General features: G+C 42.2%; 2 long non-coding RNA genes across 2 annotated transcripts; one reads left to right on the top strand and one right to left on the bottom strand.

Moving 5' to 3' along the window:
• Positions 1 to 30,016: 30,016 nt before the first annotated feature.
• Positions 30,017 to 49,309, bottom strand: LOC110129381 (uncharacterized). The gene is made up of 4 exons (XR_002311477.2): positions 49,213 to 49,309; positions 47,538 to 48,208; positions 31,521 to 31,619; positions 30,017 to 31,023 (listed from the first exon to the last, which is right to left on the bottom strand). It is a non-coding gene; the product is annotated as an uncharacterized lncRNA (long non-coding RNA).
• A 104-nt stretch (positions 49,310 to 49,413) lies between these two features.
• LOC110129376 (uncharacterized) lies at positions 49,414 to 59,801 on the top strand. The gene is made up of 3 exons (XR_002311474.2): positions 49,414 to 49,531; positions 54,670 to 54,739; positions 59,581 to 59,801. It is a non-coding gene; the product is annotated as an uncharacterized lncRNA (long non-coding RNA).
• The last annotated feature ends 12,288 nt before the right edge of the window (positions 59,802 to 72,089 follow it).

Genomic DNA, 72,089 nt, shown 5'->3' with positions numbered 1-72,089 from the left:
AAGAAAAGGCGTTTTCCTACTACTGTAGCTTTTCAAACCTATTGTGATCTAAAAAATTTTTTTACTTGATAAAAGATTCCTTGGTGATTCAGATGGTAAAGAATCGGCCTGCAATTCAGGAGACTCAGGTTCAATCCCTGGGTTGGGAAGATCCCCTAGAGAAGGGCATGGCAACCCACTCTAGTATTCCAGCTTGGAGAATTCCTTGGACGGAGGAGCCTGGTGGGCTATAGTCCATGGGGTCACAAAGAGTCGGACACAACTGAGCAACTAACACTTTCACTTTCAAAGGATTTACGCAGTGGTAAAATCAAAGACTTTTTAATACTCTTGTAGCACTAGTGCCCAAAGCAAATTTTGTAAATACTTAACCTCTTGTGGGAAATGCAGTATGTTAACAAATATGTATTTTTCTAAAGTGGAAGTGAAGTCGCTCAGTCGTGTCCAACTCTTTGAGACCCCATGGACTGTTGCCTACCAGGCTCCTCCTTCCACGGGATTTTCCAGGCAAGAGTACTGGATTTTGATAAATACCTGACAAGCTTCTTATAAGGAAAAACTAAAACTAAACAAGATTTTACTGTTTCAAGTGAGTCTGGCTCTTTAAATGAGTCCCCAAAACCCACAAAAGATAAAACTGATCTCTGCTTACTATAAATTAAAGGGTTTCCTTTGTCTCCTTCCTCCTGGCTGTGGAGGAGTTAAGCTCCGGAAGTCAGCCACTGTACAGAAGTGATGGAACCGGAAGCAATCAATTTGCTGAGGTCGGGCAAGACTGGTTATAACCAGGTCCAGAAATCTCCAGATGCACCCCTCTTCTGTGCTGTCAGAACACTTAAATTTCCTGTTAGCAAGAGATTGGTCAGTCTATTTTCAGGATTGCAGCAAAACAAAAGGGTGAATAAAAGGGTTCAACAAAAGGTGGTAATACTGACCAGATAAGGAACCATCAATTCAACTGAGTTGACCCCTGGGCAGAGTTCTAACCAGGTCTAGTAGGATTACTGGAGAACTCCTCCCAAAATATATATATCTGCAGAGGTTCTGATTTCAGGGTCCATGGGACCCAGGTGTTTGTCCTCTGGTGATTATGGTGTGCTACTCTTGGAAGGGATCACTCATTTTTCCCCATCTGTTTATGTATTAGAAAGAAAAGGTGGGGCTGAGGAAGAAGGTGAAGAATAGACTTGGAAGTATTTAACCCAGGCTAAAGAAAGCTGGGAAGGGGCAGCACTCTGATAGACACTGTCCCTGACCCCAAGAGTGTGTCTGTGTTCCAGTCTTCACCATCGTGGCTAGGCAACCATGGACCCACAATTTTTCCTCTCCAAGACTCAGATTTTCATCTGTAAAATGGAACAACTGTATTACCTCCTTCATTAAATTTAGGAGAAATAAATGAAATAATGTATGTAAAACAAAGGCAATTAACAATGCTTAGAACATAGTAAAGTATGAAGCCATTATTATGCATGGATTTGTAGACCTAGAAAAATGGTCTACAGGACTAGAAAGGATTTTAAAGATGCTCAAATCCAGTCCTCCCTTCAGCATCTTGCATACATCCCATTGGAAACTTGATTGGTTGGTTTATGGATTATGGGAGACATGTTTAGATATTAGTGAGAAAACTAGTTGGAGCAGAAGGTTTGGAGACCATCTTGGCAAAGAATTTTGAATATCAGTATAATCAACAAGGGAATTGGTTAAGGTAGTTTCCTTCATGGGTGTTACATCCTCCAAGCATCAATTTTAGACCTGACCTAACTACTGGGCTTAGAATACATGGAAAAGTAGTACAGAACAGGGGTGTGAGGTCAGGTGGCCTTGACCTTGCCGGGGTGGTGGTGGGGGGGTCGTGGCAGTGGGACTAGAAGGAAAGAGTGAGGTGTGACAGTGACTCTGAAGGTTGGAAAATGAGTTGATGGGCTGGAGGCTGGGACAGAAGGTGGGACGGAGGGTTCTATGTTTTGACTCCAAAGAGAATTTTGTGCAGACCCTGGTTATGAAATTTCTGCTGGATTTTTAAGGTTGTGCTGTCTTTTAGCTTTGTAATAATTTAATTGTATTCATCTGTGTTCCTTGGGCAGGATATTTATTACCTGCAGGTAGACTCACATAACTGAATTCTGCAGGCAAGGGAGTATAATAAAAAGCAGCTGATATTTATTGAACACTCACTCTGTGTGTGGCAGGTACTAAACTAATTTCCTTAGTCCTCACAACAACCCTGAGAGGTAGATACTATCCTATTCCTCATTCACAGAAGGGGAAACTAAGGCACTGAGACGTCAAGTGACTTTTCGAAAGCTATCCACTGAGTAAGTGGGGAAGTGGGGATTTGAGCCCAGGCAGCTGGCTCCAGAGTTTTGACCCTTGACCCCTGGGAAGGGATGAACACTACCCAATTTCCCAAGGTCATAGCTGAATGGTGATCACACTGGAATTCAAACCCAGGTCAGATATCAAAGATCAGGCTCTTTCCTTCATTCCTCAGATGACCCCAAAGATGACATTAGTAATTCAAAAACCAAGTTCGACCAACTTAAGGTAAAGTTGTTTGGGGTTCAGAGAAGCAATTTTTCAGTGAACCAGGGTGACATTAAACAGAGTTTTCCTAGAACACAAAATGTGTATGAAAGAAAGCACTTTCAAAAAAGATTTTTTCTTAGATTTTCTTGGCACAGTAAGTTGATAATTGCACATACATAGAAAAAGAAGGGCAGTGATAAGCACCAAAACTTTATCTTGCAGGGAGATTGAATAGGGTAGGTGGAAATGAGAGCCTTTTGGAGTTTGGATTATGTGAAAGGTAATTTCTCATATTTTCTCTTTTGTAGCATTTGAATCTTTTATAATGCTATTATAGTCATTAATCAATTTTCAAATTTAAAAATGAATTAAAAATATGTAGAAACAGAAACTTCAGGTTTTTAGGTAGAAATAAGGAAATCCTAGTTACCCAATAATATAAACACATTTTTACAATTAGTATTCTGAGGGCAAGTAAATAATTCCAATGTAACTAAATATTGTATCTGTATGTGTGTGTGTGTGTCCACAGATAGATGCAGACAGGGCATCTTACCAGGATGACAGGACATGGCTGTGAACAGCAGGGCAACTGATTACCCCTCACTTCTCTGATGGAAAAATTTCACAAAAGCTTCCTAGAGTCTAGGAAACAAATCTGTAAATTTTTTTATGGCAATTAACAGTTAAGTACCCACTGTCTGGTGCTGGGCTTCTCCTGGCTGGACCCCCTTCTGCAACTTCACACCTCTAGTAACAGAGTTTTCCTGAAGGGCCCAGGAATGACAGAATTTCCAGATGAAACTCACTCGCAATATATTGTTCTTCTCACATCAGTTTGCAAGGAAGGGAGCAGAGCAAAGTGACACACATCCTGCTTGCCTGAGGCAGTCCGGTTGACCCCTTCTGTTCTACCAGTTATTAATAACCCCCCCATACACACACACCCAATATCTGAATGTGGATGATCAGACCATGGCCACTGTCAATAGGGCAAAGCCTGTATCCAAAGGAGAGAGTGGCGTTTAGCCCTTGTACACAAGCAGTCACGGCCCTTCCTGGCCTCACTGCACAGTCACAGAAATGGCTCAGCACTCTATTCAAGCCGAGTCTCAGTCTGTCCTCTCCCATCTTTTCCATCCTCCTTTCCACTTCCTTCACCTTAAGTTTACCAGAATTTCACCTCTCCCTACTGACCTGCTCAAGTTCAACGAAGCTTCACATGGTAGCTCCAGCTTTAGATGAGTTTCTGGATGTAGTAGAGCGGAGAAAGTGAGGTCCGCGGGAAAACCGTAGCGACGTCTGCCTCGTTTAGCCACTTCCTAGAGTGGAACGAAGCCAGGGGTAGGGAGAAGACATTCGACCACTTTGACACCAACACATAATGCAAATAAGTAGTTGGAAGCTTGAAATCTGAATCTCTCTCCTACACACACACACACACACACACACACACACACACACAGACAGAGGAAAATATGCTTCTAGAATAATAAGTGCTTAAGAAAAATAAAATGAGAATGGGCATCACTCTTGGGTTTCTCTGAGAGGCAGTATCTGCCATGGGTAAGACCTCCAATCCTGGATTCCATCACATCTTAGTTTATAATCCAGCTCGGCCACTTCCTAACTATATTAGGCTGCTTTATTATCTGTACAATGGGAATAATAAAAGCATCAAAGCATTGTTTTGAAATTTAGAAGATTAATGTGATCATGGGGGTAAAGTAACCACAATAATGATTTAATAAATGTTAGCTAGTATTGCTGCTATTATAGTACTGACAATGTCATGATAAAGGGACATTGTGACCTTAACTAAATATGTTACTAGAGCATAGCACACACTGCATAGATGTTGACCGTTATTATTATTACAGTTGTTAGCTCAGCCTGTGTAACAGTTTATCACTACAATGGCAAGAAGTCGCTGGTGTGGTTCTTGACAGTGGGTTTGCCATCCTTTGCTGGCTGCTTGGTTTTCTTTCATCTGGGATAAGGGCTGCTGAACCCCAGGGTTGTGTCAAATCAGGTATTCCCGGTGGAGTCTCCCTGGCTTCCCCATCCCAGCTGCAAATATACAAAAGGCCCTGCCATCAACGCCTTAACTACAATTCTCCTGGCCCAGCAGGCAGCATTTTCCAATATAAATTCGGGAGAGTTTCAATCTAAAATAAGAGGCAAGGAAGGTTGTGGGGTAATTTAACACTAAGGAAATTTTCCCCTCTGGCCATTTTTACAGCACTGTACTTAAGGAGGGCTCTTTCTGATGGCACTTATCCTGTTTTTGGGTCAGTTTGGTGGCACAGACAGTAGCGTTTTCCTACTGAAAAATGGAAGCTCTAAAATTAGATGGTGGCTGTAAATTTTTACTGGGTGCCCTGCACTGTTTACGCTCTCACTTTACTCCTGTCCTCCTCTCAGCTGGGATGGCACGGAGCTGCTGGCTTGATTTGCGGTCAATTCTAACTCGCTGAGAAAATCAAAGTGAAGTCGCTCAGTCATGTCTGACTCTTTGCGACCCCATGGACTGTAGCCTACCAGGCTTCTCCGTCCATGGGATTTTCTTTCCAGGCAAGAATACTTGAGTGGGTTGCCATTTCCTTCTCCAGGAGATCTTCCCGACCCAGGGATTGAACCTGGGTCTCCCGAATTGTAGGTGGACGCTTTACTGTCTGAGCTGCCAGGGAAGTCCCTAGCTGCCGCCAATGGTTCTGATGCCGGGCAGGATGGGACCCCAGGGCCCTTTGCTGGCATCACATCCAGCTGCGTCCACCATCATGTGAAAGCTCCTCTCTCTTGGATTCCTTAGACCCCAGCTGCCAGGGTCAAGACCAGCTCTTTACTTTCCAGCTTGTGTAACCCTGGGCAATGGCTTGACCTCTGTTCCTCACCTGTAAGGTGAGAATGACAATGAGACTCATCTCCCATGGTGGTGGGGGTGAAATGAGATGGTGTTCAAGAAAGTTCTGGGCATCCATAGCAATTCCTCTCAAGCACCCACTGTATCATTGAGCAGACTAGCATTTTCAGAATGCTGGAATTTCCTGAGCACCTGTTCTGTGTCACCTCCAGCCAGGTGCTTACTTGTATCCTCTTGCTGAAGCTCAACCACCCTGAGGAGCAGCCCAGGTCATCCCATGCATATGGGAGAGAATGAGGTCCAGAGGCAAAGTTCCCCGCCTCTGGACCACACACTCCCAGCCACAATGCAGAGGCCTCATCAGTAACACATCTCTGATGGGGCTCCAGGCCTGTAGATGATGACCTTGGCTTGGCTAGGGGTTCCTTCCCACGAGTAGCCCCATAGAGCCTGCCCTGGGCTTTGTGGTTTCCCAGAGCTATTTGTTAGGCAGGACGTGAGGTGTGGGGAGCTTGCTTACTAGCCTGGCTTATCTGCTTAGGGGCAGGGCCTTCCTGGCTCAGGCCCTGTGGGTTCATGACTTGGCTCCATTCCTGTGACCACAGTGAAACAACCAGCTTTGCCGAGGAGCCATGCAGGCCAGGAGCCTGAGAGGAAGCAGCGTGGGGCCTGGGCTTAGGTTTCAAAGGCTGAAGATGAAGGGGTGGGCTCCCACCTGGGAGCCCAGGTCATCCTGAGTACATGGGAGGGAATGAGGCGCAGGGTAAAGTTCCCTGGCTCTGGACCACTGGGGATGAGAATGCAATTCCAACTCTGTGTATTTCACACTCTTACACTCCCAGCCACAGTGCCACAAGGCCTCATCAGTAACACATCTCTGATGGGGCTCCAGGCCTGTAGACGGTGACCTTGGCTTGGCTAGGGGTCCTTTCCCACAAGCAGCCCCACAGAGTCTGCGTGGATGGTGCTTCCCACCTGGATCTCTCTCAGAAAAGCAGTCATCTCTTTATGCTTTTGCTCCTCCCAATATTTCAAGGACTAAAAACTAAATGAAAACGATTTTTCCCTCTTTCATACCTACTTCACTCTTTACTGCAAATGGCAGCTCTAGAGACAGTCCTCCAAGTGCTGATTTCCACCTGTACAGGTCAGCTGCTGGTGGCCCACCTAGGAACGACCGCCCCTCCCCCTGCCCCCACCCATCTTCTTTCCCACATCTGTATTTTCCTCTGAGGAGTCACTGCTTCTCTTCTCTCAGCCCTTGAGCTGCCAGTAGCACCTCTTGCCTCTCCAGGCTCAAGGGTGCAGCATGTGACTCAGCCCTAGGCAATTAGAGCAGTACATTCCACGGACCACAGGATTGGTCCAGGACTAGACACTGGCCCACTGAAACATAGAGATACCTTTGCCAAGACTTCTAAAAAATCATTTTTAATTGCTTACCATCAACAGAGCAAACAAACTTTTCATCCACTTCTGCATGCCTCCTGACTGACTGGGTATCCCTGAAGGTGTGTGCTAAGTCGCTTCAGTTGTGTCTCACTCTGTGTGACCCCATGGCCTCTAGCCCACCAGGCTCCTCTGTCCATGGAATTCTCCAGGTAAGAATACTGGAGTGGGTTGCCATTCCCTTCCCCAGGGGACCTTCCTGCCCTAGGGATTGAACCCAGGTCTCCTGCATTGCAGGCAGATTCTTTACCACTGAGCCACCGGGGAAGTCCATCTCTGGAGGTGCATGCATGGCTCCATTTTGACAAGCATAGTCTTACAGACAATTCCAAACTCCTATGAACTCTGTATAAAGACCTTCGCAATTTAACACAAACTCATCTTTTCAGTCCCGTCTCTTGCCATCCTGAATTTCTGACCATTTCTGGAAAAAGCTTTGCTCTTCCATTCCTCTGAATCTTGATGTAAACTGTTCCTCTTGCCTAGAATGCATTGCCCCCTTCTATGCCTAGAAAATTCTACCCATGCTGCTATCTAGATTCACATCAAATGTTGCCTCCTCAGGACTCTTTTTCACTTCCCAGATTTTTGGCTGCTTTCTTCTCAGCTAGACACATATATTAATTTGGGTTTATCTGACTCTGTCTTCCTTCCTAGGCTATAAGTATCACTAAGTGCCTCAGTAAATGCAGTCAACACAGGGCCTGAATAAAGGTTTACTGGATGGACAGGTGGATGGATAGAGAGCCTGATGGAGAGATGGACCACTGTGCTTAGAAAAACCAGCTCCTGCACCTGCCACAGTCTAGCTGGAATCACTTTCACGTCACAGTAACAGTAAATAACATACAATCTGATTTGTACACAGGCATAATTCTATTTATTAATTGCCAAATTCATAGCAATTCATTTCACTGTCCATGCCGGTTACACTTTTGCATGTTCAATAAGGACAGGAAAACAGGGCCAGCTGCTCTTTTCCCTTAGTCTACCTGCTTCCTGGCTGCAGCCAGGGCGGAAGCCACTCTCAGTGCTCTGACAGAGACTGGCTGCTTGCCCACAAGCCTCATGTCCTTTCCTCTTGAGCACATAGCTCGGTTTTCTTTCCCAGACTCTTTTAAAGTCAGATGTGGCCATGTGACAGAATTTCAGCCAGTGGAACATGGATGAAAGTCATAGATACCATTTCTAAGGCTGGTCCGTGAAGGCTACTCATGTGAGATCCTGTGTGTACTTCCCCCACCTCCTGGCTGGAAGTGAAGGGCTCTGAAGTCCCTAAACGAAAACAGAGATTCAATACAGAGGGACCCTGGATTCCTGACTCATCATGTGAGCCGCTGCAAATATTAATGTCCACATTGGCCTGGGTTGTGAATAAGAAATGTCATTTTATACTCTTAAGCCCAGTGATGTGCTGGAGCTGGCTTATTCTGGCTTGTGAAAACCAACTACAAAATTTGGAGGAATTTTGCAAGTCAGTTGTTAAATACAGTCATTACTAAGAGTTAAGTTTTATAAACTAAAAATTAAATTTTATAAATTACATTTATAAAAGGTAATAATACTCAAAACCTAGTCCAATGAATTTTACTGTATTTATTATTTTCTGTTCTTGAGGTTATTTTTGTGGAAACACTATGTAATGAGAGTGTTACAAATACCTCTTTCCAGCTCTTCATTTAATGATGTCACATTGCATCTTGAAATCAATCACAGCAGCAGAATTTACATTATTGCTGTTGTTTAGCCGCTAGCTTGGGTCCGACTCTTTGCAACCCCATGGACTGTAGCTTGTCAGGCTCCTCTGTCCATGGGATTTCCCAGGCAAGAACCCTGGAGTGGTTTGCCATTTCCTTCTCCAGGGGATCTTCCCCACCCAGGGATGGAACCTGCATCTCCCACATTGGCAGGGGGATTATTCATCTCTGAGCCACCAGGGAAGTCCCTAGAAATTGGCAACTACTTCAAACTGGGCTTTCCACCCACCACTGGGGATAGAAAAGATTAAAATATTTGCCAGCACACCACTCTAAGGCTCATTTGTTACAGGAGCAAATACTTCCCTAACACATTGACTTTCTCCTTTAGGAAAAGAGAGCCTAACAGATTAAATGCATGTTAGCTAAATGCATTTCAGCATAAAGGAAAAGCAGCTGCAGTGTCCACGGCAGCAGCCCAAAGCCGTGACACATGAAGAGTCACACCAGTGCTCAACTTGCTCAAGCTGAGTGTCAGGGCATTGTGTATGTTTGCATGCTAATCTTTAGAGCATGAGAGTGTGATGACATAGGCCCAGCAGTTGTCACTGCCTGCTTCTGCATTTATTAGGTGAAGAGTGTAAATAAGAGGGAATGGAAACAGGGGTGCTGAGTTTCAACCGATAGCTCTTGCCGGAAAATACAAAAGGGAAGATGTTCTGGGTTCCTGCCCACATTGTTTGAGGAAGAAAATTTCTCCATGTTTTAATTCTCAGCAAAAGCCTCTGTTTTGGCACCAGTGTCTGGAGTGAACCCACGCAGAGCAGAGAAGCTGAGAGGGTGGGAAGTCTGTGGCCAAAGCCGATCATGGATCACAGGTGTGAGGATAGCAGGCTTTGGGCCAGAGCCGGAGTGACAGTGTTTGAATTCACCAGGTTTGCACATGGCAAATGATGGAAATAATTATCCTTTGTGGAAGCCATAATATTTCACTTAGAGGAAGGCAGGCAGATCCTTGGGCAGCATGGCCCTCCTCCGCAGGATATAAACTGCTGAAGTAGACCCCAGAGTGCAGGGCCATTTGCGAGAGACATCACGCAATTCACAGGACGTTTCAGTGCAGACACTGAATGAACTAATTCTGCTAATAGAGTATTTGATTTAATGGCACATTAAAGGGGAAAGGGGAGTGTGGAACACATTCTTCAGCTCAGCAGCTGATGGGTTACTGTAGATATCCTAAGTGAAAGAGCCAAATTTTCCTCTGCCTGCACCAGAGCAAGAGGGTAGCAGGAACAGACATGGTCATTTTGTAGGCTGAGTTTTGGTTCAGGAGCTCGGAACAGAAATCGTCAGGTTAATGCTGTGCGTCTGCACAGAGGTTATAATGACTGGCTTGAAAAACAGACCCACACAATGAGTTTCTTTCCCTTTTTGTTAAAAAACAAATGTTGCCAGAGCAGAATAAAATAGAACTAGGGGTCACTTAGTGGATCATCACATTTCCTTTCTGAGTCATTTGTTTTTAGTCTTTTGCCCTTTGGTTCCTTTTGTCATTTTTGAGTGCTTGCAATGTGCAAGGCTCTTTACATGGATTCATGGGTATTTACATGTATGGGCTTCCCAGGTGGCACTAGAGGTAAAGAACCCGCCTGCCAATGCAGGAGATGTAAGAGACCTGGGTTCAATTCCTGAGTCAGGAAGATCCCCTGGAGGAGGGCATGGCAACCCACTGCAGTATTCTTGCCTGGAGAATCCCAGGGACAGAGGAGCCTGGCAGGATCTAGTAATTGTGGAACCCCTGGAAGGAGATGCTATTTTCATCTTACTTTACAGATGCATAGTCTGGGGTACAGAGAGATTAAGTAAATTTCTCAAGGTCACACAGCTAATTGGGGCCAGATCCGGGGTTTAAATCCAACTCTCTGACTTAGAAGCTGTGTTCTTAACCTGACAAAGTACTATCCATTCAGCTGGAAGGTGGGGCACAGCAGGGCTCAGCAAATGTCACCACCCAGAAAAGCCCATTAGAAGTGATTGGTTCAGAGAATCAAGCAATAGTATATATATCTCCAAAGACATGTATTTGGAGCAAACCTTTGCTTTTTCCATTTCAAATTCTGTTTTTCAATTTTTAAACAGTCCTTCCCTAAAACAATCCAGTTGGAGCTTTATGGTAATTATTTTTTTCAAGAACAATTCACTTTCCATCTTTTTCTTCAAGATTCATATGTAAACACTAATTGGAAAAGGTGGCAAATTTGAATGGTTTTGGTTTGCTCGATCTCTAATTATTTATAGCCCCCTCCTATTTATTTTTTCATTCAGTTGCAGTGGCCCCTTTCTGAAACTGCAATCTGATCAGATCAGTCCCTTCGATGGATTTTCCTGTAAAACGTGGGCTGACTTTCCCAGTGTGGTGCACTCACTGCAGAGCTCCGTTCACCTCTCCTCCCACATGCCCTCCCTCTCCTCTCACTTGTATCTTAGACATTGATCACAGCAAGCTCCTGGGAAAGTCTCCCTGCCTGCTCCTTTCTTTGACTGGATAAGGCACAATTCTTGCTTCTTTGAAAGCAGCTCTGTGTCATCTCCTCCAAAAGTCCCCAAGGACTTCTTCATCTCCTTGCTCTACCTGCGTTTGAGGTTGCTTCTCTCTGTCCCCATAGAAGCCTGGGTTTGCATCTTTCATGACCCTCGTCCCATTTCATCACCATTACAAGATCCTCCAAGCCTGACTTGCATGGTAAGTCAACCTCGTATGACAAGTTCACCCAGGAAGTCTGATTTAACTGGTCAGAGGTGGACTAGGGTTGAGAATCTCTGGCCTCATTAAGCTTTGCTGACTAAGTGCATGGATGAATGAATGAAAGAACACACTGAGGCACAGGGCCAGAGATTCTGACTCGCTTCCACCAACCCTGGAGACTATGACTCACTCTGCCCTGAAGTACTTAGAATTTGTCTAAGGAAGCTTCCTGGTCATGCATTAGGTTGGGGACTATTAATCCAGACCCCAAAAGTTCATAGACTCCTTGTTTGACTTCAAGAACATGAACAGACTTCCACTTGTCCCAATACACAAATTGGGAAAGATGTTTCCTCTCACAAGAAGAAACCTTTCTGTGGAGCTGGTGGCAGATGCTGTAAAATTATCAGTTCTGACTCAAAAGATACCCCTTTCCACCTTGATCAGCTTGGGAGGAGAGTTTAGGTTCTCTGCCAGCTAAGAATCCCAGAACCCTTGGTGGTGGGAATGGGTAACAGCAGTGCCCAATGACCACTGTTAACACCCTCGTGTGCCAGAGGGCATACCATCCTGACTCGGGCTATACCTCCGCAGAAGTGTCTTGACAGCCCACCCCTGAAGTCACAGTAGTACAAATCCCCCACCATCATGGCCATCCCACCATCATGGCCATCCTAGAGGCCAGTTCATGGGACAAAACAACCTCATTCTGCTACTGCTGAGACATGCAGGCATGAAGAGACCCATTGCTAAACCTGCACCCCTTTGTCCTCATTCTGAGCAGGAAAAAGCCCAAAGTCGTAGAGATTTTAGCTCGCAGAGTCCAATCTCACAGGCTGGAAAATCACTGGAGATCTCTTGCATTTGAAAAATCACAGATGCGTGCTCTGCCTTCCAGCACCAGGCAGGAGAAATGAGACAAACAAGCTCTGAAAATAAATCTGACTCTCCCGTGGCTCCCGATAGCCGACAAGTGTTCGTCCATCTGCCGCGAGCACTCACACTGTGAATTCATTGATTTGATAATACTCTAGCATAATTGATTGAGGAGACCAGCTTCTTGACTCGCCTCCATGTTTACTGTCTGATATCTTCCGACACCACTCTCTCCTCTTTATCTGTGGTGAGGAAGGAGAACCCAAGGATTTTTCTGGCACTTTCTGATGGGATGACATTTACACTATTGGCTGTCCTGAGACAGTATGCTTTTTGAATTCTTGAGTGGCAGGAATTGTTAGTTGAGTGCTTCTGTCCCCTGACAAATCTTACTCATCTTCACAATACTGCCTGCATCCACTCCACCCTGACTGTCCATTTGTATTTATAGGTAATGAGAAATAGCTAGAGGTCTGTTTCTACACCTGAAGCCTCACCCTAGTAAGAGGGACATAGCAGCAACCACGGGCTGACACAGAACAATGATAACCACAGAACTGTCACATGAGCTGTTAGCCTAGGGAATAATACTGATCTTTCCACTCTGAGCAACCACAACAACCCATCCGCCTCTCTGCAGTTGTGACATTCGGATGTCACCACCATTTCATTAAATGGAGTCAAAACAGCTGTGAGGATTGCTGTTTTATTTTATAGCACGAAGTCATCATAACTTACTTTGCAAAGCAGCTAGCAGAATGCAAGTGCAGCTGAAATGGAAAAGCCGACTGCAAAAGGATGAACTTGAAAGGTGAGACAACCGGGGAGGGGGGTGCTGGTAGAATCTTGAGCTAGCTAGGACCCCCCGTGGCTCACCACAAATTATGTCATATGGTTATTTACAAAGATATGTTATTTGCAAAGATATAAAGAAAGCTGAGCACCAAAGAGTTGATGCTTTTGAACTGTGGTGTTGGAGAAGACTCTTGAGAGTCCCTTGGACTGCAAGAAGATCCAACCAGTCCATCCTAAAGGAGATCAGCCCTGGATGTTCTTTGGAAGGACTGATGCTGAAGCTGAAGCTCCAATACCTCGGCCACCTGATATGAAGAACTGACTCATTGGAAAAGACCCTGACACTGGGAAAAATCGAAGGCAGGAGGAGAAGGAGACGACAGAGATGGTTGGAAGGCATCACCAACTGGATGGACATGAGTTTGAGTAAACTCCAGGAGTTGGTGATGGACAGAGAAGCCTGGCTTGCTGCAGTCCATGGATCGCAAAGAGTCTGACACAATTGAGTGACTGAACTAAACTGAACCACAGGACAAGCTGAGCTTGACATCTAGTAAACAGATACGTAGTTACTAAGGTTCAGTTTACCCTTTGATAGATTACTCTCTGGCCACTGCTAGAAGCAGAAGCTCAGATACTGTAGCACTTCCGGTGCCCTTCTCCCTGCCACACTCAGTTCCCACCCTGATGCAGTGTCAGCCTCCACAAGATACAATTTGCAAGTCTTGGAAGGCATGGCAGCCTCTTCCGCTGGGCCGCATGGCCAAGACAGTATGGCTAAGTGGTTAAGTCACTTGCTTTCAAGTGTAACTGGTTGGATTTGCATTCTGCCTGTCCAGCTTAGTAACTGTGTCATGGGGAATACTACTTAACCTTCATGTCTCAGTTTACTCATCTGTAAAATGAGCTTCATAGGGAGAGCAGTTCTTGTCAGTGCCTCATCCTTGCCCTCAACCCGACCGTTTCCAACTGTGTTCCTTGCCCTAAAGCTTTTTCTGGTGGTCAGAGCCCTCTCTGTGGTCGGCTGGCAGGCTGCATACACCAGAGGCCTGAGGCTCTCCAGGAGCACCTCAATCAGTGAGAATGGGAGTTGGTATATGCACTGGTGCTAGTGTATAAATACCACAGCTTCCCTTGAGTTGGACAACTCTAAGACACAGATTCCATGCCACCTCCTTGATCGCCACATTGGATCAATCTGCTGTTGACCTCAATTGTCACTTGCTTAATAGCAAACCCTTGGTTAACTGCCTCTTTTCTTTGTCTCACTATCCTACTCACCTTCTGGGGTTACCTAAAACCATCGCCCAGATAATTTCGGAGGATATTTTTTCTCATTGGTCTTGCAGAAGGCTGAGGGCTGTCTTTTTCTCATTGGTCTCACCAAGAGAATGTCTATTTCTAATTGGTTCCCTGCACCCCAGTAGATGTGCTTTTTTTTTTTTAAGCCCATAGTCAGGGAGACCCTGCAGATCTATATATGAGATTTTCCCATTCCCAGATAAATTTGGTCTCTCTTCACAGCCATCCTCAAAATCCAACAATAAGCCTTCCCAAAATACTGTAAGTTTCTGTATATTTTTTTGATACAAAAATATCCTAGCATTATCATTTGAAACCTCCCTTGTTAGGACAGTGAATTAAGTTGCACGTTGCTATTTCCTTTTTGAAACTGGTACACTCAGCCCCACATCAATTTTTGATAATGTGGTAGATCAATACCACATTCTTTTGTGTGTGTGTGTGAGTTCTTATTGAAATGGTCTAAAGAAAAGGAAGCCCTTACAAATCAAACAGTTGTAAATACAAGAAAAAATTGACCTAAATGAATTTCAGATTCACGTGAACTGGGAAATAGTCAATATTAAATATCTAGTATTTTTTTTCCCTCTACTCTGCTATAGACATGTCTAAGAGTCATTAACATGAAGCACAAAATTGTCATAGTGCCTAGGCTTATTATAAGTTAAAAACTGCTCTATTGTTCTTTTTTTCCCCTCTGTTTCTTTTTTTTTTTTTTTTTTTTTATTAGTTGGAAGCTAATTACTTTACAATATTGTAGTGGTTTTTACCATACATTGTCCTGAATCAGCCATGGATTTACATGTGTTCCCCATCCTGAAACCCCCTTCCACCTCCCTCCCTATCCCATCCCTCTGGGTCATCCTGCACCAGTCCCGAGCACTTGTCTCATGCATCCAATCTGGACTGGTGATCTGTTTGACACTTGATAATATACATGTTTTGATGCTTTTCTCTCAGATCATCCCACCCTTGCCTTCTCCCATAGAGTCCAAAAGTCTGTTCTATACATCTGTGTCTCTTTTTCTGTCTTGCATATAGGGGTATCATTACCATCTTTCTAAATTCCATATGTATGCATTAGTGTACTGTATTGGTGTTTATCTTTCTGGCTTACTTCACTTTATATAATGGGCTCCAGTTTCATCCATTTCATTAGAACTGATCCAAATGTATTCTTTTTAATGGCTGAGTAATATTCCATTGTGTATATGTACCACAACTTCCTTATCCATTCGTCTGCTGATGGGCATCTAGGTTGCTTCCACGTCCTGGCAATTATAAACAGTGCTATGATGAACATTGGGATGCACGTGTCTCTTTCAGATCTAGTTTCCTCGGTGTGTATGCCCAGGAGTGGGATTGCTGGGTCATATGGCAGTTCTATTTCCAGTTTTTTAAGGAATCGCCACACTGTTCTCCATAGCGGCTGTACTAGTTTGCATCCCCACCAACAGTGTAAGAGGGTTCCCTTTTCTCCACACCCTCTCCAGCATTTATTGCTTGTAGACTTTTGGATAGCAGCCATTCTGACTGGCATGTAATGGTACCTCATTGAGGTTTTGATTTGCATTTCTCTGATAATGAGTGATGTTGAGCATCTTTTCATGTGTTTGTTAGCCATCTGTATGTCTTCTTTGGAGAAATGTCTGTTTAGATCTTTGGGCCATTTTTTGATTGGGTCATTTATTTTTCTGAAATTGAGCTGCAGGAGTTGCTTGTATATTTCTTAGATTAATCCTTTGTCTGTTTCTTCATTTGCTATTATTTTCTCCCATTCTGAAGGCTGTCTTTCCACATTGCTTATAGTTTCCTTTGCTGTGCAAAACCTTTTTAAGTTAAATTATGTCCCTCTTCTTTATTTTTGTTTTTATTTTCTTTACTCTAGGAGTTGGGTCATAGAGGATCTTGCTGTGATTTATGTCAGAGAGTGTTTTGCCTATGTTCTCCTCTAGGAGTTTTATAGTTTCTGGTCTTACTTTGAGATCTTTAATCCATTTTGAGTTTATTTTTGTGTATGGTGTTAGAAAGTGTTCTAGTTTCATTCTTTTACAAATGGTTGACCAGTTTTCCCAGCACCACTTGTTAAAGAGGTTGTCTTTTTTCCATTGTATATTCTTGCCTCCTTTGTCGAAGATAAGGTGTCCATAGGTACGTGGATTTATCTCTGGGCTTTCTATTTTCTTCCATTGATGTATATTTCTGTCTTTGTGCCAGTACCATACTGTCTTGATGTCTGTGGCTTTGTAGTAGAGCCTGAAGTCAGGCAGTTTGATTCCTCCAGTTCCATTCTTCTTTCTCAAGATTGCTTTGGCTATTAGAGATTTTTGTATTTCCATACAAATTGTGAAATTATTTGTTCTAGTTCTGTGAAGAATACTGTTGGTAGCATAATAGGGATTGCATTGAATATATAGATTACCTTGGGTAGTATAGTCATTTTCACAATATTGATTCTTCCAATCCATGAACACGGTATATTTCTCCATCTATTTGTGTCCTCTTTGATTTCTTTCATCAGTGTTTTATAGTTTTCTATGTATAGGTCTTTTGTTTCTTTAGGTAGATATACTCCTAAGTATTTTATTCTTTTTGTTGCAATAGTGAATGGTATTGTTTCCTTAATTTCTCTTTCTGTTTCCTCATTGTTAGTGTATAGGAATACAAGGGATTTTGGTGTATTAATTCTATATCCTGCAACTTTACTATATTCATTGATTAGCTCTAGTAATTTTCTGGTAGAGTCTTTAGGGTTTTCTATGTAGAGGATCATGTTGTCTGCAAACAGTGAGTTTTACTTCTTTTTTTCCTATCTGGATTCCTTTTATTTCTTTTTCTGCTCTGATTGCTGTGACCAACACTTCCAAAACTATGTTGAATAGTAGTGGTGGATCAATACCACATTCTAACCAAGTAAACCACTTGCTGTCTCCAAGGACAGCACGGCAAATTTTTAAAATCACAAAATCCATTTTATTCCTGACTTCCAGTATGTAATTGATAATATTTCAGGGGGAAAAGAATCCATGAATCAATTTTGCTCTCTTAACCTTGTAGAATCTTGTAAGAATTCAGGCATTCAAAAAATGAGCAACTATACCCCAAAGGTTTAGAGTTCCTTGGTAATGATATTCATTGGGAATTAGCAGCTAATCATGGGAAAGTTGAAGTATAGAGCTTGTTAACACATTTTGTTGGAGCAAAGGTGTTAATGAAGTAGTATTTGCATTTAATTCTCATCAAGGCTAAATGAAACTGGGGAGAAGAGTCGGGTCAGGTTCATCTTATGGGGGAAAAAAACAATTCAGAGCACATAGTTTCTAAGTAGCAAGTCACATAAGAATGACAGCCGATATTATTATTAATCCTCATTATTTTAACTTCAGTCTTTGTTTGGGCACCTGTGCAGAAGGGTATCTGTGGACTTGGGTACCTGGGACCCATACACAGTTACATAGTGTGGTCAGGGCACTTTGCACAGGCCACCAGTCTCTGATAGCAGGGATAGCTTCAACTCACTCTGCAGAGCTGACTCCTCTCTGAGCGGCCATGAGAAGTCTGGCAATTCTGATGTGTGTCTCAGGGTGACATTTATTCCAATTCTTCCCCTTTTTAATCAGTTCAAAATCAGACCTGTTTCAGTGTTGATGGGCCAGCACCATCCTTAGGGAGCATTCATGATCTCTTTTCTGTTCATTGAAGGGTCTTAGGGATGCCTAGTAGACAGCCTCTTATTGGAACCAATGAGGCCCACATAAAGCTTAAGGGATGTTGACAAAACTGCTCTTGGCTTTTGTAAAATATCTTCCTTTGGTGTCCTGGACAGCCCCATAACTTGTCCATGGAAAGGGCTACTTCAGAAAACTGCACTCTTTATGGCAGCAATTCAGTCTCACATTTGAGTCCTTGATGGTAAAAGGTATTTAAGTTTAAAAGCATATTTTGATATAAAGTCTATGGAAACCCACTCCCTCCCAGTTATTTGGATACTCTCGCCAAGTAGAAACCTTGGGGCTGGCTGCTTCATGCCTATTTCGTTTTCCCATTCAATCCATTTTCACTGAAAAGGAGACATAAGCAGTGAAGCCAATATAGTTTTATTGGATCCAATGCACTGCCACTAAAACAAATATATGTACACTCAGGCCAATACACTTTTATTAAAACAAATAGAATTTAATTCAAACCAGCATTCAATACGTTTTCTCAAAGCAATGAAATTAAGCTCTACCAGTACTTCTGCTCAATATGTTTTCCCAATCAAATCCATTTGAACAAAGTGAAATATATTTATCATAGATAACACAGTTTTATTAAAAACAAATTCACTGAAACCAAGTTTCCCTTTGAACTGATAGATAAAAATCTTAACCAATTGTACAATTAGATCATAGAACAGATGTATTTATACTTTAGCAAAAAGCATTTCTGTTCAAGTTCACTTTGAAACAAGCTAATGAATAATAAAAGTTGCTCCAAAATGTCTTTAACGAAGTATTTTCTCAAAAGTATGTCCTTTGGGGTTGAAGTACAATCTAGAAAATAAAAAACACTTAGGGAAAAAGAACAGTGCTGGGAATATTACAATAAATTCAGATTTGTGATGATTAAATTAAGCCTACTCACATGTACTTAGTGTGAAGTTATTAGATGTGTGTGAACACATAAACATGCTTGGGGACGTATTGTAGCTGTGTGGATCTGCCTGTAATACAGGAGATCCCGGTTTGATTCCTGGGTCAGGAAGATCCACTGGAGAAGGGATAGGCTACCCACTACAGTATTCTTGGGCTTCCCTTGTGGCTCAGCTGGTAAGAATCTGCCTGCAATGTGGGAGACCTGGCTTTGATCCCTGGGTTGGGAAGATCCCCTGGAGAAGAGAAAGGCTACCCACTCCAGTATTCTGGCCTGGAGAATGCCATGGACTACAGTCCATGGGGTCGCAAAGAGTCCGACATGTCTGAGCAACTTTCACTTTGCTACTATATCCCACAATCCAGAAAAAAAATCTTCTTTATCAGTATTCAAACACAAAAATTCTCTTCTGTCTGAGGTCCACTAGGGATTGCCATGCTTAGGGCAAACCTGAAGGAATGGGAAGTTGGATATGTGTATGGCTCTTTGGAGGCAATTTCAATTTTGGTGCTTAGATCACAGACCACCTTTGAGTCTTCTGAACTGTGGAGAGGGAGAACCACTTCTAAATGCTATGCACCACTGGGATGACCCAGAGGGATGGGATGAGGAGGGAGGTGGGAGGGGGGTTCAGGATGGGCAACACATGTAAACTCATGGCTGATTCACATCAATGTATAGCAAAAACCACTACAATATTGTAAAGTAATTAACCTCCAACTAAAACAAATAAATTTTTTAAAAAAGAAAAAAAATGCTATGTACCTTCCCCCCTCTTTATTATTATTATTTTTAAATTAGAGGATAATTACTTTACAATATTGTGGTGGTTTTTGCCATACATCAACATTAATTAGCATTAGATATATGTTTGTCCCCTCCTTCTTGAACCCCCCTCTCACCTCCCTCCTCATCCCACCTCCCTGGGTGGTCACAGATCACTGGCTTTAGGTTCCTTGCATCATAGATCAAACTCCCACTGCCTATCTATTTTACATATGGTAATGTATATGTTTCAATGTTATTCTCTCATATCATCCTACTCTCTCCTTCCCCCACTGTGTCCTTTTTCAGAGTAATAAACTTACTACATACAAGCAAGACTATCCAAATGCATCCCACCTCTACCCAGGGCCACCATGCTCCTGCCATGAGCAAGCTCTCAGGAAGAGCAGCACATCTAGCGAAATTGGAACCCTCCCCATCAGGGAACATTAGGGATCTAATCCGTGGCCAGTATGGATCCCATACTGTCTGCTTCTGCAGCGATCCCCACCCTCTGTCTTCTCTGTCTCCATTCTTTCCTGAGGCTACAGGTCATAGGGACAAAAACAAAGAATTCTGTTCCCTTCATGAAGCATCCCAGAAAATACTTTCTAATCAAGACTGTGTGTTCCTGTCACTGGGAAAAGTACAAAAGGTACATGCAGATTGTGCCCACAAGTCATCGGGCAAGTCATTGACCTCTAGAGCACAGTGACCTTGAATGAACTGGCTTCCCCTCCCTGAAACACAGTTAGTCACAGAGGATCCCTGGAGAACAGTTAGCCCCAGATGGTCACTATGGAATTATTTATAAAGGTGAAATGTTAGATATTCATATATTTAGCAAAGAGGGAATTGGCCAAATATATTGCAATACTATCTTCTTGATGTATTCTATAGTATTGATACCAATACAGTATTGCAAGCATTCAAAATGATATTGTAGAGAGATTTATTGAGTGGGAAGTGTTTAAGGTATATGATTAAATGAAGAAAAGTTTCACAAAACATTATGTGTAATTGTTTATCTTTGTAAAGTAGACATGTGTATCTATGCATAGATAGAAAAGATGGAAATGTTAATAGTGGTTACCTAAGTGGAGGAGTTATCATTTTCTCTGTTTTTAATCTGTAACTGACAAGTTCCCTACAATACAATCGTATCACTTTTGATATAAGAAAAATTTATTTTTAAAAGTGATTATTTTTTAAAGGATAGTGTTGAGTCCAATCTAAAATGTAGTGACCAATGGACCTGGAGGAATCAACCTGCCTGACTTCAGACTATACTACAAAGCTACAGTCATCAAGACAGTATAGTACTGGCACAAAGACAGAAATATACATCAATGGAACAAAATAGAAAGCCCAGAGATAAATCCATGCACCTATGGACACCTTGTCTTTAACAAAGGAGTAAAGAATATACAATGGAGAAAAGACAATCCCTTTAAAAGTGGTGCTTGGAAAACTGCTCAACCACCTGTAAAAGAATGAAACTAGAATACTTTCTAACACCATACACAAAAATAAACTCAAAATGGATTAAAGATCTCAAAGTAAGACCAGAAACTATAAAACTCCTAGAGGAAACATAGGCAAAACACTCTCTGACATAAATCACAGCAAGATCCTCTATGACCCACCTCCCAGAGTAATGGAAATAAAAGCAAAAATAAACAAATGGGACCTAATGAAACTTAAAAGCTTTTGCACAACCAAAGAAACTATAAGCAATGTGAAAAGACAGCCTTCAGAGTTGGAGAAAATAATAGCAAATGAAGCAACTGACGAAGAATTAATCTCAAAAATATACAAACAGCTCATGCAGCTCAATACCAGAAAAATAAATGACCCAATCAAAAAATGGGCCAAAGATCTAAACAGACATTTCTCCAAAGACATACAGATGGCTAACAAACATATGAAAAAATGCTCAACATCACTCGTTATCAGAGAAATGCAAATCAAAACCACAATGAGGTACCATCTCACACCAGTCAGAATGGCAGCTATCAAAAAGTCTACAAGCAATAAATGCTGGAGAGAGTGTGGAGAAAAGGGAACCCTCTTACACTGTTGGTGGGAATGCAAACTACTACAGCCACTATGGAGAACAGTGTGGCGATTCCTTAAAAAACTGGAAATAGAACTGCCATATGACCCAGCAATCCCACTGCCAGGCATACACACTGAGGAAACCAGAATTGAAAGAGACCTGTTTACCCCAACGTTCATTGCAGCACTGTTTACAATAGCTAGGACATGGAAGCAACCTAGATGCCCATCGGCAGACGAATGGATAAGGAAGCTGTGGTACATATACACAATGGAATATTACTCAGCTATTAAAAAGAACACATTTCAATCAGTTCTAATGAGGTGGATGAAACTGGAGCCCATTATACAGAGTGAAGTAAGTCAGAAAGAAAAACACCAATACAGTATATTAATGCACATATATATATATATATATATATATATGTGTGTGTGTATAATTTAGAAAGATGATAAAGATGACCCTATATGTGAGACAGCAAAAGAGACACAGATATAAAGAACAGACTTTTGGACTCTGTGGGAGAAGGCGAGGGTGGGATGATTTGAGAGAATAGCATTGAAACATGTATATTACCATATGTGAAATAGATCACCAGTCCAAGTTTGATGCATGAAACAGGGCACTCAAAGCTGGTGCACTGGGACAACCCAGAGAGATGGGATGGGGAGGGATGGGAAGGGGGTTCAGGATGTGGAACACATGCACACCCGTGGCTGATTCATGTCAATATATGGCAAAAACCACCACAATATTGTAAATTAATTAGCCTCCATTAAAATAAATAAATTAATTAAAATAAAATAAAATGTAGTGACCAAATATTGGATCTGCCTCTGTCATCCTTTCAGAAAGGGGTAGTGGTCCATGTCACTTTTTTTTGTCTTTACGTGAGGTTCTATTTGTAGGCTCTGTGTAGCTGGTCATCCAACATTCACTTATACAAGAAACCAGGTAATAAATTCCTCCTTGAGTTGTTCCAGGAAGCAATGACTCAGCAAAAAAAAAAAAAAGATGTGACCCCCCATTTATTTTGTCAGATGAAATGAAATAATGTCACCCCAGATTTTCTTTTGCCTTAGCTCAGAGCCATGCCTAACGGTTCTGATGATCTCATCTCAGATGTCTGGGAACATCTAGTGCCTCTGCTCCTTTTCAGTAATTTCAGTCCCACTTTCTTCCTTTTTTGTTCTTTTTTATTTTTTTAACCATGTTTACTTATAAAAGAGATTCAGATTTATTTTAGAAATAGATATGAATTACAAAAAATCCAATAGAAGCAAATTTTAAACAAATATAAATATTTGATCATGATTATGCAAAGAAAGCTCCTGTTGCTTTATTGGTGTCATCAAGTCCCAGCTCCCCTGGGTGAGTGACACCTAAGGAGGAACCCAGAGAGGATGGGGGCCCGGGAGTCATCTCATTTCTCTTGCTCAGGTGCATGATCCTCTAGTCTCCGCTGAGCACCGATAGGGACAGGTCAGCTTCCCTGCCTAGGGTGCCCACCAGTGGCCTGGAGGCATTGGACAGTGAGCCCACGAATGGAAGGCATCTCTCTCCTTCACTGGGATCCTCCTTGTGCCCTTCTGGGAAAGATTTGCTCTCTGGGTTGCTTCATGTACATGGTTCAGCACCTATAGTTCAACTCTGTCCTCTCCTGTATTTTCCTGTGACCCCCTGTGAAGATGAAGGATGAGAATGAGAAAGAAGGAGAGAGGACTAGTTTGATGACTGGTGATAAAGAAAAGTACAGACAGATGGACAATTAGGGAACAGAAGAGACAACACGGAGTACACAGAACATGTTTATTTAATACTGACAGTCATCCAACTGCAGTTAAAACCCAGGTGGAGTAATTGTTCATTGTACTGTTTTAGATGAAAATGGTAGAAATAAATGGAACTGTCAAAATTGTAAACCTTCCTGTCTTCATTAAAAATAAAGAGTTAAGAAATGAAAAGCAGTAGGCAGGGAGGCAAGAGTGTTTCAGGATTTGTTTTTTTCCCCCCTAAGGCAACGTTCCTGGTGAAGCTTGGCATCCAGGTACCTTGTTTTCTGCCCTGCTACTAACAGTTACTTCATTTTCTCCTCCCTTGGGAAGGGTCACCTAGAGCCCCATGTCCCACCCCCAGCCCCTCCTAGCCTGTACATCGTCAGAGACCAGTTACTCTCCCTCACTAGCCTTCAAATAATCCTACTCACCTGTTCTTCCTTCCAGTCCTAGGGAAAGGCCTTCTCCAGAAGCTGTGCATGCATTAACCATACTAAACCTCTTAATGACCCTTTGAGCATCTTAGGTGGTGCTAGTGGTAAAGAACCCACCTGCCAACACAGGAGACACAAGAGACATGGGTTCCATCCCTGGGTCAGGAAGATCCGCTAGAGTAGGAAATGGCAACTCACCCCAATATTCTGCCTGGAAAATTTCATGGACAGAGGATCCTGGCAGGCTACAGTACATAGGGTTGCAAAGAGTCAGACACAACGGAGCATGCATGCTTTAATGACAATTTGAGGGGGACTCTTTTCCCCATTTCACAGAGGTAGAAACTGAGCTTCAGAGAAGTTGAATAACTGACCCTGGGTTGCACAACTTATGCCAGGACTGAGTGACAGAGCTAAGATTCAGAGCATCAGCTGACTTCAGAGAAGCAGACCTGCCCTACACCTCGCTGCTTTCCCAGGAACTCACAGGGATCACCTGGCCCCATGTGCGCCTGGTGAAGAGGAGGAAACTGAGGCCCAGAGAGGTGAAGCGGCTTGCCCACCCTGACCCTGCCAGATAGCCTTTAGCTAATACATTCAGATGCCCCAAAACTGCCACTAAAATGGCTGCCAGCATTTTCTAAGAGAAATGCCAGTTTAGTTCCAATCTCCTTCTCCATCATTTTTTTGAAGTCAGAGGCATAATAAATAGCACAGCCATGGTTTTGCTTCTCATCATCCTTCACTTCCTCGCCCTACTCTTGAGTGGGGGTTCCAGTGCACGACCGCATGGCTCTAGAATGGGCTGGCAGGAGAAGAAGGCGGCTTGGCAAAGACATGAAAAGGACTGGCTCTCTCTCAGGTCATCTCCATCTCATGTCCTTCCTGTGTTCCTGCGGAATTCAACCTCAGTCTGTTGGGAAGTGACTGAAGGCAATGGGATTCTGTGAAGGAAAGAAGAGGGCTACACACCAGGTAACTGAGAAGTATGTGGAAATCACACCCCGCCTGCCTAGATGTGCGGAGCCAGCAGGCCAAGCCCCAGCCCTCACATGGGAGAGGGCCAGTCACCAGTTTCTGTCAGATTCGTGGGCCTTATCAAGAAGAGAGATCAGATAGAGACATTTACTATTTCTCAAAACATGGAGGTTTAACTACTGGTCTATTGATAGAGTGGTAGAAAGAAGGTGAACTGGAGAATCAGATTTTGTTCAGAATTGAGACTAAGCTACTGACTAAACCACTTGGAAGTTACTTAAACTCTCCGAACCTCAGTTTTCTCATCTGTAAAATGAGACACTAGCATAGTGGGTGCTCAAATATGTAATTGATGAAATGATACTAGAGGACGCAAAGTCATTCGGACTACTGGTTTAAAATAAGCAGAATAATCCTAGTCCATTTGGAATAGTCCATCTGGAACCCAATTACTCAGTGTGGAGTTCTAACGGCAGCCAAGATCTCACTGGCTGACCATCACTGTTGTTGTTGTTCGGTCACTGAGTCGTGTTCAAAGAGTCGAGCATTACTGAGGTCATCCTGAAGTCTATCATATACCTGAGAACTTATGTTGATTGTATTCTGGAAGTAACACACAATTCACAAAGTCAGCTCCCTCTCTATTGTTCAAGTTGTTAGACCAACTTAAATTTGCAGGACCACTCAGTTATGAGTAATGGTGTGCATGAACGTACACACATACACACGTGTGTGTACTCACTCACTCACAGGACCACAGAACTCACTGAAAGGCAGGAGCAGAAGAGCAAATATTCCATTCAACCATCATGAGCCCCTGCAGAGCTCAAGAATGTATGTGAGTTTCCCCCTAATATCCCAACAGGCTAGAGTATTCCTGAGTTTTTAAATAATGTGCTTATTATCCAAACACTAGCAGACATCTTCAAGAAATAGAAGAGTTTTGTCAAGAAGGAAAAGGAACTAACAAACAGAAGATGAGTAGCATTTCTCAGATGTTTACGCACATCACAACTTCAACAAATACAAGCCTGTTCTTGCCTTGTCTGTGATGGCTCTGCCAGCAGAGTGGGTGAAAGGGGCAGATTTCAGTTTTAAATGCCTCCTAATAGCATTTGGGCAAATTAACGTACATGGCTGGACATTGGGTTCCAGTCACAGAATGCTCTTTTCCTGTCAGAAGCTCTGACAGCCCAACACCAGAATGAAATATCAGTAACCTCTTAACATTTTTCTTGATTTCTTTAAGAGTGAACATGAGACATATTAAGAACAACAAACCAATCATTAAACCCCAGTGCGGTTCTCCTAGGAGCCAGCTCTATCGCTTTAATCAGATTACGGACAACTCATTCTCATCCCAGCCATTTATCTTCTTTGTTTATACACACACCAAGTGGCATTCTTCTCAGCATCAAAAAATAGTAATCAAAATTGAGAACCACAAAAGACCTTTCATTATGTACGGTGTTAAGTAACATCTATTTGCTTTCATTAGTTTCCAAACAACAAGTACCCTGGTCCTGATTAAACCTGGCATGTGTTAATTACATCCGAGGTCCAGGGTTGTTTTATCTACAATAAAGGATGACTAAGAACGAAGCTGGAGCTGAAATTTGAGGTTCCCAGGCCTCAGGAGTCACCTGCCTCCAAGCACTTCTTCAGTGAAAGTTTCCAGCCTCAGAATGGCAGCCACAAATGTGAGCTTGTCACAGAAAGTTACATTTTTGGAAGGTTTTGTTTTGGTTTTAAGCCCTTGGCTTTATCACCCGTTTTATAGGCTGGAGTTAAATAGCACAATGCAGTTTGCTCTCTTATTGCTCAGCACTAACAGCCATCATAAGCCGTAATTAGAAGTAAAACCACCACATAAATAACATGGCAAAAAAATTGCCACCAGGACCAGCCACACTGTGGCTCTGGGAAACTCTAGCAGGTCCAGGGTATCCATCATAGTTAAGGGGCATTGCGTGTTTTAGCCCATATTTGTCTTACTAAAGCCAAAATGGGAGCCGTTTAGACTTTCAAAATAGCTCTTAAAAATAGACAATGCTGGTTTAAACAGACTGCTACTGAGTGGGTTGCAGAAGCCCTTCGCTGGGAGGCAAGGACAGCTGCGAGGGCTGGATGGGAGAGGATGGGAACCAGCAGGGAGGAAGGAAAGAGTGGCAGGCGAGGAAGAGGCCCGGGGACTTGCTGCTCAGGGAGGTCTGGATCAATTTCACCGCAGAACTGAGAAGTTCCCGCACATATCATCGAGCCAGAAGGTCACCCTTCCGCTGGGGGGACCAGTGAAGGCCGGTGGCCTTGCATAGGTTGCTTCTGTGACTTAAACTCAGTGATGGAGTAGGGACAAGAAAGCTAACATTTTTATACATTTTACTCAGTTTTTGTTAATTCTCTTAACAGCCTTAGGAAGTCAGAGAAAATAGAGTCCTGCCCTTGGACAGAGCCCTGAGGAAAAAGGACCACCAGCCTACTTTCTGCCCTTGACCTGTCCATTTGCAAAGAGTTAGCTGGTATTAACATAAGGGCAACATACAAATAATTAGAAAGAAAGAAAATGAAGTAGTTCAGTCGTGTCTGACTCTTTGTGACCCCATGGACTGTATCCCACCGAGCTTCTCCATCCGTGGGATTTTCCAAGCAAGAGCACTGGAGTAGGTTACCATTTCCTTCTCCAACAAATAATTAGAAGCATTTCCTTTTTCCCAGATTTAGCCTCCTTGTCCCAGGGGTTAGGAAACAAACTAGAGTAAGCCGGAATGGAAAGGATATGGACAGTGGTTTTTCAATGTGAATCAGTTGGAAAACTGAGTTAAGTACACATACTTGCCTTTAAAAATGAAGTCATGTGTAATTTTCTATGGAAGAGCCAGAATAGTTAAGGTCTCATCTTCATATAGGATGAAAAAAACATTCCTCGGAATGATCTAAAAGCCCATGTGCTCTCTAAAAAAGGATGGTTTTGCTCTCTCCTTTTGTTTCTTATTTTGCAAAACCAAACAAATAAAAACAAAACAAATGCATCAAAAACTCTTGTGTTGAGAGTTTTTAAAGAAAAAGAAAAAAGAAACAATTTGTCTGTATTAGGCAATGCATCTACTGGAACAGCCCTCTATATACACCCATGGATACTGCAGTTCCATTTCATATGTGGATTTTTGTCTGCATTTATATCTCTGCAGGCCACATATGGCATGACACTGACATTTTTTTAATTAAGATATGAAGTGCTCATTTTTTTGTGTGGACCTGCTATATTCTAACAAATTTACTACACGTCTCAGAAAACACATAGCTTTGCCAAAGTTGGTGAGAAGCCCAGCATGGTTTATCTCCAGCCCACAGCTCTTTCCCTGAATTCAATACTGCAGGCACAATTTAATGCAAACCCAATTTATGACTTAATGCTCTAGGGACTGTAGTGGGAGATTGTTACATTATTCTTTTCTAATCCTATTTGTGTTTTAATTTGCTAAGTCTGTAATGAGGTGCATGCCTTGAATAGATTCAAGATCTTTCACATCGCTTTTGACTTTGTTTAATATAATAGATTTTACAGTTTGCATTAAATACCCAGGTGCTACGGTCAGTATTATCTCTTTATTTTCTCAACTAGAGTGAATAAAATTACACCATGAAAGTAATTGTGTACATGTTTCCTTGTTTATTGTAATGGTTTATTTCCTATTATAATTCTTGATTCAAATTACATCTAGTTCTCCAAAAGTCAGTTCTCCATGGGCTCTTACTTCCCCCTTTTCCATACAATTGTTAGTCTCTGAAAACAATGGAGTCCTGCCCGACAGTTGGTTAGTCGATAACAATAAGTTTTCTAGTCGAAGTTACGATACTTCAGTTAAATAGAAGGGAATAAAATGAGGAACTAAAAAGAGAGGAACGGAAGAAGGCAGGGAAGGAAGGAATGGGAGAAGGAGGGAAGGAGGGAAGGAAGCCGAAAAGCTGCTGTGTCACCATACACTCACTATTTTATTTCTGATATTCAGCTGAAATGCACCATCCCTAATCAGAGCTGCACCATCACCCAAATCCACAGCGTGTCATTTGCTGTCCATAACTGTATTACAGCCAATTATAGCTAAATTCTCTGTTCTGTATGCACATTCAAAGGGCGTCTGGAATGCATTTTGCTATTTTCTGAATCCTATTATTGCAGACATGTTTATTACATTCAGAAGATGGCTTTCTGAAATTACATTGGAATTGTACAACCCACCTGCCATTTACAAACAAAAGGATTTAAACATTTCTTAACAAGGAGAAAGTTCGTTGAGCTCTTTCCTGGTAACTTTCCTCATGTTATTTTCTTCCACTGCCATTTTTGTAAGACTCATTGCTCAAGCCTCTATATTTGTAAAAAATCTTTAAGTTCTCCAGTTAAGGTTTATTTTTAAATTGATAACAATACAACTGGTCAAAAAGGAGTTGCAATTGGCTGTTGACAACTGGGGTAGATGCTTGTGACAATTTTCATTGTGAAATTTTTCTCAAACTATGTATAAAGGGATTGTAAAAAGGACTCTAAATTATATATATTCGATAGCTCTGAAATCACTCTTTTAGGTTGCCTGTCAAAAGAAAAAAATTTCAACTTATGTCCTTAAATTTTATTTGGGACCATTTTAAGAGGAAAGTGAATGGTGTTAGAAAGACACATGATGTCTGTTTGAAAAGAGAGCACCTCATCATTAATTATTAAGGGAGAAATGAAAGTGTTTCTAAGCCCAGTGCTTTTCTTTTACCTTCTCCTGAAGTTTATTCTCTTAAATCCCCCCGACTGAAATCTACTTTATACTGGTGTTTGCCTCCAAGAGCCAAGGGATATTACTACCTTTTTATTTGCTATTTTTACAGGACTCAACAAAGTGCTTTTAAAATATATAACCACTTAATTCAAGTCAAGCTTCTTCAATACTCCTTTCATTCAAGCCCTTTCTAATTTGTTTTCCTCCAGCCAGGAGCCCAGAGAAGACACTGTGATTTATGTTTTCATTTATTTATTTTATTTTGGCTTTTCATTTAAGAAAACAGTTTCTGCACACTCCCCACCACTCTCAATTCTGCATCATCTCACCCCACCCCACCCTTTGTATTTGGAAAATTAAGATTTTCTCAAGGCCAGACTTTGGAGTATTAGATGGATTTCTTCAGAGCTTTGACCACAGTTAGGAGGAGGCTAGGCCTGGGGTGCTTCTGGGAACATCAGGGGTGGGGGGTGCTCTTTACACTCCTCAGGGTGGCAACACCCCAGTGCATGACATTGCCATCTTCTTGAGGACAGGCTCTATCTCTTTTTCCCTTCAACACTTCACACCATGCGAAGTACACAGCTCTTTAGACAGAGCCCTTGAAGGAACTCAACATTTCCCCAGTGATAAAGGATGCTCTGGCATGGAGTTTTAATTACCATGTTATAGCTCTAATTGACATACTGTTTTTGTTTGGGCACTAGGCATGGGATGGAAGAAACTGCTATATGACATTTAAGAGCTTGGACTTGAGAGTTTAGAGCCATGGGTTTGGGTCTCGGTTCCACTTCTTACCCAGTGGGCTTGAGTGAGTTATTCCTCTCCACACTGATTCACTGATTCAGCCAGTCAGTCAACAAAAACTTAAGGACCTACCCTATGCCAGGTGCTAAGTTAGGTACAGTGGATAACAGGTAACAAAACAGGCATGGTTCCTGACTGCACTGATCTAGTGAGGCCAACAGATGGGTAAATATTTACCATGAAATGTGTCAGGCAGAATAACAAGGGATTCCAGGAAAGCCTTCTGGGAAAAAGTGATCTATCTCAGAAGTAAAGAATCAGCCTGTGACACAGGAGCTGCAGGAGCCTCAAGTTCGATCCCTGGGTTGGGAAGACCCCCTGGAGGAGGAAATGGCAACCCACTCCAGTATTCTTGCCTGGAGAATCCCATGGACAGAGAAGCCTGGTGGTCTACAGTCCACAGAGTCACAAAGGGTTGGTTGGTCACGACTGAAGTGACTTAGCATGCATGCATAATACCTGCCTCATGGGGGCGCTATGAGAATAAATGAGTTAAGGTACAATGGTCCCTTGCATTGCTCCCAACACCAAGCGAAATCTGTGCTAAAAAGACAAAATTGGAAAGTGATTATTGTCATTATTACTAAGTACCACCCCAGGATTACCAAAGAAATTAACATTGGAGAACTACATAGTTCTTTTTTTAATAGAAAGAACTAAACAATAATGTTGTCTGTAGAACATTAAAGTAAATTTGGAGATAGTGAAATAAAATTAATAGGCTCTCTCACGTAAAAGCCACCAGCAATTGAGTCTTTATCAAACATCAGCTTCTGTAGGGCAGAAAGGATCTGACAGCTTGGTTCTACCCACTGATAAAGAGGACTCATTCTCCCCATTGAGCCTTAGACATTTTCAGCAGAAGAATGCTCCCCCAAAGCATTCTTATCAGTTTATGAAAGGTAATAACATTTACTTTCATTTAAAGAGAGCCAGGAAGCATTTTTAAATGAGTGTTTATCCATTGGGAATTGTATTGTATTTGCTCATGATAACTTCAGAAATGAAATTCCCACAAACTTTGACTTCACCTACCATCCAACAAAATTGCCCTTAGGAGACCATGTTTCATTCCATGAAGTACAATGTCTTGGTGGATGCAGTGGTGGGTAATGAAGCTCTCCAACACAATTCCTGAAAATAATAAAAAAAAAATAATCAAGCATTAATGAGCATGATCTTTGATTACTTACATCAATGTCACATATATCTGCAGATAAATCATCTGTTAGTTGAAACAGAACTTATCTTAGGAGAGAGAACAGTCTTCATTTTTGCAAATAATTGGTGGTCATTTTGGTGCCTTTAGATGGGGCCCAAGACAATTGTTCTGCTTAGTGACATAGAAGTAACATTAGTGAAATGCTCTGCTTAGTAATTTTATGTGCTGGGAGCAGCCTAAGAAGCAGAGAGAGGGGATGGGTATTTTGAGGGGGAGGGACAAGGCAGTTGATGTTTAGGAGGAGAGCTGCAAAGAGGTTACCTTTATGTGGTTATGATAGAGGCAATATTACCAAAAATGATGTCCAGTATTCAATTTTTAGTTAACAGTTAGTAGTCTGCCAAGCTGGATTGCTAAGTGAGCTTGCTACATGTAAGCACACAAATACACAGAATTGTCACCATAGGTCTCTCTCTTTTCTTTCCTGTAGGTCTCTTTATATTGTATTGTATGTGTAGTTATGGAAGCTCTCAAGGAAATTGAGGGTGTATTGGTGACCACAGGGCAGAGAAGATGGAGCAGCCTTGGGATCCAAGCAAGATCCAGAGGTCAGCAGTTAACAACGTATTGAAGGAAGAGGCCCCCAAGAACACAAGCCCCTAAAAAGCCACAGAAACCACGGGCAAGGCAGTGATACTTTTACATCATGTGAACAAGGACATTTTAGCCTGTTTTACCCCACCTGGGCTATGGTGGTGTTTAGTCACACTGTCGTGTCCAACTCTCTGTGACCCCATGGGTTGTAGCCTGCCAGGCTTCTCCATCCATGGAACTCTCCAGGCAAGAACACTGGAGTGAGTTGCCATTTCCTTCTCCAACCTGGGCTATATGTCTACGTATAAACTATAACAATCCCTTGATTCTCCTTTCATTGGAAATTCTTTCCAAAGCAAGGTAACCTGAAAATTTAAACTGCTATACTGGATGAGCCCTCATGTCAGATTTTGGAGTAACTGACAAGTTGAAAAGACCACATGGATCTACTTTTCAGATTTTCAGAGATACCAGAAAAGGCTCCTTTGCATGCTAGTGATACTATACCTTTAAGATGAATTCCCCCACTGTCATCAATGCATGGTTTCTGATCTAATGATTAATTGATGGCAAAGAGTCTCTAATGACCTAATAGCTCATTAGGGTTGACTGAGCCAGGAGTCGTCTTTGAAAATGTTTTTTATTCCACTGTGAGGCTTTGTGAGTTTTCCAGTACATACGTCAGACCACAGTCCAGATTATTAAACCTACAAATATGAAATCACAGCGAGAACAGGATGGACCTACAACTATAACTTAGGAGTATAAGGGCAACTAGTGAACCCACATGACAGAGATGTAGAACACTGCCAAAATCATATGATGGGAAACTAGAGAGATATTTGCTGGGATCCAAATGGATTCCCAATAGGTGATATGCCAAGAATTAAACTGTCACCACGATAGTGTGGGTAAACTCACCTTTCATTCATCATCTAATAAATTTATTTATTAAATGCATATCACTAATATGGTGCATATATATATATTATATCAATTTATACAATTGCAATGGTCACCTCACATATAAGAAGATTGAGCCTCTGACAAGTTAGGAGGCTTTAAAGAGTTATATAACGTGTGCTTTATACATATACACCAGGTCAGTAACAGATCTGGGACTCAAATCTAGGTCTCTCTCTAAAATTCCTGCTTCTTTATTTTTCAACACATTGTACCCTAGCAGGGTTCAACAACTCAGGCATCTTATTTCTTGGCAAATGTTTGCCTCTAAAGATATAGGGAAAGGTGATTACTGTTGGTATTCATTTTTAAAAAGCAATCAATTCTGGTAGCATGAATCATTAAAATATCCAGGTAAGTTCCAAGCCAGAGTGCTGAAGAATTCTCATTTATCTCTTCTTTCCTGCATGGAGCCCGACACTCCTGAGCTTTCACGAGGATGCTCTGTGGATGGATGAGCTCCCCTTCCTGGCAACAACCCTCATCTGCTGATGTAACTGGAACTGCCGAGAAACAGGGAGAGAGATGAGAAGCAAGGATCTTGGAAGACTGACCTTACAGTGCAGAGGTGTCTCTTATTAAATCTGTCTCTAGAAATACTTCTGTTCAGTACAACAAATCAATCCCACCTAATATTTAACTGAACTTCAAGTTTGAAGAGAAAACAATTATCAGGGAAGAGATGAGGGTATCAAGACCATGGCCAAGGGATAGATTTCAAAACAGGTATGTCCATAAAATTTGGCCAAGATATTTACTCTCCAACACCACAGTTCAAGAGTAAATAAATATCTTGGCCAAATTTTATGGACATACCTTTCTTTTGAAATCTATCTCTGGTGTTGGAGAAGACTCTTGAGAATCCCTTGAACTGAAAGGAGATCCAACCAGTCCATCCTAAAAGAAATCAGCCCTGAATATTCATTGGAAGGACTGATGCTGAAGCTGAAACTCCAATACTTTGGCCACCTGATGCAAAGAACTGATTCATTTGAAAAAAAACCCTGGTACTGGGAAAGATAGAAGGCAGGAGGAGAAGGGGACGACAGAGGATGAGATGGTTGGATGGCATCACCAACTCAATGGACAAGAATTTGAGTAAACTCCAGAAGTTGGTGATGGACAGGGAGGCCTGGTTTGCTGCAGTCCATGGGGTCACTAAGAGTTGGACATGATTGAGTGACTGAACTGAACTAAACTGATTTTCTCTCCAACTTCCATCCACAACAACTGAGGGCTGCTTCCAGGAGCTTTAATGCCCTGGGACTTCAGGCTCCTGCTGGTGGGATAAAGCCCTTATGGTAGAGACAGGCTTGCTGAAGGATGCTCAAGACAAGTACCAAGGGAAAAGGCAATATGAGCAGGCCTTTGAAAGCATCTGCTACATGCATTTTTTTCCTAGAAGAATGACCAGAACAGCCCCAAGGCCCACATCTGTTCATGAACATACAGAATAGGAACATATTTTTACCTTAGTAGTGTGTAGTTGATACACCCTTCCCAGTACCAGGAGAGTATATAATACTAGCATAAACATCCTGAAATATGTCCAGCTATGGAGAGGCAGCTGTTCATCCCTCTTTTAAAGGATTCAGGCAATGTTGGTTGACCTCTATTATAGAACTGGCATATATTAGCTGAAATAATACTTTAACAGTTTTTTAGTACCCAACTATATGTTCTGTTATAAGGAATAGCAAATGTTTAATCATAAATATTTTAATGGCTTCAGGGATTCATGGTATTCAATGACCGTGTTAAATGATAATAATCACATCTGGTTTATTACTATAGTAATTCAGCAGCTTCTCTTCAGCAGTTATTTTTTATTATATGTGCTGTGCTAGTGTCATGGTCATTTATAGCAGTAATATTTTAAAGTGGCTCATTTGTTTGTTTAAGGACAGTTTCACAATATATTTCTGTGTTAATATACATTTCGCACTATTATTTCCAAGCTGCCACTGGAAAATTGATCCTAGCCTGTTACGACTGGAGAGGCCAAAGACACTTGAAATGCCCAAGCAGAGATGGAGTGGGGTGACCAGATGGGGCTGTTCTAGTGCCCACTAGGGTTATGACAACGGCAGTGAGCCTTATTCATAAATGAAGGTGTGTGCTAAGAGTTGCCGTTGTTTAGTCGCTAAGTCATGTCTGACTCTTTGTGACCCTATGGACTGTAGCCCTCCAGGCTCCTCTGTCCATGTAATTCTCAGGCAAGAATACTGGAGTGGGTTGCCATTTCCTTCTCCAGGGGATCTTCTTGACCCAAGCATTGAACCTGTGTCTCCTGCATTGGCAGGTGGATTCTTTACTGTTGAGCACTCTTAAGCCATAATAAATATAAAGGGAAGACCCTAGATTTGGGGAGGCATTTCAGGCAAAATACCATCTGATACCATGCAAAAGCATTTGGAAAGAACCCAAAATTGCATGGTTTGCAAGACTTGAGGTCATCATCAGGCAGGCTCCTCAGCATCAATAACAAAATAACAGGGAGGAGATCAGTCTCCTCCTCTCGCAGGTGAGAACCTGCGAACTCTTGGGAGTGAAGCAAGGGCAGATCAAGGTTAGTCGCTGGGTGGCTTAGACACTGACAGCAATTTCAAATCTACTCAAAATGAGCATTAGAAGTGAATCGCTGAGGCATGGGTGAGCAGCGCCCCATCCCTGTCCTTTCATGTGACTAGTTCAGAACAGCAGGGATTTCACTGGATTTGTGTGCAGTGCCTAGTGTACAATTTGCCCTGTACGTCACAAGGTGTTGCTTCTGATGGGGTAAATATTAGCCTGAAATCATATATTGCTCTTTAGTGGGGAGGGAGAAGGGAAGGGGTTCTTAATAACCGAGGAGAGTTAATTTTCTGTGACATTCTGCTGAACCAGGTTGTGGAAATTCAGAGAAGCCCGGAGAAAACTGCCAGGCTCCTGCTCTGCTTTCTCTTGGCTGGATCCTGATTGGCTGGGTGACAGAGGGCAAATAGCTTTTACAGCTATGAATGATGTATGGCCGTAAAATGGTCTGTAACCAGAAGTGCCAACTGACATGCTTGCTGATTTAACCGACACCCAGGGTTATGTTTTCACAGAGATGCTTAAAAAAACACGTTCTAGGTTTGAGGCTGTTTCCTAAGCAATCATTTCTTTCTCTTTTCGTTTCCATTTTATCTTACTTCATCATAAAGACAGAGAGTAAAACTACAATTCCCTGTTTTACAGTGATGAAGATGTACTCGTTGCCCTGGCATTTCCGGTCTTCCTCTCTACCGAGTCTGGCCTTTTTTCCTCGTCTACCTGCAGGGGGCGCTACGATAGACTACGGAAGCCCAGGCCGGGCTGGCCACCGCAGCCCCTAGCAGAAGCTGCACCTTGTGAGTGGAAGAGATATCTTCTATTTACTTTTGCGCTTGGTGAATTAGGAAAAGAGAGCCCTGAGGTTGCTTTCAGTCAACGACATGGGAAGATTTCCTTTCAGCCACAAATCACCAAAGATGGGAAGATGCTTTTCCCATGATGGTCCTCCAACTGGAAAGCATCCCATGAGCTTGTAGGTTTCTTCTGATATATTTGCTACATCCAGAGCAGTGGGGCTTCGTGCAGTTAGATTTGGGTCTGAAAGTTTAATCTGGATGATGATTTTTCATATGTCTGCTGAATAGTCATTAGAGGAATATAAATTTTACTGAACGTGTAAGTTTTCTCAAATAAATTGATCAGAAACCCATTAGACATCATAGAATAGTCCTGGTTATATCAGTGGAAAATATCTCATAAGATCCATTTGACTTTATATTCCAGACTTAGTCAAATGGCAAATCAAATCCCAATTTTTCTCTACTGGATCTCGACTGTGTCTCACAATCTCTTGCAGAGATTCTCCAAGCAGATAATACCGATTGATTTGAGTTTGCATTCAATATAAAATTTAGGTGCTCCTCCTGTTCTAGAATTTTTTAGCTCCCTACTTTTAAAGGAGAGGAATTTACAGAATTTTCCATCTTTTCTATTGCCAGGATGATTTTCTTTTAAACTAGTAGAATTATTTGTTTATCAAAGAGTATGCAAATCTATGAACCCATCTGACTCTGGTGTATTTTTCAGTGATAAACCTTTAATCATCTTTCTTTTATGGCATTTGGTCTACTCAAGTTTTCATTTCTTCTTGGATGAATTTTGATAGTCTGTGCTTTGTTGTTGTTGAGTCATTAAATTGTGTCCGACTCTTTTGAGACCCCATAGACTATAGCCTGCCAGGATCCTCTGTCTATGGGATTTCCCAGGCAAGAGTACTGGAGTGGGTTGCCATTTCCTTCTCCAGGGAATCTTCCTGACCCAGAGATCAAATCCACATCTCCTGTACTGGCAGGTGAATTCTTTACCACTGAGCCACCAGTGGGAAACCCGGATAGTGTGTGCTAGGAAATTGTTTATTTTAGATTTCCAAATTCATTGCCATTTCTTGCACGCAGTATTCTCTTTGATTTAAAAAAGAGATCCCTGCCGATGTAATTATACTGCCCTTTTTCATTGCTAATCTTGTACATTTTTGATGCTCCCTTTTATTCTTAGTCAAACTTCCAAGAGTTTTTTCTATTTTATTGGTCTTGACACCCAGCTTTTGGATTTATCAATTCTTTCTATTATTTCCTTTTTGTTTCCTATGCCATTTATTTCAACTTTTGTCTTTATTAATTTCTCTTCATAGTTTCATTTGTTGCTGTTGTCATTTTTACCTCTTAAGATTAGTACTGAAGTTTTAGGGGGGAGGAATCCTCCTTAATAATAAAAGCAGGGGTCAGCAACCTATTGCACGTGAGCCAAATTGGACCCACAGCTTGTTATTGTACAACTTGGCAGCTAAGAATTGTTTTTACATTATTAAAGCATTATCAGAAAAAAAAAAAAAAAAACATAACTCTGTAACAGAGACCATATGGCCCATCGGCCCACCAAGCCCCAGCTCATTACAGAAAAACTTTCTTAACCCCTGAGAAAAGCATCGGCTGTACTTTCCCCTCTGAGTACAGCTTTCAGTCTGTCCCATAGATCCATAGGAAGTGTTCTACTTTCCCTATTGATTAGCTACGTCATCATTTACTTTTCAATTTTCTCTTTCATCAAAGAGTTATTTAGGAGTGTATTTCATACTAAGTATGTTTTACCCACCTTTAGATTATTCATGTCTAATGTTATCAACTTATAATGAGAGAATGTGGCCCATTTCCATTGGGAGGGCGTCCCTCCCAATATATCTGACTGGTTTTTCCTGTCTGGTCCTGGAGGCACACACAACATTTTTGTTATTATGTAGTACTTTTTAAACTTTCTAAACCCATGTTCCCCTGACCACTTTTATTTTTGTCATTCAAGACTTTCTTTGTTTAATTGAGATATAATTGTCATTTAACATTAAGTTTAAGGTGTATAACAACATTGATTGGATGCATTTCTGTATTGCAGTATGACTACCAGTGTAGTATTAGCCAACATCCCCATTATATCACATAATTATTATTTCCTTTTTGTGTGATAAGAACAATTAAGATCTAGTCTCTGGGCAACTTTGAAGTTTGTAACACAGTATTGTTGTCTATAATCACTATGCTGTGGATTAGATCTCCAAGACTTATTTATCTACTAATTGCAAGTTCCTGAACACTTTGATAAGATAAAATCCTCTTCCCCTCCATTACTAATAATTGACTTTTGATCTAAATTAAATATTGAAAATGAAATAAATCAAAACAATGGGACAAAATACTGCTCTGCTTTCAAAGTGCAAACTCCTGAGATAGTGACACTCCATCTTTAGGGTCGCAGTCACTGCTCCAGAAAAATTTGCTCTAATCCGACATGTCACATTTCTAGTCGGATGGGACTCCAGGACTCCTTAGTCACTGCACTATGCTCATTGTAATCAACATGACAGAGCTTTTTGGTGTAATGTGAGTGATATAGACAAATATATTTGAACCTAGGCGTCAGTAAACATGTGGTTCAGTAAATAAAGATGTCCAAGAATTCAGGCTGAAGGTGGAAGTAACACTCAGAATTTTGATACCACCACCATACACATTGGACTACATGAAAACAATGACTTAATTACCTGGGTTTCAAGGAAAGAAACTTTCAGTCTCCATGAGTTGTATAGAATTTAAAATAAATAAATAAATGCCATAGACTGTGGCCCAGAAAGACCACTTGGTAACTCAGACTGAGGTTGGTACTTGCCTTAGTGAATTTAGTTGTCTAGAGTCTGGCCTCAGTTCTATAGAAACGTCATTGCATTTATGACTGCAAGTTGATTGCACATGGGGACACTATTACATGCTAGCAAGTCTCAGAGAGACTGTTATATTAAATCATACACCAACTTTATATACTATGAGAAATGGAACTGTTGTGTGGGTGAAATTTTTGTGTGTACATTGCCAGTACATCCCAATAAAACCTTCTGTCCCGTAAAGTCATTAATATATTGCACCACCCTTATTCCTCCTTTGTATTCTGTGGGTAGTCAAAAGTACCACTGAGTTCATCAGCTGATGAATCAGCTCAGTTGTTCAGTCATGTCCGACTCTTTGCAACCCCATGGACTGCAGCCTGGTAAGTTTCCCTGTCCATCACCAACTCCTGGAGCTTGCTCAAACTCATGTCCACTCATGTCAGTGATGCCATCCAGCCATCTCATCCTCTGTAATCCCCTTCTCCTCCTGCCTTCAATCTTTGTCAGCATCAGGGTCTTTTTCAACGAGTCAGTTCTTCACATCAGATGGCCAAAGTATTGGAGCTTAAGCTTCAGCATCAGTCCTTCCAATGAATATTCAGGACTGATTTCCTTTAGGATTGACTGGTTTGATTTCCTTGCAGTCCAAGTGATTCTCAAGAGTCTTCTCCAACACCACAGTTCAAAATCATCAATTTCTTCAGAACTCAACTGATGAATAGATAACTAAAATATGTTGTATCCACACAACAGAATATTGTTTGTCAATAAAAAGTAATGAAGCAATGCTACAACATGGATGAACTTTGAAAACATTATGAAAAGTGAAAGAAGCCAGTCACAAAAGATCACATAATGTTTGATTCCATTTATATGAAAAGTCCAGAACAGACAAATCCCCAGTGACAGGAAATAGATTAGTGGTTGCTTCCTAGGGATGGAAAAGGGGACTAGGAGTTGGACTTGGAGGTATCTGCTAAAGATTTCTTTTAGGGGCTGATGAAAATGTTCTAAAGTTGATTGTGCTAATTGCACAAATCTGTGAATATAGGAAGAACCTTTGAATTATATGCTTTAAATAAATAAATTATATGGTATTGAATTATATCTGAATAAACTTCTACCAAAAAAGGATGACTGAGATAATTTTGGATCATAGTGCTTCTAGGTTGATATCCTCACATCTTTGTACTGGACTTCAAAGGAGCATGTGTGTATTTTCATACTTGAGCATTTCATTCAAGTCTCACAGTAGATGGCAGGAGTGTAAGAAGGCAAGTAAAAACACCCAAGCACATTTGAAGACTCTACCTGTACTGAATCCACTAATAAACATCCCATAGACTAAGCATGGCCAAGCCTAAACTCAGTGACAAGAGTGTATATTCTGTCTACCCTACCAGGAAGCATTGACAATGTCATGTCGTAAAGGATATGGGTGTATAATCCTTTTATGGGACAAGGTGGTGAATTGGAATGATAATCGAATTCATTACAGGTGACTGCTTCCTTTCTGGGAGTGGCAGTAGGGGAGTGTGGCCCTAACACAATGGAATGCAGACACACTCATGCAGTCAAAATGCTGTGTTTGATAGCCGTTGCTCCAGCTTCTTTCTTTGTTCAGTTTGGTACAAATTGGGAGGACGAGGAAGGAGTGTGCAAGGCTTCATGGCCAGCCACCCTGAGTTCAAATCCCAGCTCTTCCATTAACTGTAAACTTGAACAAGAACTCTTTTTAGCCTGGTTTCCCATCTGTGAAATAGTGACTAAAATACTTTCCTCCAGAGAAGTCATGAAAACAAAATGAATGAATACACACAAAAAAGCCTAGAACATAGCAAGAATTCTGTAAATGATGGCTTTCTCATCCCTTTCTAAGGCAACAGGAAAACAACATAAAATGGCTATAAATTTTATCTAAAATAAACAAGCCAATTGCCCTGATTTAGCTACAATTGGTACAAGAATAATAAGCCAAGGATCCACATCTAAAAAAGGCAAAACACGTTCGCTTTGCTTTGCTCACGACCATCTCTGAGGTTTTGCTCTTCACCATAAATGGAAAATTTGTTCAATTCTGGGAGAATCAAATCCCACCTAATTTCTAAATACATGTAATAGCCAAACATAAGAGAGTAATCAATTAGAACAGAAGTTAACTTCAGAGTCAGTTTGTTTAAGTTTAAAAAAAAGTCAAAGCCACTGAGTTCCAGAAACCACTCTGCTAAAGACAGCAGAGATGCCCCAAATTTAACTTACCCACACCCCAGCTCTCTCCTAGTTGAGGCAAAGCTCTGACTGAGCTGTTAAGAATCTGGAAGGATCAGTTGCTGGAGACAGATGGGGAGATTTTATAAACCAGATAAGAGGCCCGTGGGGGCATTAAGCACCTTCCCCGTGTTTCTAATGAGAAAAAAGCCAGTTAATATGCTATAATTAGTGTCTTAAAGTGCCTGGAGTAGTCGGTCCTCGGGCCACTTGCTTACTCACTTACCAGCCCACAAGGGTGCCTGTCCCACGCGGCAACGATTCCACATGGGCATTCACACCACAGTGGCAGGAACAGCAGGAAAGCACAGCTTCCTCCCAAGTGGGGTAAAGACCGAACATTCTCCAGAACCACCACCCCACCACCCCGTGTTCCCAACCTGGAATGAAGAGTCCTTGTTTTACTTAACCCTCTACACCCATGTTGGAGATAGAAAATAAAACAGTAGCATCTATAATATGCCCAAGGATGATAAGTACCGTGGAAAAACTAAACCGGGGAAGTGGAAGAAGTGCTGGGCAGGCATAAGGGCAATCTCAAATGGGGGTGACGAGGGGGCCTGGCTGAGGAGGCAGCATCTGAGCAAAGACAGAAAGACGGTGAGGGAGTGACCACTGGGCCAGTGGAGCAAAGGCCCAGAGACACCCAGGGGCTGAGCATTCCAAGAAAAGGACCAGAGAAAGGTCAGTGTGGCTGGAGCGAAGTGAGCTATGGGCAGAGGAAGAATGAAGGTCGGCGAGGCAATAAGGGGAGGGGGTCAAGGGCCCTGGTGGCCAGTATGAGGATCTAGACTTTTTCTGCATCACGTGAGAAGACATTGGAGAGTTTTGGGCAGAGACATGACCCATGTTGCTCTATTGGATGATTGACTCAAGTACAGATGATGTGTAGCACTGTATAAATCATAAATGTACAATACTTGTTTCTCAGTCATGTCCAACTCTTTTGCAACCCCATGGTCTGTAGCCTGCCAGGCTCCTCCATCCATGGGATTTCCCAGGCAAGTGCACTAGAGTGGTTTGCCATTTCATTCTCCAGGGGATCTTCCTGACCCAGGGATCGAACCCATGTCTCCTGCATTGGCAGGCAGATTCTTTACCACTGAGCCACCAGAGAAGCCCCATGTATAATATAATTATTCCCAATTTTAAAATTTATACTCCATTTATAGTTATTATAAAATATTTGCTATAGTCCCAAACTGACCTGTTTTAAGAGGCAAATTCTGGCACCTGTGTTGAGAAATATTTCTTGGTGGGACAGGGCAGAGATGAGGAGAGCAGGTGTGATAATCCAGGGGAGCAGTGAGGGTGGCTGGGAAAGGGGTGGATGTAGGGGTGGGGAGAAGTCGGTGGGTGTTGGATGTCTTTGGAATGAAATCCTCCACGAAGGCAACTAGGCTTAATTCTGCACTGCCACCCATCATGGCTGCATGTTATTCATGGGGATTTACTTGAGTGCAGAACCCACGCATAATATGGGGGGGAGCCAGAGTTTGGGGAAAGTAAAAAAATGTGTCTGGTTTTTAATCAAATTACCTTCCTTGTAGGTCATCTTCTAAAAGGAAAAACCATACAGGTATTGGTTTCAGTTTCCACTCAGTTCAGTTCAGTTGCTCAGTCGTGTCTGACTCTTTGCAACCCCATAGACTGCAGCACGACAGGTCTCCCTGTCCATCACCAACTCCCAGAATTTACCCAAACTCATGTCCGCTGAGTCGGTGATGCCATCCAACCATCTCATCCTCTGTAGTCCCCTTTTCCTCCTGCCTTCAATCTTTCCCAGCATTAGGGTCTTTTCCAATGAGTCAGTTCTTCACAACAGGTGGTCAACGTATTGGAGTTTCAGCTTCAACATTAGTCCCTCCAATGAACACTCAGGACTGATCTCCTTCAGGATGGACTAGTTGGATCTCCTTGCAGTCCAAGGGACTCTCAAGAGTCTGACTGCCCCAAAGCAATGTACACACCTTGTTTTTCAGTCCCCAAGTCATGTCCTATCCTTTGTGACCCCATGGACTGCAGCACTCCAGGCCTCTCTGTTCCTTACCATCTCCTTGAGTTTGCCCAAGTTCATGTCCATTGAATTGGTGATGCCATCCAACCATCTCATCCTCTGTCACCCTCTTCTTCTGCTCTCAATCTTTCCCAGCATCAGGGTCTTTTCCAATGAGTTGGCTGCTTGCATTAGGTGGTCAGCAAATTGGAGCTTCAGCTTCAACATCAGTCTTTCCAGTGAGTATCGCAGTTGATTTCCTAACTGGTTTTATCTCTTTGCTGTCCAAGGGACTCTCAAGAGTCTTCTCTAGCACCACAGTTCAAAAGCATCAGTTCTTCAGTGCTCTGCCTTCTTTATTGTCCAGCTCTCACATCCATACATGACCACTGGAGGAGGAAATGGCAAATCACTCCAGTATACTTACCATGAGAACTCCATGAACTGTATAAAAAGGCAACACTCATTCCTTCTCTCAAGGCACATCCTCATCCCTTTTCCCTTCCTTTTTCTCTGGGTCCCTCCTAAGATCTCTGTAGGTTTCCTGGGGATGCCCTGAAGCTGTGGGGACCCGTGAACTTTGATTCCTCTGACTGCCACCCTCCAGTGCCTCTGGACAGCCAGAAATCCAGCTGGCTGGCTATGCACTGACACGCCTGCAGGGCCTGGGCTGCTGGCCAGGAGCAGGTTGTGGAGTTTGCAGCTAAGCGAGGGCAGATTGCTGGAGTTTGGTCAAGAGAACAGATGTGCATAATGGGCCAATCTGACCATAGAGAAACATTTCCCAGTACCTTTTAAAGGTGCACGATTGCCTGGTTAAGCCAAGACAATTTGACACACATTACCTTGTTCATAAACAGAGAGAGAGCGCGCCCTTCCTCCCTGAGGGTGTGCAAATGATCGGAGAGGAAGCCAAGGACCTCAGAAATGCTGCAGCGCAGCTTCGAGAAACAAATGCCCGTGGAAAGGACCCAACAGCATATTAATGGCCTGGATGTTACCACACCCAGGCCAAAGCAAGAAGCTATTGATCATCTGTTCACACTTCGTTTCAGGGCACAAGTGGAGTTATCTTTACACCAGAGGACAAAACCTTCCATTACATTTAAACAAGCCTGCACTGCAGACCTTTCACTCACTCCTCCAACACATACCCAGCATCTGTTCTTCTTAATAGTGCCTGCTCCTTCTAGGAATTTCACGGAATCCCAGGGAAATGGCAGCATCTTTGTTTCCAAGACATTTAAAATAGAGCAGGGGAGACCAGATGTCCATTAAGTGAAACACTCAATGCAATATAGTGGAAATGCTGAGAGAGAGAAAGGGCTTCATAAATGAAACCAATCAAATATTCCCTCCAACCTGCCTGGAATGTTCCATCCTCTTCCACCACCATCCATCCACCTTCTGTCATCCCATGACCTGCACCTGTGATCACCATCTCCTTTGAGACTGAACATTGGTATCAATTTCTCGATGATATCTCCTTCAGCATACACCTCTCTCCTCTGCTCCCTGTTTCTGGGGCACTAAACTCATGGCGTCCTCCCCTCACATCTGTCTTTCCCACCAAACCATGCACAATGCTTGGCACATACGTGCACTCAATTAATACTGAAGTCCACGAAATCAAAGTCTGGGCTCTGATTTACCTGAGGGAGCTTCACAGAGTCATTTCTTTGAAGGAAGAGGAGAGAATATGAACAAAAACATGGAGGCATATTGAGCAAAACAACTTACTCCTTGAGCATGTGGCATATTTAAGCCAAGAGCTTCTCATGACATATAGAATGGAAAAAACCCTAGGATTACTCAAAATGTAAGAACCTCCCCGGCAAAAAAGTTAATTTTAGATGTGCTAAGGAAAACAATGAGACCTGTATCAGCAAGATGGTGGGAGTCTCTCAGGGAGCAGTGGGGAAAGTGAGATCGTGGAGATAGGGAAAGGTCAGGTAGATGTGAGAAGGTCTTGGAGCACTTAAGGGAACTGGGTTCAGGGTCACAAAGGGGAAGAGAGAAACAGGGTTCACCATAGTGTGACTGCCTGGACATTCTCTGGGTAAAACTCACAAGAGTTCATCAGCCAGAGTGAGGTGATTTCACAAAAGGGACTGTCACCCAAGAATCAAGGGGGAACCTGGAAACCAGCAGATATCCCCCACCCTGGCCCTAAGAAACTGCCACTCTGCTCTCTGTCACTATAGATTAGTTTTGCTTCTTCTATGACTAGGTAGAAAAGAAATCACACATTATGTAGTCTTTGGTTCCTGGCTCCTTTCTCTCAGCATAATGCATCTGAGATTCATCCATGTTGTTTCATGCTTCATTCTTTTCCTGTTATTGCTGAGTAGTACTCCATTGTATGGATATACTATCGTTTCCTTTATCCTCCCAACAGTTGATGGCCATTTGGATTTTTCTAGTTTTTAACTATTATGGATAAAGCTACTATGGACACTCATGAATGAATTTTTATAGGGATACATGATTTTATTTCTCTTGGTAAATTATCTAGGAATGGAGTTTTGAGTACATTATTTATAGTAATGGTATAATTAAATTTATAAGAAATTACCAAACTGTTTTTCAAAGCAGTCATACCATTTTACATTCCCACAACAGTGTATGAGAGTTCTAGTTGCTCCATGTACTTACCAACACTTGGTATTGTCAGTCTTTTTTCAATTTTAGCTATTCTCATCAGTATACAATAATATCCCACTGTGGTTTTGATTTCCGTTTTCTACATGACCAAAGATGTTGAACAGCTTTTCTTGTTCTTTTGTGCCATTTATATATTTTCTTTTGTGAAATTATGTAAATTTAACGCATGTTTTATGTAAATTTATATAAATTTACAAAGAAGTTAATAAATTTTAATGTAAATTATGTAAATTTCTGTACATATTTTTGCCCATTTAAAAAACTGGGTTGTTCTTATTACTATTGAATTGTAAGAAATCTTTACATATTGATCCAAAGGGTGTTTTTTTTTTTTTTTTTTGGTGAGATGTATGTTTTGTGAATATATATTTGGCTTATTAATTCCTTACGATATTTTTCAAAGAGTCAAAATGTCTTATTTAATCAAGTCGAATTTAACTCTTTTTATGATTATTGCTTTTAATGTCTTTAGACAACTTTATCTAAAGGAAAATTATACAAATATTCTCTTTTCTTTTCTTCTGTATTTTATAATTCCAGCTTTTATAAGGAGGTCTCTGAGCCATTTCAATTAACACTTATGTATAATATGAGATAAAGGTCAAGATCAGTTTTATCCATATAAATTACCATTTGTTTCAGCATCGTTTATTGAAAAAGCTACCTTTCCCAATTGAACTACTTCAATGCCTTTGTCAAAACACAACTGACCAAATATATGTTGATCAAGTTCATTGGTTTTTTAAAAAATCAAATATTAAGCTTTGAATCCAGTAAATTTCAAAAAGCTATTCAATTCTATTGAGGATGGATCAAATCAGGGAATATGTTCAGGGCATTTGAAAAATGAGAACAGCCCTGATGTGCACGTGTGTATATGTGTGTGTGTGTGTGTAAGTGTGTTTCTGTGTGTGTGTGTGTGGTATGAGTGTACGTGTGTGTGTGTGTGCCTTCAGCAGGCGCCAGCCCTGGGAGAGCAGAGCTGGGCCTGCCTCAGAGACTCAGGCTTGTCTACCCAATGTGTGATACATAAGAGGTTCCCAACACACACGTTCACTGAATAAACAAAAGAATGAGTGAGTGAGTGAATGAATTTTCGGTAGCACATTATACAATATCGTGGATATTGCTACAGCTCTCAGCGCAGCTATTTATTTCCCCAAATTTATTCACACTCACCACAGTCTCCAAGTGATTCATCCTCTGCATGAAACAGCAGCTTGGACTAAAACCGGGAGGTTCTCACCATTCTTCAGTGGGAGCAGACTCAGTGTGGGGTCAGGGGTGGGCTCCTGCCTGGGTTTCCATCTGGCTCCTCTACTCTCCGTGCCTTTGTTTCCCTGTTTTATAGCAGCTCTACGAGGACTCACAGAGCTCTTCCTCCAGATATACAACTTCTTCTATAATTCAACTCCTTTTCTGATTGTGAGTCCTCACTCCCCCAGGAGGGAAGAGAGAGCAGGCAGCTGACTCACTGGTCACAGTCAGTCACTGGAGGTCCCTGTGGAGAGGTCTACATTCTTGTCCAAATAGTCTCTCTGGACCTGGCTGCTCTCGTCTTCTGAGCCAGGCCGGTGTTGGCGGCATCTGTGCTATCCCCAGAGACTCCCTCTCAGAGGGTGTGGGAGACCCAGGCAGCAGCTCTGCCTGGGAAATTAGGTGTGGGGCCCCCAGCAGCACTGGGACCCAAAGGCCTCCCCACTCCCACACATCAGCTCTCAGAATTGATGTCTTGGTGGAGGTGGGAAGCTCCTCTCTCTTCTTGTTTTTCCCAAACACTTTCTCTCTGCTCCACATCCTCTACACTCTAATCACATCTGTCCCCTGAGAGGATCCACACAGCTGACGAACTGCTTGAAAGGGAATATGGAGAGTAAAGAGAGAAACATCAGGGGCTGGAAGAACAAAGGCTTTCAACAAGATAAAGTATCTAGACCATCATATGTGAACAATAAGAGTTAGTTGATGTTGTTGTCGATTATTATTATTATTAAGGGGAGAGTTGGAGAAGAGGAGCCCCCGTTCCTGACAGGAATTAGAATGAGGCCTCAGCACCAAGCTGGCCACAGGGGGCCGCCCTCCTCCCCCTGCTGTTCACAGAGTGCCAGCCAATTTTCAGCTCATGTGACCATGCTCCCATCCAAGACAATTTGAATTAATTTTGTGCATGAAATTTGGTGGGAGGCAGTGCCAAATGTTTAACTGAAATCAAGATGCAAACTTCCCCTCATCTACTCGTTTTGTAAATCCTGTCAAAAATAAAATAAAAGCCATTAAGCTCGTCTGGCAACATTTGTCCTTCATGCAAGCTATTCATGGTTCCTGATTCCCTATCCTCTGTTTGCCTCTCCCCCACCCCCAATATTTGTTCTGTTGTATTTATGATCCCTCGGCTGGCCCAGCACACTGTCAGCTCTACCGACTTTGCCAAGTCTAAGATCCCTTTTAGGGACTTATTTTATTTAAAGAGCATCCTATTAATGGGTTTAATGGCCTTTCAATCACTTAGTATGCATTGTCAATGAGGGAGAATCGACTTTCTGAGAATTCCTGTTCTGGGAGGAAAACAAACAGCCTTCCTTCCCGTTGCAATTTGGCCAGTGAACAGATGCAGGACTCCTCCATCCTGGGTTCACAAGCTTCCCTTGCAGCCAGCTTGTCTGTGAGGCAGCGACCTCACCAGCACACACTAAATTAGACTGGCTCCTTTCTTCCTGCACGTCATTTCTCCTTTGGGTTATACCTGCTGGGCCATGGGGAAACCCTGCATGTAAACTCTAGATGAGGTTGACCGATGCTCTCACAGCAGACCCACTCCTGGGTTCTCTTTAGGGAAGAATTAAGCATTCATTACCTTGAGGCTTAATCAGATCCTCGGGTCCACAGTAACAGATGGAAAAACATTGCCGCCGTTCCAGTTGTCTCCCTGACACAGAGTTTTAAGAAGGGCATTTGTGCCCCCACACTCTTGAATTCCAGAACCCTGAAACAATGGTCAGACATATATACACTCAATGGGATAAATTCTAATTAGCTAAATTCTCACCAGTGGACCTCTCATTCCATAAATATCTGCTGTATACTTTCCATGTATAAGACATTACACTTGGCTCCACAGGAGATACATGCAGGGGACATAAAGAGAGTAAAAGGCAGCCTCAGCTCACATACGGGTTCGTCTCTTCCAAGTTGGGATCTCCTTTAGGTGCTGTTAACCAGCTTCTCTCTCCTTCCTCTCTCCCCACTACTTCCTCTCTCTCTCTTCAGCTCTTCCCCCCAAATCTTCACATTCTCAATGACAACAGTCATATTTTGTAGAGATTAACAATGAGGGGAGTCCCCTACTTAGCACCTTACATGCACCAGGCTACCTAACCTCACCCAACTCTACATAAATGCAATTATTTTATTACAAGCCCCATATTTCAGAGAATGAAACCGAGTTTAAGGGAGGACAAGTCATTAGCTGTGGAGCCCAATCCATCTGACTTAAAAACATTTTCCCTTAATCCTGACACTTAATTTCCCCTCTCTTGCTCTTTTTGGGGGAAACTTGTTCCCCCAGGGAGTCTTAATCAGCAAGTACCCTCTGTCTTAATGTAAATGAAAAAGGCTTGCTGACATCTAGCTTGTTAGAACAATCTTGTTCATAATAGCCATCACCTACCAAGGGCCCACCCTGTGCCAAACATCTACCTTTTATCACTTAATCTTCACAACCAACTTAAGAGGTGAACGATACCATGAGGTTAAGGAACTTGCCCAAAGTCTCACAATTATTAAGTAAAAACAATGAGGAAAATGTTAGCATTGTTTGAAATTTTATATGCCAAGTGCTGGAATAAATGTTTTATCTTTTATTTTAAATTAAAATGTTTATTTTTTTATTAAAAAAATTTTTTTAAGTTTTATATGCCAAATGCTGGAATAAGCTTTAAAAACAAAATCCTAACAAGGTAAGTATCATTATTTATAGCTTCTAGATAAGAATACTGAGGCTCAGAAATTCAAAGTAACTTGCTCCAGGTTATCCAACGCCTCGGTGGCGGGACCAGCATTCACTCTCCTTATTAGAATAATGCAACAGTACCGCCCCAAAGCACACATTCTTCAGATTGCAACAAGGCTGCCTCTGTCCTCTCCAAACGCCCTTTGGAAAATGGCCCATAAGTTTCCCCAAAACAACAGTTGAAGACAAACTCCAGAGACTCGGGGTTTTCTGGCAAGGCTGTCTCTCAAAAAGCTTCTGCCCTGAACTGGAATCTTATTTGCATTTGTCCTTCCGCGATAGTTTCCAATTCCCAAGTAGAACACACATTTAACTGTAAAATTTGCCTTAACTAGGCAGCTGTCTGCTGCAGTCAGGCACCAGGCTCAGGTGCGGCTCCCAGTAGGGTCTCCCGAATCAGCGTGCCAGCCTCCGTAAAGTAATGTAAAGTCACCTCCGAGAAATAAGATGCCGCTTGGAAGAGGCAGACGCTGCCGTGCCGCTTGTCAGAGCCGTGCAGGGGGTGCCAGTCATGACTCAATTACTCCCGGGATTTCGCTCCTGAAGCTTTCCCTGTCATTTATGAGAACCAGGGCAGGGAAGACTACCGCATGTCCTAGACCAGGAACCTATCTAGGAATAAGGAGATTACAGGTTTAATTGGCCTCTCCTCCCCACAGTGTCAACAAGCCATCAAGATGAGAGCTGTTGACATCCAATGGGCAAGATAACACCATTCAACAAATGGCATCTCAGCCTCTATTATATTCAAGACCTTATGCCAGGGGACACGAATGTGAATCGATAGCATGATCTCAGCCTGACATGACCCTACAATTTAGACAGCTATATAGAGTGCCCAGTAAAGTAAGAAGAAGCGCCCATAGAAAGGTATAACCAGTGAAGTGCAAGGATATCTGCTCAGAGGCTTTAGTTTAAAAGGAGGCAGCAGAGGAGATTACTGGGGAAAGATCACAGGGAAAGATGAGGAAAATGCCCAAAAGAAGGCTTGAGCCGAGGCATAAACCTGTGGGGCAGAGGAAGTGGCAGAAACGACCACGAAGGAGCAGCTGAGGATCCCGGGAAGCACCCGGTGACAGGTGGCAGGGATATGTCCATAGTGTTCAATGAGACTGGGATGATGACGTAGGAGAAAAGACCATGGGCCCTGGAGTTCAGGGGGATGCTGACAACCCTTAGAAAACTGTTGGTCAGGGGTGACCAGAAGTTTGCCCGAGGTCAAGGAGACAGGTCGGTGATGAGGAAAGTAACTGAAGAATGTAAGCTGCTCTTTTAGAAATGTTTGATAATGAGGGGAAGAGGTGTAGGTTCATAAGGTAAGGGGAGAGCAGGCACTGGGGAGATTTGAGCAGGTCCCAGGAAAGGAGAGCTGGAAGAAACCAGGCATGTGTTCCCGGAGGGGTGAGATTCCAGGGCAAGCAGGAGGGACCAACGGCATAGGGGGACAGATTTTCACATTGGGAAAGTAAGAGACACTCCAGAGACAGGATCAAGGAAAGAGGAAAGGAGCTGGAGAAAAGGATGTTGAAAGAACTTACAACGAGCAACCTTAACTTTGCCATAATATAAAAAATGACCTCCAAAAGAGTGATTGTCCTGTCACAGTAGTGTGGGGACTGTGCTTGAATGGTCATCTTCGGAAGGAAGTTATAGGGAATAATTCACTACATTCATTCTTCAAGCAAATCTGCATGTTTTCCTTTCTTGTTGCTTTTAAAAAAAAAATTACATTTATAATTACAGTAGATTTAGTTCTTCAACCTTCCCTGTCTTTACTTCTCCGTAGGAGTACCTTATAACCTTTATCTCAAGGATTTGCTTCCTCTTACTACCATCAACGCTAGAGTCTGTTGGGGCTAATTATCCAGTCTGAAGATTATCTGGGTCTTTCTCTATCTCCCCACTCAGACTCCCTGCATCTTAGCCATTTCATTGCTTGTTAATCCTTCCACTAGATATGGGCAGGGAAAGCACAAAAAGCTAAAACCCAAATCAATTCATTTTACTACTTATTTTGAGATATAGCCAAATATTTTGAAAACATTAGCTCAAATGAGGTTGGGGGCTATCTGAAGTTCAGCGTTGTTTCATTATCCCTGAATAGAATGACCACCCACAATTAGTCTTGAAGTCAAAAAGATGAAAATGTCTATGTGAGAAAAAAGACACATTTAGTGAAGGTCCAACTGGAGGAGCTCTAAGTCAATACCTTTTGTGTCACCTCTTAACTATCTCCTTGTCTTTCACTCTGAGTCTTGCTTTCTCATCGGAGCTGTCTAATTTGAAATTTCACATATTGCATTTTCAGACTGGAAACCTTAAGAGTTAGTACTGCCAATATTAACAGGTTATCAGTTTTTCCAGTCCCTGAAATGCAATACTCAAGAGTATTCATAAGCATTATGGTTACAACAGCTTCCCTGCTCCATGATTCTGCCTGTCTCACTGGGCATAAGGCACAATCAGACGGTGCCTAGTATCTGTTTATTTCTAATTAAACTTTGAGACTTCTGTATTTTGAAAAGACTCTAGTGGTTGTGATATTGTGCTATGGTTTTTCAAAAAAAGGGTCAGGGAACCATAGGTTCTGATGTATTAACATTACTGAGAGTCTACAGTTGTGTTGTGAATCTACAATTATTTCAAAATTAAAAGTTTAATAAAAAAAAAAGTCTTCAGGAATTTTTACCATCAGAAAAAAACTAAAACAAAACTTAACAATGATTTTCATATATTCAATACATCCACTGAAATGGCTAAAATTTAAAAGGTTGACAACAGTATATCTTGACAAGGATGTGAAGAAACTAGAACTCTCATACACTAATAGTGGGATATACAACCACTAAAGAAAGCAGCTTGGCAGTTTCTTATAAAATCAAACACACACTCATCATATAACCTACCGAGTCTATTTCCAGACATTTACTCAAGAGAAATGAAAACATGGCCACAAAAAAGAGTTGTATACCAATGTTTATAGCACTTCATTCAAAATAGTTCCAAACTGGAAACAATCCAAATGTCCTTTAACAAGAAAATGGATAAAAATTTTTGATATATTCATATAATGGAATACTACTCTTCAATAGAGAGATTAAAACCACTGACACATACAACATGAATGAATTTCAAAAACATTATCATGAGTGATAGAATTTAGACACAAGAGTACATACTAAGTGATTCATTTATTTAACATTCTAAGCAAGCAATATAATCTATGCCAAGAGAAAGCAGATTTGTGGTTTCCTGGAGACATGGGGGATCAGGATCGGGGACTGACTGCAAAAATGCACAGTAGAACTTTTTCAGTTCAGTTCAGTTCAGTTTAGTCGTTCAGTCGTGTCCGACTCTTTGTGACCCCGTGAATCGCAGCACGCCAGGCTTCCCTGTCCATCACAAACTCCCGGAGTTTACTCAAACCATGCCCATCGAGTCAATGATGCCATCCAGCCATCTCATCCTCTGTCGTCCCCTTCTCCTCCTGCCCCCAATCCCTCCCAGCATCAGGGTCTTTTCCAGTGAGTCAACACTTCGCATGAGGTGGCCAAAGTATTGGAGTTTCAACTTCAGCGTCAGTCCTTCCAATGAACACCCAGGACTGATCTGCTTTAGGATGGACTGATCGGATCTCCTTGCAGTCCAAGGGACTCTCAAGAGTCTTCTCCAACACCACAGTTCAAAAGCATCAATTCTTTGGTGCTCAGCTTTCTTCACAGTCCAACTCACACATCCATACATGACCACTGGGAAAACCATAGCCTTGACTAGACGGACCTTTGTTGGTAAAGTAATGTCTCTGCTTTTTAACATGCTATCTAGGTTGGTCATAACTTTCCTTCCAAGGAGTAAGCATCTTTTAATTTCATGGCTGCAATCACCATCTGCAATGATTTTGGAGCCCCAAAAAATAAAGTTAGAGGTGTACAAATGTTCAAAATCTTGATTGGGTAATGGTGGTGGTTACACAAGTATGTATGTATTTTATTTCAGGTAAAGTATACCTCAATAAAGTTGATTGGAGGTTGGGGAGAAAGAAAGCTCCAAGAACCCCTACCCAAATCAGAAAAAAATGAAATAAAACCTAGCAATGATTTCCTTATACTCAGTAATGTAACCTCCTTATCTTAAATACATCAACAATGAACAAGTATCCTGAGACAACAGGCTCTGGCTTAAATCAGCCAGCAGAGGGAACTCTCTCAAACTGAGGCTCCATTAACTCAATGACCTATGAAATTAACATCTAAACTGAAGATGTAACTCTTAATGTCTCCAAATTTCTCCCCCTCTCCATAGGTGCAGACAGCCTCAGGTAGAAGAAGCTCAAACCATCCCAATAGAGAAATCAACCCCATTCCCACTGAAGGTGAGCAAAAGGAAGGGGTCCATACCAGTAGGTTGGTGCTTCAGCATCCAAGTCAATTTCCTGCTCTGATCTTTAAATGAATCTGGTAATTATTAAAGATATTGGTAAACAAGCCCTCCTCTTACTTGCCAGCCCCAGCAATCAGAACTCTGCCACAGTGTGGTGCCTGCCTGCTCCACCACCACCCCCTCACCCCCAATTCATCTCAGTTGCCTGAGAGTGGGGTCTTGGCTTATTTTTGCCAACTGTTCTATAAATCTGGAGTCCCAGTGCTAACTAATGTCAAGTCACCCTAGAGCCATAGTGGTCTGTCATTTGCTTGCAGCCAGATTCCCATGACAATCCATTCAACGCATTTACACCATCACACTCAGAACAGCCCCCTGCAGGAACTCCTTGAAATAGGGCCCTTGCCCGCTATTCTCTGACTTGGGTCTGCCATAGCTCTGGAAGGCCATCCGCCCACCACGAGTGTCCTTGACACCATCTCCTGAAGCCTTCACAGATTTATGAACCTCAGATTTGTCCCCAGAATGCCCACCCACCACCAACCAGACTCTGATCCTCAAAGGCATTTAAGTCATTGTTTACCAGAAAATAAGTTGATGAGACAACCATAAGTTTTTAGAGGGCAAATTCTGAATCACTGTAAAATAGTTCTGTTTATGTTGCATCTAGAATCATGAAACTTTAAAGTCAGGATGCTTCCAGAGCCCATGTGCTTCAAGCACTTTATCAATCACTGAGAAATGGACATGGAGGCCCTACTTTTGAACATTTTCAGTAGGAGGCACACACTACTTTTCAAGATAATCCATTCTATTGTTAGGCAGATGTAATTGCTAAAAATATCCTTTATATGGATTTCAAATTTATCTCCTTGGACATCTACCTATTACCTTGGTCTCTATTCCTTTGTAAGGAGCACAGAATTTTCTGTTTTATACAATAGCATTTTAATTGTTTAAAGTCAGCATCCCTGTGCTCCTCCTCCTCCTGCTTCTTACATTATTTCTTCTTAAGGCTCAGGGGAAAAAAGTCAATTTAATTCCATGCTGTTCTTACTCAGTTCTAGATAGCATCCTGAATGCTTAAGATGCAAAGATGAGTAAGTTATGGTTCCTGCCTTCAAAGAGTTTATAGGAAGAGTTAGCAAGTCAAGGTGGACATTCAGAGGAGATAGCAGCACTGAATGGGCAGGGCGGGGTGGGGGGGTAGTATTCCAGACTTTGGAAATAGTGGGATATTCTAGAAAAAGGATCAGTGGCATTGCTAGAGAGTTTTGTCTATTGCTTTGGAAGTTTTTTTGGAGGGGAGTGTAACAAGAGATAATGCTAAAAAGTATGCCAAAACCAGATCTCAAAGCACATTATAGACTATGCTCAAGAGTTCTAAACAAGAGAATGACATAACATTTCCATTTTAGAAAGATTTCCTTGGTTTCTGTGGTATAGTGCTAGGCACAAATTAAGCACTATTGTAGTGTTAATGATAAACTAAGTAGGAATAAACTACAAGGAGGCAAATGATCTCTACACTGAAAACTGCAAAACAAAATACTGCTAAAGTAATTAAAGGAGGCATAAATAAATGGAAGGACATCACATATTCATAGATTGTAAGACTTAACATTATTAGGGATCCAGTTCTACCCAAAGTGATCTACAGATTCAAACAACCCCTATCAAAATCCCAACAACATTTTTTTCTGCAGAAATAAAAAAACTCATCATAAAATTAACAAGAAATCTCCAGGGGCCCCAAATAACCCCCGAATAGTCAAAACAAAGTTAAAAGACTTACCAGCTCCTAATTTCAAAACTTATTATAAAGCTATAGCAATCAACATAGTGTGGTACTGGCATAAAGACTAACATACAGATCAATGGAGTAAAATAAAAAGCTCAGAAATAGACCCTCTCATATACAGTCAAATGATTTTCAACAAAGGTCCCAATACTGTTCAAGGGCAAAAGTACAGTCTTTGTCTGAGCTAGTAAAGAATCCACGTGGAGTGTTGCAGAGCTCTATTCCACCCCTGGGTTGGGAAGATGCCCTGGAGAAGAGAATGGCTACCCACTTCAGTGTTCTGGCCTGGAGAGAATTCCATGGGGTCGCCAAAAGTGGTACCCGACTGAGCAACTTTCACTTTCAGCAAACAGTGCTGGAGAAACTGAATATCCACATGCAAAACAATGAAGTTGGATGCTTACAGTACACCATGTACAAAAACTAACTCAAAATAGGTTAAAGACCTAAACCTAAGAGCTAAACCTATAAAACTCTGGGAAGAAAAGATAGGGGGAAGCTTCATGACATTGGATTTGGCAATGACTTATTGGATATGATACCAAAAGCACAAGTAACAAAAGAAAAAATAGATACATTAGACTAATTAAAATTGAAAACTTTTGTAAATCAAAGGACACTGTCAAGAGTGAAAAGCCAACCCACAAAATGGGCACTTCATACCCACAATAAATAGCCATTATTTCTTAAAAAGAAAGAAAGAAAATAATGAGTACTGGCGGGGATATACAGAAATCAAAACTCCTGTGTACAGTTTATGGGAATGTAAAATTGTGCAGCTGCTGTGAAAATCAGTATGGTTGTTCCTCAAAAAATAAACATGGAATTACCTCGTGATCCAGCAATTCCACTTCAAGGTGCACACCCTAAAAATAAAAGTAGGGACTCAAATAGATCATGTGTACACCGATGTTCATATCAGCATTATTCACAACAGCCTAAATATAAAAACAACCAAATATCCATTGACAGATGAATGGGTCAACAAAATATGCTATGAAAATACAATGTAGTATTATTTAGTCTTAAAAAGGAATGAAATTCTGACACATGCTATCACATGGATAAACCTTGATGACATTATGCTATGAGAAATAAGCCAAATACAGAAAGATAACTATTATATTATTCCACTTGTATGTAGTACTTAGAGTAGTCAAATTAATAAAGACAGAAAATAGAAGTTATCAGAGGCAGGGGGGAGGACATGGTAGAGAGTTATTATTTACAGGGTACAGAGATTCAGTTTGGGATGACAATAAAGTTCTGGAAATGGATGGGTGATGGTTGCCTGATGACAATGTGAATGTACTTAATGTGACTGAATTGTGCATTTTAAATGGCTAAAATAGTAGATTTTATGTTATGTACATCTTACCACAATAGAAATTAAAGAAATAAAAGCAAAACATGTGCCTTTCATGTATTGCTTTTCACATATTGCTTGAGTTGATTTTCTCAACAATCTTATGAAGCAGGGACTATGATTCTCATTTTACAGATGAGAAATAGAGGCTCAGAGATGTTATGTGTTTTCCCTATGGAAATGGAGCGAGTAGGTGACGGAGCTAGGAAAGGGGACCCAGAGTCAGTTTTCAGGACTAGCCCCTAGAACCTGCACACTGCTCACCCTCCCGGGTGACTAGCAAATTAAAGCATTATCTATGGTTGGGTAGGGGATTCTCTGGTGACCCAGACAGTAAAAAAATCTGCCTTCAATGCAGGAGACCTAGGTTTGATCCCTGGGTCAGGAATATCCCGTGGAGAAGGGAATGGCTACCCACTCCAGTATTCTTGCCTGGGAAATCCCATGGACAGAGGAGGCTGGTGGGTTACAGTCCAAAGAGTCACAAAGAGTCAGACACGACTGAGCAAATGGTTGGGTAGAGAGAGAGGGCTAGGTGAGGAGGGGCCAGCCCCAGGCCTCTGCCCAGCCCCTGACCTTGATAAACCCTTGATCCAGCTGTTCTCTGATTCTGGACAAACCAGGTGTGCCCCAGGGCCTTCTCTTTCTGACCTTTACCACCTGCTGGTGGTAGAGACCTGTGGAAGATGCAACCCAGATATAGTCACTGTCAACATAAAGGGGTGTGTGACCTACCCCCTAACTGGTACGGGGAGGGGGGGGGTTCTTTAAACATTCTCTGAAAAAATTTTCCCAGGTGGCGCTAGTGGTAAAAAAACCCACCTGCCAATGCAGGAGAAACAAGAAACACAGGTTGAATCCCTAGGTTGGGAAGATCACCTGGAGGAGGAAATGGCAACACACTCCATATTCTTGCCTGGAGAATCCCATGGACAGAGGAGCCTGGAAGGTTACAGTCTGTAGGTTGCAAAGAGTCCGACATGACTGAAGCGACTCAGCACAGGAAAAGGCCTCAGGGAACACATGCCAGTCTAAAGATGTCTGAAGTTTACTTGGTCCTTATTCAGCTAGAAATCCTTTGAAGTTCAAAGAAAAAAAGGAGAGTGTAACTAACACTGTTGGTGAATCAGTCACTAAAACACTTGTACAGTCTGATTTGGGGGAAAAATCATACATTTGAAATTTCAAAATGTTAATGTTTTATTAATATGTATGCTGGTTTTCAATAACTTAATAGATTGAATTAATATATTATTAATTAGGAGTATGCTGGTTTTTAGTATATTAATAAATCTTTCTTTTCTGAACTTCCCCCTTTTGAAAGAAAACAGTGTTATTACTAAAGTCTCCATATTATTAATATTTATTGAGCTCTTACTACATGTAAGTTTTTCACATGTTTATTTACTCTTCACAAAATCCTCATTTTATAGCTGAGAAAACACACAAAGATTAAGTAACCAGTCCAATGTCAAATATAATAGAGAGTTGATAGTCACACCAGACAGTCTGATCCAAGTCCTCACTATAAGCTAGACCCATGATCTGGGGAAACACATCCACTCTTCGGAGCCCATTTTCCTCACCTGGGAAATGAAGGGATTGGACCAGAGGATATGGAACATTTCCTTCCAACTTGGACACCTTTATTTCCTTGTCTCCACAGGCAAATGATACTCCATGAGGGCTTCCTACATGGCTGTCCACCAACATTTCCCTGCTTAAATTATGGGAACCATTAATGCTGAAGGGCTGAAAAGGAGAGGTGTGCTCGGCTGAAACTAACACGCCCCAGTATGCCTTTACTCTTGAACTTCATTCGCCCTCTACTACCTTAACATCTCTACTATCTTAACAGAGTATCCCCCAACTCTGAAATTACCAATAAAAGAAAACAACAGACATAAACATTCAAGACCAAAGAAGAGAAAAGGGTTTGAATTGGTATTCTCATTGCACTTCCTTCTTTCTTCCCCTGAAGTCACAGAAATTCTTTCCACTTGTGAAATCCCTAACAAGCCTAGGGAGTGGTGTGCTGGTAAATGTGTAACAACTAGCTCTCCAAGATGACAGAAAAGCCCTAATTGGTAGCATCTACTGAGTTTTGTAAATATTCCTGCCATGACTGCTTTCAAGCTACCAACACCAAGTCACTGACCATGAAGCTGGAAAAAGGTATGCGCCACAAGGAATGAGCATCAGCCCACCACCGAGTCTGGGTCATGGCATTATCTCATCTGTAAGCCTTGCAGTCTAAAGCATTACTCATTCGTCCATTTGACAAACTTTTTTAATGCTTGGAATATGAACAAGGTATCCATTAAATTAGTTCTTTATTACAAATCAAATCTTCTATTGGGTTCAATCCGAAATAATGTTATTTCCCCAGCATTTCCCCACAGAAGTTCCTTCAGACAAGACAGGTGGAATGATGGCTTTTCTACCTTCAAATAATTCACTTACCCAAATCAGAAGAGACAATTTGTTCATCTAGTGATTCTCATTAATATTCAAAGTATTAGAGAAAGTGGCCTCCAAATGACCTTGACTATAGAACCCTAAAGGGTTTTGTTACAGTTTACAAAACCAGTGCAAAAGAAGAGTCACCTCTAGAAAATGCTTTCTTCACAACCCACACATGTCTCGAATATGCCAATGTAGAGAGAAATTATTATAGACGTATTATAGAAAGTATTAAGATATAACCCTTCTATAATACTTTCTCTCTACGTTGGCATATTTGAGATATGTGCGGGCTGTGAGGAACTCTGGAGCTTAATTGCTTGGATTCAAATCACACTTCCACTGCTTACTAGCTGTGTGATCTTGGGGAAAAATTACTTAACCTCTTTGTGTTTTGATTTTCTCACTATAAGATGAGGTTCATGACAATAGTAGCTGTTGTGAGAACTAAGTAAATATACATACAATACCTAGAACAACATACAGTAAGTTCTATCTAACTATTAGCAGTTATTAGCAAAGCTTTCTTGAATGTTGTCTAAGTATGTCTTTGCAACTAGATGGAGAAGCCCACAAACTCTTTGTGTACTCTCCTGCAGTATTTATTCACACATACTATGACTTCAGCAAATTCCTGTTGAATAAGCAAAGGAACTAATTAATTGATTAAATGTGACTGGATCAATGGGACTACAAAACATTCTCACTACAGGCACTTCCCTGACTACCGTCCACTGGTAAAGACTCAGGGGGCATGGGTTCCAGCCCTGGTTGGGGAACTAAGATCCCACATGCTGAGTGGCATGGCCCCAGAAAAAATTCTTGCCACAAATAAACCATTCAATCTCTCACCATCTTGGGAATACTTATCTCTCCATAAGCCTCTCTGAAGATAAGGAAAATAATCAGGAATAAGTACCTGGAGTAATTTGTCAGAGTGCTTTACATGTGTATATGTTCAGGAATGTTTATTCTATATAAGCAAGAATAAATTAAAACAATCTAAACATTCTACATCAAGGGAAAGGTTGAATAAATTATGATATAGCCATTAGATATTTATGTTTTCAGTAAGTATTTATTAACATGAAAAAAAATGCCCTAATTGTAATAATGAAAACAGAAGCATATAAAATTAAATGAACAAGATAATCCCAATGTTCATCTTTTAAAATGTGTTTGCATTAGGGAGAAATAAATAGACATAAGAAATATGCCATAATCACTACAGTAGCTATCTCTGGTTGGTGGGATTTAGGGTGATTTTGGGAGGATATATTTCTGTATTTCCTAAAGTGATAAAAAGGAAAGATGATATAGATCTGGAGTATCAACCTTGGAATTAGTGTGTCAAGAATGAAATTATGTGTTCTTATCTGCATATAGATTCGCTGACCCAACCACCTCTATGGACCAGCTACACCACCCACCTGCATATCCAACCAGTCTGACATTGGCCCCGCCTATTCCATCTCTCTCCCAACCTCCCAAAGTGTCCCAAATCTGACATGACAGTATAATCTATGTTTTGCAAATATGACTCCAACATCCACCCAGCTATTTGGAAGTACCAATGATTACCTTAATTTTTCACATTCCTTTCAGATATCTGACTATATTAGGTAACAGTCAACCTCACATAGACATATTTCTACCTATTAAAAATCAAGCACATTTGCGTTATCTCCTGCCCTTGAGGTGCCTGATACAAGGGAAGCATGATTGAGTACTTTACTGATAGGACTGAACAAATCTATCTTTTGAAATAGGCTACAGGAAAATCCAGGATGGAGATGTGTGATATCCATTAAAATCTAGCTAAGTTTGGGTAAAAGATGGGTCTCAATTTAGTGAAGTGAGAATTCTAGAGTATTTGTTTAGTAAAAACCATTTTATTACTCTCAAATCCAAATGGGCTTGAAGCACAATGTTATGAGTCTAAACGGAGGTAGCAAGTATATCATTGGCTCCTGCATTTAGGAACAGGTTAAGAACTATTTGTAATGAGCAAGTCTGATTTCATTTTCCAATGTGTTTAAAATAGCTTATTCAAAATAATAAAAAAGCTACTTATTCCCTTAAGTAGTGCAATGTTTAGCAATCTTATTTTTATTCTTAATTTACTTACATTCACCTCTCCTCAAGGCAATCTCAAGCCCAAGCCTATCTAAAGCATCATAAATCTCAAACTGCTGAGCTAAATCAATAAGGCTTTATAGTGTATCTTTCTTTTAAAAAATGAAGAAGAAGAGGCATAACTTAAATGCAGCTGGAGAAATGCACAGAAGTTATTTCTCTCTTAGCTCTTTTGCTATGGCTGGAGGAACCAAGCCCCAGTCCTATTTTCGTTGTGAGGAAAATCTCCCAACAGCAGGCACAGCTCAGGACACAATCAGCCCAAGTAAGAGGAAACAGGAGAGTGATTTTAGCAGCTCCTGACATATTGAGGAGAGGAAATAGCTAATACCAAGGAACAATTTTACTGTGAACCGAAATGTGTTGTTTCTGTCAGCATGTCATTAATTTCATGGAAATTATTTATGTATGTGACATTTGTTAAGTGCCCCTCCACCATATCACTAACATGCTATATATTTTTTTCTTATGTTTATTGTCTGTCTCCAGACAGACAGATGGAACTTAGAATGTAAGCTCCATGAAGGAATGGATTTGCCTTTGGGGTTTTTTTTTTTTTTGCTTTTGCAGTGTTAGGTTGAAAATGTGCCAGCACATTGGAGGTGCTCCAAAAATATCTGTTGAATGAGTCAGGCTTCCTCCTAAACAAGGGGTATATTCCTGAGATGTCTGTGATGCAGGAGAAAGAGCACTGGGTTTGGAGTCTGCAGTAAGCAGCACTTTGCTTGGCTCATACTAGACAATGACCATCTTGGGGGGAAAGAGATGGGTGAATGGATGTAGATGATGGACAGATGTTATAATGATAACTCTCCTTATCTGTAAAATGAAGATGATTATCCATTACAAAAACCATATGAAAAAGGTGTGACATCTTGTTTACGCAGTCACTCTCTTTTTTCTTGTAGCTAATGTAGAGGAAGATGGAACTGGGCAGTGAGAACCCCAGGCACCTAAGACAAGGAAAGAAATCATCTAATCTCCTGTGTAAATGAGAGGAGACAGGAATTTGGGTAGAAGTGTATGTTTTTATTCTGTCTTGTAGTGCTGCCAAATCAAGACAGGGTTTGAGCAGAGAGGCAGGCGGGAGGCAGCCAAGTGGAGCAAGTGAGCTGGGCACCCAGAGTCCAATGAGACGTGAGTGAACAGCCGTCAGTTTCACTCCGGCAGCTTCTGTGAACTGAGAGGCATGCGATTGTCAGGTGAGGTGACGAAAGTCCCTGATGGATACTCGGGATTTTAGTTCTGGTCATTAAGTCTCAAGGGTAATCCAGCCCCAGTGGTCCTGTTCTTAGATTTGTGCCTTTTGCTACAAGAGATAAAGCCTTGGCTTCCCCATCCCTTGTGCAGCCTTCAGATGTGTGGTGTGGGAGGTCTACTCAGTTAGAGCCGAGGTCTTCGGAGTGCAGCACCAGCTGCTTTGCTGGGCAGAATCGGGGAAGGACCCTGTGTCCTGAGAAAACCAGGGAGGATGGAGGTACAGAGGAAAACCACAAGCCAGCGGTGGCATGAGACCTGGACCCCCTAATAGTGGCAGGCAGGTTTGGGAAGGGTGAAACAGCTCCCCCAGAAGAAACCTCAAATGGCTATTGGTAGTGAACTGGGGTATTCTGGTTGAGAAAAGAGTTTTCTTCGCACTCTTGCTGCCTTCAGTTTGGAGTTCTCAGTCTGTCCCAAAGCTATCTAGTGCTGTGATGTGCTCAAGAAAATCACCTTGTCTGAAGACCTCAGCCCTTCCTGTGGGTCAAGATGCAAATTCTCTTTCTACCAATAAGAGGCCCCCAGGCTCTCACAGGCCCCAGCCATTGTTCTTTCAGTATGGACTGCTCCAAATCTCTGCTGTTATAAAGCCTGTGGGAGACTGGACAATCGGCAGTCTTTGAAATCAAACCCCAGGAGCAGTCAGGAAAACCTAAACATGCCTTTCTCCTGTGAACACAAGCTGGCCTGTGTTAGAAAGAGACTTTCCTACCTCAATCAGTAGGAACGGTAAGGCTGCTCAGATGTCCCCAAACAGAAAGGAACTGAGATTAGCATTGGGTTGGCTGGTTTCCCACCTGTGATTGACATGGAAACTGTACCTCTTAATCTCCAACAAGCAAAACATCTCCCACTGGGATGTGGTCAACCTATGGCTCAAAATATAGTTGATTTGTCCATGCCTTTTTGTGGCTGTCGTTCCAAAGAACAGCCCATGTTAATGGATGTGCCACCCTAATTCTCACATGAGTCTTTTTGGGTTAAAATCATAATGGTGGGAGGAATCCACCAACCAGGTATGGCAGGCATGTGGGGAGAAAGTGAATGACAAGGAAAAGATCTGGAAACCATGTGCAGGTGAAGTATGACTAAGATTCCATCCTTATCTAACCTCGTTTTCTGGCCGTACTACTGAGACCCAGAACATAGAGAGGAGGAAGCGCAGAGCAGGTTCCAGAGAGTGGTCAGTTGGAACTGACCCGAGTTACTGACCCGAGTTAGAAGCAAGGGTGGGAGATGCACTCTACCCCCAACCCCATGAGAGGAGAAGGGACTCAGGCATTAGACTCAACTGTGGTGGGGGGCTGGGGGGCGGGGGGAGTGTTACAGAGAGCCAGCTCCCAGTGAAGATGTGACTCAGGGTCTCTCTCAGGCACAAGCCCTCTTTCTCCCTTCCCACTGCTCCCTCTGGAATTTCTGTAGAAGGGGTACCTTGAGATTATCATATTAATATCACAAGCTCAGCCAAACTTCTCCCTAACCCCACAGTCTGCCCATTCCACTAGGATCCTGTAATAAGACCTACCATCCTCTGATGTGACCCAGGTGCCTAGGAAAATGCTGGGTGCCTAAGTGCTTAATAAATATTTGCTGAGTACATGTACTCAATGAATACATCCTACATGTCAGTCATCGTGCTAAGAGCTTTATGACTATTATTTCTTTTCATTGCCACAAGAAGCTTGCAAGGTTTTTCAGATGGAGACATTGAGACTAAGTGGTGTTGAACAAATTATTCAAAATCCTGCCACCTGGTGTAAAGTGTGTTAGTTGCTCATTTGTGTCCGACTCTTTCCCACCCCTTGAACTATAGCCCACCAGGCTCCTCTGTCCATGGAATTCTCCAGGCAAGAATACTGGAGTGGGTAGCCATTCCCTTCTCCAGGGGATCTCCCACCAAGAGATAGAACCTGGGGCTCCTGCATTGCAGGCAGGCTGTTTACTGTCTGAGCCCCCAGGGAAGTCACCTGGTGTAACAGGGAGTTAAATCTGGATCCCTCCTCACATGTTCAAATACAGAGCTCTTCATTACAACTTTATACAGCTTTTCTGTTCCCATCGTCCTTTGGGGACAGGAGCAGCAATTAGAACACATGAAGCAAGGAAGGATCGAAAGTACACAGGATTGTCCCACCCACAACCCTGGCAATGGCTTCTTGGAGCTGCAGTTGGATTCTAGAGACCCAGGAAAGTCTGCCGTGCCTGTTTCTGGTTGAATGACCTAACTCCCTCAGGTTCTGCCAACAGAGGTGCTCCCTTCCCCCACCCCACCCCTTAGCTCCATCTTTCACGAGAATCAGTTGAGAAGGATGATCCATGGAAGTCAACTTTCAAATTGTGTTTCTCAGGTAGAGAAGAATGTCATCCCTAACACCCTATCATTTCATTTACCAGGTTTTTTTTCATCTAGGAAAGCCAAGTCTTTATGTCCTCCAATGTGCACATTTCACTCTATGTGTGAACATGTCCCTCGAAGGCAGATTAGCCAAAAATATGCTCCTGGGACTGTGTCAGCAGAGCTTTTAAGTATACCTCCAAGTGGAACAAGTTGTGTCAGTAAACATAACCATGTGACACCTTTGGCAGGAATGTTCCTCAAGGAGATGTCATCCCTCCTGGGCCTTTCCTGCCTCCAGGCTCCAAGACCAATAAATCAAGCTCCCCTCAGTCTTCTGGGAAACTTGGCTCACGATCCAGTCTGGGGGCCTTCATGGGCTGGATAACCCCCCAAAACTAGTATGGATCAGAAGTGAACTGGAGACGAACCCCCCAAAACTAGTAATGGATCAGAAGTGAACTGGAGACGGAGCACGCTCCTGTTCAGTTTATCCATGTCATTCAATTAACCAGCATGGCCTCTGTGCCTGTCCCCATGGGAGATCTGCGGAAAGGTGTTAACGGAATAAATACAGAAATATAAGACTGCCTTCAGCATCATTTTCATCCAGCCAGGGAAGTAATCCATGCATGTATCCAGTGAGGCACACAGACAGGGACAGGTGTAAAATAATATCACAGGCCAAGAAGACTAGAAGTGACACGGGGCTGTATGAGTCTTCTTAGGGCTGGGTTGTCTGGGAAAATTTTGGAGAGGAGTGCAAACGACCTAGCGCTTGCAGAACGGCTTGGAGGGGTGCAGCAGCAGAGAGAAGTGGGGAGAGAAATTATACAATGACCTGAGAACATTCCTTTATCCATCCTCACCCCAACTCGATAGGAGAAGGAAATGGCAACCCACTCCAGTATTCTTGCCTGGGAAATTCCATGGACAGAGGAGCCCCTGAGCTATAGTCCACGGGGTCAGAAAGAGTCGGACAGGACTGAGTGCACACACACACACACCCCAACCCAAATGGCAGAGGGGGTCATCAGCTTAGATTGGGGAACTCACCAGGGCAAATGCTGAGTGCCCTGGCCTTCTTACTCTCATCTGCCTGACAAGGCACGCTCAAAGCAGCTATGAGTGAGTGAGTGAAAGTCGTTCAGCCATGTCTGACTCTTTGCAACCCCATGGACTATACCAAGGAGGCTGAATTGTCTTTTAAGGCAACTCTCAGGTTATCCCAGGAGCTAAGTTTCTGATCAGCTTTGTGATGTTTCAAATCCCTCACACAGCATCTTGATGATGGAAACAAATATCATTTTTGGCCCAAGTCTTTCTGGTTCCCAAACTCCACCCACCACCAGTATTGTTTCTTTTCTGATAGTTATAGATTCATATTTGCTTTTCTGTTTCATAACCACTATGTTCTCCCAAGCATAATCACCTTCAGGGCTCACTGCATACAGATTACTGCAACCTGCCCAACTGTCCCCAGCTGCTCTCTCTAATAACTCATTCACTGAAAGTTTTTAAAGTGTGAACACCCTTTGACCCATTAATCCCATTTCTCAGACTGCATCGTAGCCTAACTTTCCTCTTCTGTTCCTTCTTTCATTTGGTCATCCAATGTATATGGGGAGTCCTGCTAGATATTAGGGCTACACCATAAGAAACAAGCCAGAAGCTTGAAGCCCTGCATGGAGTTTATGATCTAGGAGATTTTTTTGTTTGTTTATCGCCTAAATCCATTTTTTTTTTTAAATTTTGGACAGGACACATCTGCAGTAGTCTCAGAGAGAATATACCATTACTGCACCATATCATAAAATAGAAACCCCTTGACACAAAATGACAGGTGTAGACAGAAAGAGAAGTTTTCAAACGGAGACCACATCCCCCAAGCCTCGGGCTGGGGTTGGGGGTCTGTCCAGAAGACAGGGGAGGGAACCGTGCATCACAGAAGGATTGTCACGACCCTAGCACCCTCACCCACTAAGCAGCTCTGTGTACCTTTTCCCTCTGACTTTGGGTTTCTTGCTAAGATTTATTTGAACAGAATGTGCTGTGGCTAAAAAAGTTTGAAAACCACTACTTGTCTCAAGTTTCTGTATTTAGCCTGGAAACCTTCCAGACTAGGAGGTATTTTTTTTCTTTTTCCCAAATTCCCTTTAAATCCTCTAGTTTTACGTTTAAAGAATGGGCTTTAATGATACCTGATATGTGTTGGGTGTGTAATTAATGGGCAATAATATCATGGGCATGATATGTTACAAAATCTTATAGACTGTGCAAGTGTGCTAGAGGCTAAAAGTTCTAGAATGAATTATTTTACACAGTATGCAACATGAGGATGGGGGGAGTCCTAGTTTAGTTAACAATATATCAAAAGCGACAACAAAAATGTAAGCAGTTTGCAGAAAAAAAAAGTAAGCAGTCTGAACAATCTACATGAATTCTATATGGTGTCATTTGTTATTTTATTTAATATTTACTGAGTTTTCAGAATGTGCTAGATAATCTTTTTTTCCTCTAATTCTCTTTAGTACCTTGAACCGAACTTTACATCTAAACTTTAATAGTCACAAATGATCATTGTGATTTTTTTCTATAGTATCTGTAGGCCACTTGTATCAATAAATATTTTATACAAATCAATACATTTTAAATAAATTTACTTTAAAATTTATATCACTACCTATAAAAAGATGAGAAACACTTGTCAAAAATAAAAGGTAACTGTAACTATAAATTCACAATAATGAAATTAGTAAATATTTTTCTCTTATACCACCTAAGATCTCTTTTGACTCCACCAGGTTCCATCCCTTTTGGTTTCACACTTTGGGAAACACTTGTTTTAACTCATATTACCATAGCACTCAGCCAAGAAATTATAAGGCAAACGTAGCTCCTCTTTGTAACCTCTCACTTCATCTTACGGGACCTCTGGTACCCACACACCCACATCCCAATACCTTTCTAAGTACTTGCCTTGCTCCAAGCTAGCTGAGAACTAATACATGATAATTATTAATCATATAAGTGACTATTTTGCATGTTGATAACAGATTATTAATTTTTCAAAACTGAAATATCAGAAGTCTATCAGAATTTAGAAATAATGTAAGAAAATTGCGCCATTTAATTTAAATCACATACATTAGATGATCTATTAACCGCCTACTCATAAACCAGTCCATATGCTTCCCTGCTGACTTAGACTTCCCCAAAACATGGAAATTTGCCTTAGATGTATTAAAGGTTTTAGGATGTGACAGACACGGTCTTCTCAAACTGTGATGGCATTCTGGGAAAAGAAATATTGATCAATCACCTGATTAGCATACATCTTACTGTAATCCCACCCCCTTGGTGTATTCTCCCTCATTCACCTAGAAAAGAGGAAAGCAAAGTTGGTATAAGGTCTGAATATTGAATTTATATCACTGATGATGATGGTCCTTGCCTTTTCTCCCTCTCACATTCCAGAATTCTTCCTTCCCTTGCTGCTCACCAGGAATCCTCCTCCCAGGGGACTTCAGGAGAGTTGTCATAGATTAGGTGGCTGGGGAAGCAGAAACTAAGAGACTGTGGGCAGGAGGTTTGTTGGAGAGAGGGAACCACACCTGTGGGTACATGAGGGAAGCGGGGCTGGCAGAGGGGAGGTTGTGCTGTGCCACAGTCACAGCAGAGACCTGGACCAGCCCCAGGGGAGCTGGGAAGGGCCCTTCAGAGCTGGCCCAGCTGTGGCAAGAGGGTTGGGCCCCCAACCCCCAACAATAGCCAGTCATTGGATGCAGGGATACAGCTGTAAGTCACCAGCAGGGGGAGCTCCTGGCAGGAGGAGGGAGGTGGGTATTGACACCTCAGTTCTGCAGGAGGATCTGGTCAGAGGATCCACCGCGAGAGTAAACCCACAAGTGCCTTGCTCCCAATGCCTCCCACATGGCGAGAACATGGAGAAGCCACAGGGTCTGATTTCCAGGCAGTTCCTCTGGCTGTGAACCAGAGGCCTGGTGGCTGAAAGAGAAGGCAAGGGCCAGGAAGCACAGAATGTGTGTACGTGTAGTGGTGGGGTTGGGGAGCATAACACCCACAGAGACCTTGATATTCCCTTCCAACTTCTGCATGCATCCCTCCTCCACTGAAAAAGTGCTGCACAGGAAACAAATGTGGTCTTGATGACTAATGGGGTTATCCATCTTGAGATAGAGCGTTCAATTTCAAAGTTATTTGACCAAAGCCAAGTAACAAATCCTGAGGGACGCTGACTTTCCAGAGAGGCAAGTACTTTCGGAAGCATGAACTGAGATGAACTTTGTAAGAGACGTCTCAGGAGTCTTTGGCTGCAAACAGTTAGCTGAGCATTTGCTGAATTGCTTGCCTTCCTTAGGTCCAGGGAAGAGTTTAAGTGGAGCTGGAACTTCCAGCACGAAGCCCGAAAGCCAGTGTAGAAAGGAGTCTCCCGGGCCCTAGATTTCCTCTTGGCCTGCCTTCTTCCCTGAAAGTCAGACTCCACAGGTGAGCAATACAGCACCATCACAACCCAACTGATGACCTTGACTTCATTCACTTTGTTTTTCTGGGGAAATATGGTGGAACCTGAAGCATTTCTTCTTCCGCATCATCTTGTTGAATGCATCTGACTTAGGGAAGGAGGGGCCTAACATCATTTTGAGGGGAAAATCAGTCTTGCGTCCACAGTCTTCCACCCCTGCTCCTCACATGAGAAGAGGCCTCGGGCCCAGGACACCGCCTTACTAAGCGAAAGAGCCACAGCTTGCGCTGGGCTTGTCACCTTATGTGGGATTCTCGTTTCCTGTTTCAGACTCAATAAGTGTTTCTTTGTTCAGCTTACGCCTGTACGGGGTGCCTTCAGCCTCAGTATTTCAGACTCCACAGGAATGGGGTCAGAGTCCTTTGAGTGCTGGGTGAGCGTGGGCCAGCTCCGCTGCGTCGCTGCCGGGGCACCTGCTGGCCTTGGCAGCCGCAAGGACCCACCCAAACCACTGGAGTGGATTTTGCTCCCTGTTCTCTTTCTCTCTGAGTGAAAGCGCTGTGTCACTCACAGCTGCACAGTCTTGTGTTTTTCTTGGCGACTGATACCTGATGCAGTGGGCAGAAGTGTTTGGTCTTCTCTTCCTGGTGGCTGGCGTTGTGACAGCCTTTGCTTTCCTTCATGGAGCTGGAATGCCCCCGGCAGTGAGAACCAGGGCACCATGTTCCGCTGGCCTTTCTGTAGGGCCCAGTGTCGGTGGATGAGGAGGAGATGGTTCACGCTGGACTCCGGTACCCATAGCAGCATGGAACCCTTGGCATCTTCAGTCTGGCTGACTGAAGTTCATCGCCCTGAGGCCCATTTAAACTGGGATTTCTCCAAATGGGACCATACCTCCTAGGAGGGTCCCAGAGGAGGTACCTAGTAACCGTTAGTCATGGCCGCAGGTCAGGCCGCGTGACTGGAGTTAGCCACCGCCTCTCGATGTGGTCTCTCCCAGATGTCTAGATGTGCTGTCACTTCCAAAAGGACATGATCCTTGTGTGTGCAGGGGAGGAGGAGGAGGTGTTGGATCTGGGGAACCGGCGCGTGGGCCATTCACAGCTGTCCACTAGGAGACTAAGATGTGCTGCTCCAAAGGCACAAGGAACTTCAGCCCCTCATCCTAACTGAATGTTTACCGGCCACTTCACTGGGTCAAAGAAGTTCTCCATAACTGCAGGGTCAGAGTGACGAATGTCAGGCTAGCTCCGCACGCGCCTACTGACAGTTTTCAATGTGCCTTGCACCATGCTAGGTCCCTGTGTTTATTCCTTCATTTTTTTTTTCTCACAAGCACCCTCTGAGGTAGATCAGATTATTCTCTTTTTACGTAGAGAAATCAAAGATCAGAAAAAGCAAAGAAGTAGCCACGGACTCACACACAACAAGGAGAAAGCAAAGTCGAGACTTGAACCCAGGTCTGTCTAGCTCCAGCCCAACACAGTTGGTGGTT

The sequence above is a fragment of the Odocoileus virginianus genome, chromosome 1, assembly GCF_023699985.2.
Source record: "Odocoileus virginianus isolate 20LAN1187 ecotype Illinois chromosome 1, Ovbor_1.2, whole genome shotgun sequence".
Lineage (NCBI taxonomy): Eukaryota > Metazoa > Chordata > Mammalia > Artiodactyla > Cervidae > Odocoileus > Odocoileus virginianus.
Note: the sequence above shows the minus strand (reverse complement) of the source record. Positions and strands in the feature narration are given on the sequence as shown.